At 43.1% G+C, this 72,089-nt stretch overlaps 3 protein-coding genes and 1 long non-coding RNA gene across 4 annotated transcripts; 2 read left to right on the top strand and 2 right to left on the bottom strand.

Moving 5' to 3' along the window:
- The first annotated feature begins 20,504 nt into the window (after positions 1-20,504).
- LOC142257874 (uncharacterized) lies at positions 20,505-68,837 on the top strand. Its single transcript, XR_012727670.1, has 3 exons — positions 20,505-20,580; positions 67,457-67,534; positions 68,796-68,837. It is a non-coding gene; the product is annotated as an uncharacterized LOC142257874 (long non-coding RNA).
- Positions 21,206-30,311, top strand: LOC142258110 (olfactory receptor 12D2-like). Its single transcript, XM_075330576.1, has 3 exons — positions 21,206-22,149; positions 22,775-22,786; positions 30,167-30,311. The coding sequence occupies exons 1-3, from the start codon at positions 21,206-21,208 to the stop codon at positions 30,309-30,311; spliced, it is 1,101 nt and encodes a 366-aa protein (XP_075186691.1).
- Positions 30,381-31,314, bottom strand: LOC142257907 (olfactory receptor 12D1-like). The gene is given in 2 exon segments (XM_075330188.1): positions 30,381-30,660; positions 30,662-31,314. Coding segments are annotated over 2 exon segments (933 nt in total).
- On the bottom strand, positions 65,340-66,275 carry LOC142258109 (olfactory receptor 12D1-like). Its single transcript, XM_075330575.1, has one exon. The coding sequence runs from the start codon at positions 66,273-66,275 to the stop codon at positions 65,340-65,342; it is 936 nt and encodes a 311-aa protein (XP_075186690.1).
- Positions 68,838-72,089: the final 3,252 nt, after the last annotated feature.

Here is a 72,089-nt window from a genome sequence, read left to right as displayed (position 1 = left end):
GTCACATGAAAGACACTAAAAGGGTGCAAGTGGACAAATCCTGCTCTAATCAAAGCTCTCCCTCCTGCATCAACTCTGCCAGCACTGCTTTCAGAGGACATTGTGCCGAGCACCGTGGCATGGGGTCTTGTATAATACCCAATGACACGATGTGGACGGAGAGTCAAAATAATGCCTGTAGCCATGTAGGGCAGGGACTCATTCATGACACTCAAGCACCTGTGATATTCTGCTGAGGAACAAGCATGCCCAAGCACCCCTATGATTGTGTATCAAGTAGTGCTGAGATTGCTCGCTTATGACTATTCAGGATAGTTTACAATTTCTAGTTGTGTGATCATTTTAATAAGTTGCGTGTCTTAAGCATATTTTTTGCAGAAAGGAAGGCTTTGCCAGTTTCAGTAGCCTTTCTGTCTATGAGGAACGTTTTAGTGTATTATACTTTAAAAAGGTAAGGGCACATCAAACATTGTATCAAGTGTCACACGGGATTGCTCCCCATTAACTACAAATTAGCACTTATCCGAAAAATCACATCCTGACAGATAATAGGCACAAAAAGGGGGTGTTTTCATGAATGCTTTTTATTTTTCTACCTAAAAAAAGATTACACCGCAGAATGAAATATATCAACGTTTTGGCTATTATACCCTTCATCAGGCTGGATATGGTATGTGTGGAATATCTTTCTTAAGGGCTAGCACACACGGCGACTAAAATGTGGAATGTGCGATAAAAAATTGCATTCCACCCGGACCCATGTTTCTCTATGGGGCAGCTCCCATGAGTGATTTTTTTTTCTCAGCCCTAATCAGACCGAGAAAATAGTCGCAGCATGGTGCAGGTAGAATCTGATTCATTTTCAGTCGCACCCATACAAGTCTATGGGTGCGAGAGAAACATTGCTTTGCACTCGCATTACACCGGTGTAATGCGAGAGCAGTGTGAGAATCGCATCAGTTGATAATAGAGGAAAAAGGGAGATTAATCCCTCCCTCTCCTCCGCAGCGCCTGCCCTGTCCTCCACGGCTATGCTGCGATCGCAGGATCACATCACAGTGGCTTGATAGTCGCATGACACTTGGCTTACACTCGCAGTAGAACCGGAGCCGAGTGTCATGCGACTCACTCACATTAATGCCCGTGTTGCCCCAGCCTAACTGAATAAATGCAATAAATCCACTTGTACCAATGTATGAAGGAATGGAATCACTGGGCTGTCTAGAGATCCAAAGAGAGTGTCGAAATTACTATTGCCCATAGGAGAACAAACCCAGTTGTACAACATGCAGTGGACATCATTCCTCTTATTGGAGAATAGGCACACAGGTGGTTGACTCATACGTACAGTATCAGAGCTATGGCTTATGTGCCCAATACATGATTATGCCAAAGGTTCATCCTCTTGAACAAGGAATTTCATACAAACACACACATTAAAATAAAAATACATTAAAAATCCTTTATTTTCTGCAATATTATTTTTTCGTTTTTTCTAGTAATGAAATCTTAAAACATAAAATTAATTTTAATTATTTGTAGCAGAAAAATAACCTAATTTGTCTCATATAATTAATCTCTAGGGAGCAATTGTTGAACATAATAATGCGTCCCTCAAATCATCTTCTCCATTCACTCTAGCTGTGCTGTTTTGAGATGTTGCTGGTATCCTAGATCATTTATTAGTCCCATGGCTACAATTTACTACAATTCCACAGAGGCCAATTATTCAGCACAGAGCTACGAGGTTTTGTTCTAATCCTTTCTGTCCTTAAATGACTCTGAAATAGACATTGTGTGAAACAGTTGTCATCACTCAGATTTGGAGCAAAGAAAAAGTACTTGTGTTCTATATAACTCCTTCAGTGACTAAAATGAGAAGTTGAAGGAGTTGTTAGAAAGTTATCACCTAACGATCCCAAGAATGGGGCTCTAAAGTGATCAGTTCCCCGACGCCATCGGTGGCCCCGTGATGCAATCACGGGGCACCAGTGGGTTTGCATTATAGCGAGAGGTCTGCTGATGACCCCTGTCACTGTCATGACTCACTTCCTGTGAATGCCAGCATAACACCAGCAATCACAGGAGAACAGCATGTCTCCTGTTCAGAGAGATGCTGAAGCACCGCTCTGATCAGCAGAAGTGATCGGACAATAATGCAGGCCTCAAGACTCCTAGGTGAACTAGTAAAATCAATAATGGAAAATGTTTTAAAAATATTAAAACAAAAAACAAAGTTCAAATCACCCCCCTTTTTGCCTTATTAAAAATAAAATAAAATACACATATTTGGTATCGCCTCATTCAGAAATGCCCGATCTATCAAAATCTAACAATCAGTTAATCTTATTTGGTACACGGCCTACTGAGAAAAGAAAAATCAAAACGCCAAAATTATATTTTTTGCTTGCCACAACATTGCATTAAACTGTATAACAGGCTATCAAAACATTGCATCTACCAAAAAATGGTATAATTTACAACGTCAACTCAACTAAAAAAATAGCCATCACTAGCCCCAGATCCTGAAAAATGAGAACTCTACAGGTCTCAGAAAATGGTGACAAAAGCACAATCTTTTTTATTTTTTTACAAATTTCTGAATTTGTTTCACCACTTAGATAAAAGTAAAACTGTACATGTTTGGTATCTATGAACTCATACTGACCGGGGAATTATACGAAGAGGTCAGTTTTACCATATAGTGAAAATGGTAAATAAAACACTACAAAATAATTGTGAAACTGCACTTTTTTTGCAATTTCACCACACATGGTTTTTTTTTCCCCGTTTTCCAGTACAATATGGGGTAGAAAGAATGGTGTCATTCAAAAGTACAACTTGACCCACAAAAAACAAGCCCTCATATGGCCATTGTCACGGGTGAATGACAGTCCTGTGGTGTCTGGCTATAGCAGATCGCAGTGTTTGGCTTGCCAAACTGCTCCCTGACTTTCTATTATTTCTGCTTAGTGTATATGGTGTCTTATGTAGTTCCTCACCCTTTAAGCCGTTTTCATCAGCACTACCCTTTGTATCCTTAAATACTTTTTCCCTTCTGGTCTGTGCTAGTGATAGTTCTAACTCCCTACAGATTCTGAGTGCAAACAGTCGGCTTGCATTCATCTGGAGTAACTTTGTTGCATTTTGCAGTCCCTCTCCCTGAATCCTCTTGGAGATAAGTTGTTTTTTTTATTACCCCTCACTTGTTATCACTATGTGTCCTTTAGCTCTGAATGGGGTTGACAAAAGCTTATCCCATCCGTTCCATACCTAGGGGCCAGCCTTGGGTCAGGTATCCTCCTCAGTGCATAGGTGCAGAACTTATCTAGGGTGATGATGGAAGCCAGGGACCAGCGGTAGACTTGGTCAGGGGTGACTATCTCCCATTCCCTTGACACAAGGTCTCTGTTACGGTTGCTGCGAGCACTGGAGACTAAGTCCAGATTTCTTGCTACTGCACATGTGCGAGCGCTGGAGACTAAGTCCAGATTTCTTGCTACTGCACATGTGCGAGCGCTGGAGACTAAGTCCAGATTTCTTGCTACTGCACATGTGCGAGCGCTGGAGACTAAGTCCAATCTTGGAGCCATTGCACATGTGCGGGTGACATCATCGCTGACACGAGGTCACATGTCTCTGACACCTTCTATGCCGATTGGTCGCTGGTCATGTGCTTGTGACGTCTTGCTCGGTGATAGGCCAGCATGACGTCACTCCTGTCGTTCTGGCAGCGGATTGGCTCTGGTGTCCTCCATCTTGGATGAGGCACAGAGTCTATATAAGACCCTGACACACGCCGCATGGTGCTCAGTCCTCTTGGTTCATGCATATGAGTAGACGCTCTGTGCGCGTTCCTCTAGGCATTCCTCTGTCTATGCTAGGTGAGCGCTACCGGCAGGGTAGCGTTCTTATACCTTACAGCTTCGGCTGCTGTCCGTATCCTTACCTCTTAGGGGAGCGGACATAGGCAGGTGCCTGAGGCACATGGTCTGGCTGGGCCTTGTGATTCTACTCGTAGGTGGACGTTGCCGCTAGGGTAACGTTCCTTATACTGCGTCTGGCAGTTGTTCGTATCCTCGCACACTAGGGGAGCGAACAGAGGTAGGAGCTTTGTGCGGCTTACGCTGCTGTTCGTCTCTTTTGCACCACTAGAAGAGCGGACCTAGGCAGGTGCCATATCTAGTGGTTCGTGTCCTCGCACACTAGTGGAGCGAACGCAGGTAGGAGCTTTGTGCGGCTTACGCTGCTGTTCGTCTCTTTTGCACCACTAGAAGAGCGGACCTAGGTAGGTGCCATTTCGCACACATTGCCTTTGTCTCTGTGATTATTAACAGAGATCATTCCACACACCCTCCAAGTAAGGGAGGAATTGCTTTACTTACTTATTATATCCTTCTGTGAGTTAACAGAGGTATTGCACTCTGCCATAGTCTGCAGCAAAGTCTTTGCACGGTGGACCCTGACTGTCTGATACTCCTGTCAGTTATTATCAGACAGCGCCCCGTAACATTAGGACTGAGCCAAGGGTCTGGCAGTTATGGCAGAATATCAGCAGTTACACCGTTACATACAAGTACTTGAGTCACGGCTCAAGAGTATAGAGGATAAACCTCAGACCATGGTGACATCTGCACATGATCCTCGACTTGCTCTGCCAAACAGATATTCTGGCGATGCCAGATCATGTCGTGGTTTCATTAGTCAGTGTCAGATACACCTAGAGGTCAACTCTTCTCGCTTCTCTACGGAGAGGTCCAGAGTAGGCTTTATCATCTCCTTACTTCAGGACAAAGCCTTAGAATGGGCGACTCCCCTATGGGAGCGCTCTGATGTGGTTACTCTGAGACATCAAGACTTTCTTGATGCTCTTAAGGCGGTATTCATGGGTCCGCAGGTTACCCATGATGCGGCCCTGAGACTGTTAGATCTATCTCAGGGTTCGTTATCCACTAGTTCTTATGCCATTGCTTTTAGAACTCTGGTGGCAGAACTAGATTGGCCAGAGAAGGTGTTGATTCCTATCTTCTGGAGAGGGTTGGCAGGCTATGTCAAGGATGCCCTTGCTACTCGTGAGGTCCCTGCTTCTCTGGAGGACTTGATCACAGTAGCAACGAGGATCGATGTACGCCATAAGGAACGTAGACTCGAGGTCTCTTCCTCACGCCCTAAGCATCGGGCTATTCCAGTTGTTGAGGGTCCACTACCATCTTCCTCAGCATCTGAAACATCTCCCACTCCTATGGAGTTAGGTCATACGTCCTCCAGACTACGCAAGTCTGGTCCTCCTATATGTTACGTATGTCGTCAAGCTGGGCACTATACCAACAAGTGTCCTAGTCGTCAGGGAAACTCCCTGGCCTAGTAACCATTAGAGGGGGGTTACTAGAGACGTCTTCTGCACCCTCTAAGTGTTGTATCCCAGGTCAGCTCTCGTTATCTGAGAATACATGGCCTATTATGGCTTTTGTGGATTCCGGAGCTGACGGGATTTTTGTGTCCTCAGGATTTGTAAAGGGACACAATATTCCCTCTATCATGTTAGAGGCGCCTATTCCTGTCCGTGTTGTTAATGGAACTATGTTGTCTGACTCCATTACATTGAGGACAGTTCCCTTGCGCCTTTCCCTGTCTCAGGGTCACATAGAGGAGATTTCTTTTCTTGTTTTGCCTGAGGGTATAGACGACGTCCTTCTGGGTCTTCCATGGCTTCGGACTCATGCTCCTCACATTGACTGGGAGTCTGACAGCATTATTAGTTGGGGTTCGAAATGTCAGTCCCGATGTCTTCCCTTACCACCTAAGGTCGTTGCGGTTGCATCAACTGATCTCTCTCCCATACCTACACCCTATTTGGATTTCGCTGACGTGTTCTCCAAACAGGGTGCTGAGGTTCTTCCACCCCATAGGCCGTATGACTGTGCCATAGACCTTATCCCAGGTTCGGTTCCACCTAAAGGCAGGGTTTACCCCCTGTCGATACCTGAGTCGGAGGCCATGTCGACCTATATAAGAGAGAGCTTAGAGAAGGGGTTCATTCGTAAGTCGGTCTCTCCCGCGGGAGCTGGGTTTTTCTTTGTTCGGAAGAAAGAGGGTGATTTGCGTCCCTGCATAGATTACAGGGGTCTCAACGCAATCACAATAAAGAACAAATACCCATTACCTTTAATTTCAGAGCTCTTTGACAGACTGAGAGGAGCTCAAGTTTTTACGAAGTTGGATCTGCGGGGTGCGTATAACTTGGTACGAATTCGAAAGGGTGACGAATGGAAGACCGCTTTTAACACCCGAGACGGTCACTATGAATACCTCGTCATGCCTTTTGGGTTATGTAATGCACCCGCAGTATTTCAGGACTTCGTAAACGATGTGTTCAGGGATTTACTGTTATCCTCAGTAGTGGTGTATCTGGACGACATCCTGATTTTTTCTCCTGATCTGGAGACTCATCGTCAGGATGTCGTTCGTGTCCTTTCCCGTTTAAGGGAGCACTCATTGTTTGCTAAACTCGAGAAATGTGTATTCGAGCAGTCCTCATTGCCTTTTTTGGGTTACATTATCTCACAAGAGGGTCTGGCTATGGATCCTGCGAAGCTCTCTGCTGTCCTGCAATGGTCCGAACCTCATTCCTTGAAGGCGGTGCAACGCTTCTTAGGATTCATAAATTATTACAGGCAGTTCATACCCCATTTTTCTACTTTGGTGGCCCCTTTGGTGGCCTTGACTAAGAAAGGTGCTAATCCCAAAGCCTGGTCTACTGAGACATCTCAGGCTTTTGAGGCAGTAAAAAGACACTTTTCAACTGCTCCCGTTCTTCAAAGACCCGATGAGAGTAAGCCCTTCCTCTTAGAGGTTGATGCCTCTTCAGTGGGTGCTGGTGCGGTCTTGTATCAAAAGAACGGTGCAGGTAGAAAAAGGCCGTGTTTCTTCTTTGCTAAAACCTTTTCACCGGCAGAGAGAAACTATACCATTGGGGATAGGGAACTGCTCGCCTTGAGATTAGCCTTGGAGGAGTGGCGTCACTTGCTGGAAGGAGCGAAACATCCTTTCCAGGTCTATACAGACCATAAGAATCTGACGTACTTACAAACCGCTCAGCGTCTGAATCCTCGCCAAGCCCGCTGGTCCTTGTTTTTCTCCCGCTTTCACTTCTCCATCAACTATCTGTCTGGGAGTAAGAATAACAAGGCAGACGCCCTGTCTCGCTCTATGCTTTCTACCCAGGAAGAGATTGACGAACCTCGTCTTATCCTTCCCTCCAGGGTTTTTCATACGCTCTCCCCTGTGACGTTAGACCAAATCCCACCGGGCAAGACCTTTGTTCCGCCTGATCGACAGAATGATATACTGTCATGGGCCCACACCTCAAAGGTGGGTGGGCATTTTGGTATTAGGCGGACACGAGAGTTACTGGAGAGGTGGTATTGGTGGCCACACTTAGCCAGCCATGTCAAGAGATATGTCAGTTCCTGCTACTCGTGTGCTCGCAACCGTCCATTACGGCAGAGACCGGCTGGGCTCTTGCATCCTTTACCAGTGCCAGATAGACCATGGGAGGTGGTAGGCATGGACTTTGTGGGTGATCTTCCATGTTCACAGGGACATAGATTTGTGTGGGTCATTACGGACCATTTCTCCCGGATGGTTCATCTCGTACCGTTATCGAGAATCCCATCTTCCAGGGTACTAGCCAAACTATTCCTCAAGCATGTCTTTAGGCTTCACGGGATGCCAGATCGTATCATTTGTGATAGAGGCCCGCAATTTACTTCCCGTTTCTGGCGAGATCTTTGTAGCCTTCTGCAAATTGAGTTGAATCTCTCTTCGGCATACCATCCGGAGACTAATGGTTTGGTTGAACGTACCAATCAATCTATGATTATATACCTTCGACACTTTGTTGCTGAGAACCACGATAACTGGTCCTCCCTCCTACCCTGGGCAGAATTTGCCCTTAACAATTCGCTGGCTGAGGCCACTGGGCAGACACCGTTCGTACTCAATAATGGGCAACACCCTAGGGTACCAGTACCGTTTCCCGCTGCTGCACCTCCTCCTCTTGTGGCCGACTGGGCAACTAATGCCAGAGAGGTTTGGGATCGGACTCAAGAGTCGATCCAAGCAGCTAAGGACCGTATGAAGACGGTGTCCGATCGGTTTCGTCGCCCGGCTCCTGTCTTTTCTCCAGGGGACTTTGTGTGGCTCTCTGCAAAACATGTGAGACTTAGAGTGAGCTCTGTCAAATTTGCTCCTCGCTTCCTGGGTCCTTATGAGGTTCTTCGACAGGTAAATCCTGTAGTCTATCAATTGAAGTTACCTGTCCATCTTAGGATTCATGACAAATTCCATGTCTCACTGCTAAAGCCGGCTATTTTACCTCACGCTCGTGAAGTGTACTCTCCTGCCTCTGATTCCTCTCGCTCTAGCTATGAGGTACGAGCCATAGTTGGTTCTAAGATGGTTAGAGGGCGCAGGTTCTTCTTGATAGATTGGGAGGGCTATGGTCCGGAACATCGCTCTTGGGAGCCTGAGGAGGCTGTCCATGCTCCCGACTTAGTTGCCGATTACCTGCGTCGCCGGGAGGGGGGCCCTTGAGGGGGAGGTACTGTTACGGTTGCTGCGAGCACTGGAGACTAAGTCCAGATTTCTTGCTACTGCACATGTGCGAGCGCTGGAGACTAAGTCCAGATTTCTTGCTACTGCACATGTGCGAGCGCTGGAGACTAAGTCCAGATTTCTTGCTACTGCACATGTGCGAGCGCTGGAGACTAAGTCCAATCTTGGAGCCATTGCAAATGTGCGGGTGACATCATCGCTGACACGAGGTCACATGTCTCTGACACCTTCTATGCCGATTGGTCGCTGGTCATGTGCTTGTGACGTCTTGCTCGGTGATAGGCCAGCATGACGTCACTCCTGTCGTTCTGGCAGCGGATTGGCTCTGGTGTCCTCCATCTTGGATGAGGCACAGAGTCTATATAAGACCCTGACACACGCCGCATGGTGCTCAGTCCTCTTGGTTCATGCATATGAGTAGACGCTCTGTGCGCGTTCCTCTAGGCATTCCTCTGTCTATGCTAGGTGAGCGCTACCGGCAGGGTAGCGTTCTTATACCTTACAGCTTCGGCTGCTGTCCGTATCCTTACCTCTTAGGGGAGCGGACATAGGCAGGTGCCTGAGGCACATGGTCTGGCTGGGCCTTGTGATTCTACTCGTAGGTGGACGTTGCCGCTAGGGTAACGTTCCTTATACTGCGTCTGGCAGTTGTTCGTATCCTCGCACACTAGGGGAGCGAACAGAGGTAGGAGCTTTGTGCGGCTTACGCTGCTGTTCGTCTCTTTTGCACCACTAGAAGAGCGGACCTAGGCAGGTGCCATATCTAGTGGTTCGTGTCCTCGCACACTAGTGGAGCGAACGCAGGTAGGAGCTTTGTGCGGCTTACGCTGCTGTTCGTCTCTTTTGCACCACTAGAAGAGCGGACCTAGGTAGGTGCCATTTCGCACACATTGCCTTTGTCTCTGTGATTATTAACAGAGATCATTCCACACACCCTCCAAGTAAGGGAGGAATTGCTTTACTTACTTATTATATCCTTCTGTGAGTTAACAGAGGTATTGCACTCTGCCATAGTCTGCAGCAAAGTCTTTGCACGGTGGACCCTGACTGTCTGATACTCCTGTCAGTTATTATCAGACAGCGCCCCGTAACAGTCTCCCTTCCCTTCCCTTTAGCCGTTCACTGGGTACTTCCCCGTATTTAGCGTGACAGCTATATTGACTGAAAAATAAAGAAGTCAACTGATCAGTGGAAGTGTTACGTGTTGAAATACCACTGATCTGATCCAACTAACCTATTATATGGATTAATACTCAATATGCAATGCTTCCTATATACTGTACTTTAGATTTTTCAGCCAGCAGCTATCTTAACTTACTCTCCAATACACAGAAGCACTCCTATCAAAGAGAGTCACTGCCAAACATCTCTAATGGCCAAAAATCACCTTTACAACAAAAGTATCACTATTCTGAAATCGGACATACTGGATTCTTCTCTCCCCTGGCATCATCTACAGGGGAGAAACAGTTGCCTACATACACATTATTCTGGAGTTGACACTGGTGGATGCTGTTAACATTTGTCTGTGTACAAAGGCCTATAGTGAAAGGCAACCCCTTTAAAGTGGTTGTCCACTACTTGGACAACGCCTTCTAATTCCTTAAGTTTTCTCTCTTTTTTTTCTCACCTCCTGTCCAGTGCGGTTCCAATGTTGTCAGCACTCACTCTCCCAGGACTTACATGAGGTTGTTACGTCACGTGAGTCCCTCTCCCAATCCTTGCAGTCTTTGTCCCCACCTTTGGATGTATAGGTGATCTACAGGAAGTGAGGGGCTATCCACAGCTCTACGTTTTTCTTTATTACTTATACTCCCAAATGTGGGGACAGTGAAGACTGCACTGACTGGGTGTGGTGTAACAACCTCATGGGAGCCCCGGTAGAGGGAGTGCGGTCACCGCTGGAATGGTGCCGGCATGGGAGGTGACTACAGGCTTCTTTATTTTAACGGAGGCAAACATTAGGATTGAACATGGGTTGTCCAAATAGTGAATAACCCCATTAATGTGAGGGGGATCACTCAAGAAGACAGAAGAGAATAGCCATTACAACTATAGCCCAACTTACAAAATATATTTTCTAGGGTCCTTATCAATCATTAATACACAAATTCATATACCCCAGATTAAAAAGATACACTTTATTATTTATCATTTATTATTCACCCATAGAGGAAACAAACTATACCATACAAAATGTTACATAAGGACTAATATCACCATAATTTTGTATAATGCTAGTTATCATCTAGGACAATCCCTAAATTTGTCCCTATTATATTCCCGCCTACATGGCAGAGGAACACCCTAAATTTAATGGGTGCCCTCGTTCCACGGAGGCTATCCCTATTATTATTCCTACCTCACCCTAAATGCAGGCCGAGAGACCAATAACATTCAAATATAATAGATGAAAAATATATAATCTTATTTTGTAGGAGAGGTGGAGAAATACAGAAAAAGGAAGAGTAGGGAGCCACTAGTACCACTAGAGCAATATATACAAAGCAAAAATGCGCTTTACAATGCACACCATAAAAAGACGGCCACATAGTCCATTAATCCTTCCTCTGAAACAGTTCTTTTAACTAATGTTGTGACGTCATTTTCTGATGTAGTCTATACATAAACCCCATTATCCAGTTCATAGGTGTCATGATCCAGGTCGGCTTTTCCCTGCTGCTGGTTACACCCAGCTCTGGCCTGGTCATGTCAGGGGTTAACGTCCTTTGCATCGTTCTGGATTTCTGGATGCTATATCTTGCCTCTCTACCTATGGGTCAGTGCCAGTGATATTTCTGCCTTGCAGCTTGTTTACTGGCTCTGGTGAGTGTTCCTGATCTGTTCTGCCTCCCTGCTACTGTGTCCTGATATTGACTCTCCCCCGTTTGTCTGCCTGTCCCAGTCCCTGACTTCCTGTTCCTGTCTGTTGTTTGTGTTTCCCTCTGCATACCTGATCCCCCGGCTTCTGACTCGGTTCTGCTCTCTGACTTTAATATTGATCCTCCCTTTACAGTGACTTGACTTTTCTGGCTGGACCCTGACTGTTTGACTACTCTATTGCCCCCTGGTGGTTCGCCTGTTAACTGCCTGCTGAAGTTACTCTGCTTTACTTCAGCTGCCTTTCTGTTACAGTGTTACTTTGTCTCTCCTTCACTACTCTGCTGCCACCTAGTGGGGAATATGCTGTTCTACGTCTTAATATCCCTTTGTACAACGTGACAATAGGAACCCACATTTTCGGACATTTAGCCCAAATAGGTTACTGGTTCTTATGCAATCAGCATAAAGTATACAGCTGCCCTCATGTAGGAAATCACCTCACTGTCAAAGTCATCCAAATTGGATACCCTTAATTTCTTCTGCCTCTGTCTCGACACATTTTCCCCTTTCCTATCAAAAATAGGGGTTCAGGACGCTATTAGGATGTTGCAATCCATTAGTATGCTAATTAATGATCCACCATATATGGATCCTGCTAGCATTTTGCAGTATCCCCCAGGCCCGAGGGTCAATATCAAAATGACCCAAAGAGGTGTTCAGCCCATTGGCACAAGTTACACCGTCTCTACACCGGAGCAAGTCTGCAGATCTTGTTTTCTTACCCAAGCTGTTTGGATACTACCAGCGGGACCACGGCCTGAAAAACTCTTTGGATCATTTTGTTATATATAGAGATAAAAAGTTTGATTCATTTGACCAAAGAACCATAGCATTCCATTTTGTCTCTGTCAATTTTAAACAAGCTTTTGCCCAGAGAAGACAACAATTCTTCTTTGCATGATAGAGCATGAACTTGCATTTGTGAATTGCATGGTAGTGATTTCTGCTAGTACTGCTGAGCCATGCAGTGATTTGTACAACTCAATCATACCTGTTTTTATTACAGAGCCGCTTGAGGGCCCGTTGATCACAATCATTCAATATTAACGGTTGGCCTTGTCATTTGTGCACATGGAATCCTCCAGAATCTTTGCCTCTTTGACGACTCTAGGTCGGAGGTGGGCGATTCATTTTCTCCAAGGGCCACATGACCGACCATGACTGGTGTGGAGACTCAAACCAATAGGCTGAAATTACCCTGTTTCCCCAAAAATAAGACACTGTCTTATATTTTTTTGGTCCCGAAAAAAGCACTAGGTCTTATTTTTGGGGGAGGGCTTATTTTCGGGGAAGCATGGTTGGGGGATAGTTTACCCCCCAAAAATGCAGATCTCTTTTTTCAGTATTGTCATACTTTACCAGACCCTGGGCGTTTGCATGGCTCCCAAGTCCCCTCTGCGATCCTCAGCGGGTGCTCCCAGCAGGTATGCTGCACGCCGTCCTCCCCTGCTTCTAGCTAACACACTCGCACATCAGATCGCACAGTCACTCATACATACACACAGCTCTACTACATGCACAGTTACACTTACATGCACAGCTCTTCTAAATGTGTGCACACACTCGCACACAGCTCTGCTATGTGCGTACTCACACAGCTCTACTGCACAGTTACATTTACATGCACAGTTTTGCTATGTACGTGCACAGTCACACACAGCTCTACTGCACAGTTACACTTACAGTCATATGAAAAAGTTTGGGCGCCCCTATTAATGTTAACCTTTTTTCTTTATAACAATATGGGTTTTTGCAGCAGCTATTTCAGTTTCATATATCTAATAACTGATGGACTGAGTAATATTTCTGGATTGAAATGAGGTTTATTGTACTAACAGAAAATGTGCAATCTGCATTTAAACTAAATTTGACAGGTGCACAAGTATGGGTACCTCAACATAAAAGTGACATTAATATTTTGTAGATCCTCCTTTTGCAAAAATAACAGCCTCTAGTCGCTTCCTGTAGCTTTTAATGAGTTCCTGGATCCTGGATGAAGGTATTTTTTGACTATTCCTGTTTACAAAACAATTCCAGTTCAGTTAAGTTTGATGGTCGCCGAGCATGGACCGCCGCTTCAAATCATCCCACAGATTTTCAATGATATTCAGGTCTGGGGACTGGGATGGCCATTCCAGAACATTGTAATTGTTCCTCTGCATGAATGCCTGAGTAGATTTGGAGCGGTGTTTTGGATCATTGTCTTGCTGAAATATCCATCCCCTGCGTAACTTCAACTTCGTCACTGAATCTTGCACATTATTGTCAAGAATCTGCTGATACTGAGTTGAATCCATGCGACCCTCAACTTTAACAAGATTCTTGGTGCCGGCATTGGCCACACAGCCCCAAAGCATGATGGAACCTCCACCAAATTTTACTGTGGGTAGCAAGTGCTTTTCTTGGAATGCCGTGTTTTTTTGCCTCCATGCATAACGCCTTTTTGTATGACCAAACAATTCAATCTTTGTTTAATCAGTCCACAGGACCTTCTTCCAAAATGTAACTGGCTTGTCCAAATGTGCTTTTGCATACCTCAGGCGACTCTGTTTGTGGCGTGCTTGCAGAAATGGCTTCTTTCGTATCACTCTCCCATACAGCTTCTCCTTGTGCAACGTGCGCTGTATTGTTGACCGATGCACAGTGACACCATCTGCAGCAAGATGAAGCTGCAGATCTTTGGAGGTGGTCTGTGGATTGTCCTTGACTGTTCTCACCATTCTTCTTCTCTGCCTTTCTGATATTTTTCTTGGCCTGCCACTTCTGGGCTTAACAAGAACTGTACCTGTGTTCTTCCATTTCCTTACTATGTTCCTCACAGTGGAAACTGACAGTTTAAATCTCTGAGACAACTTTTTGTACCTTCCCCTGAACAACTATGTTGAATAATCTTGGTTTTCAGATCATTTGAGAGTTATTTTGAGGAGCCCATGATGCAACTCTTCATAGGAGATTCAAATAGGAGAACAACTTGCAAGTGGCCACCTTAAATACCTTTTCTCATGATTGGATACACCTGCCTATGAAGTTCAAAGCTCAATGAGGTTACAAAACCAATTTAGTGCTTTAGTAAGTCAGTAAAAAGTAGTTAGGAGTGTTCAAATCAAGAAATTGATACTTTTGCACCAGTCAAATTTTGTTTAAATGCGGATTGCACATTTTCTGTTAGTACAATAAACCTCATTTCAATCCAGAAATATTACTCAGTCCATCAGTTATTAGATATATGAAACTGAAATAGCTGTTGCAAAAACCCAAATTGTTATAAAGAAAAAAGGTTAACATTAATAGGGGTGCCCAAACTTTTTCATATGACTGTACATGCACAGCTCTGCCTCATGCGTGCACACACACACACACACACAGCTCTACTGCACAATTACACTTACATGCACAGCTCTGCTACATGCGTTCACACAGTCACACACACAGCTCCACTGCACAGTTACACCTGCACACACACATATGAGATCGCACATACAATCATGCCTGCACACACTCACCACATCTGGTGCCACCACTTGCTTCTTGTCAGCAGGGGACTCTGATTTCTTGTCTCCATGATGCATTCCACCTGAATCTTCTGGCGCTGCACAGCTTCCCAGTTCCTTGCCGTCCAGAAGCAATTGATATTGCTGGATGTGGTAAGTGTGTGTGTGCACAATCTCGTGTGTGTGTAATCTGATGTGTTTGAGTGTGCATTCCACTGCAGTCTTGCTCCCGGTCAGCATCTGGTGAGTATGATCGGGGGGTCTTCTGTCTTCTTTCTCTTTCTTCTGGGGGTGTACGCTTTCTATAATGATGTCCTGCATTATTCTTTAACATTTTTAGCTGCATGGACACTTCATTATTGAACTACGAAGGGGGTTTATTTTTGGGTGATGTCTTATATTTAGGCCTAGCAGAAAATTCCTGCTAGGCCTTATTTTTAGGAAAGGTCTTATTTTCTGGGAAACACAATAATTCTGCTTATTATTAAAGGGAACCAATCACCAGGATTTTCGTAGATAACGAAAAGCCAGTGCTATACTGGCACTATCAGGCTCATGCTATACATACCTGTAGTGGTCAGCTCGGATGTATAGGTTTTGAAATCCAAGAAAGTAAAGTTCATAAAATCATCAGCTTCTTGAGGGACAGCAGCTGAGGATCAGATAATAGCTGCGGGGTATTCAGAATTATCCTCTCCCCCTCTTAGAATTAGCATAAGTATTATACAATCGATTTACTTTTTCACTACCAGGACCTGTGCTGAAGTCATGCCCATGTAACCAGAAGGGGCGGGGCTTCAGCCAACAAAGCTGATACTAGGAAGCAACATTTTTCTGTTGGCTGAGGCCCCACCTTTTCTGGTCACATGGGTATGACCTCAGCACAATTCCTGCTAGTGAAAAAGTAAATCGATTGTATAATACTTATGCTTGGTTTTCAAAACCTATACATCTAAGCTGACCACTAAAGGTATGTATAGAATCAGCCCGATAGTGCCAGTATAGCACTGGCATCAGGTTATATAGGAAAATCCTGGTGATTGGTTCCCTTTAATATTGATATATTCATTATAATTGTTATTTTATATTAATATTAATTGTATCACTTAATATTGAGCACAATTAAGTATGGTGACATCCCATTATATACAGTATGAGCCCACTCACAGCCCCCACAGCATGAGCCCTTACATAGCTCCCTAAAGACAGTATGAGACCCCAAACAGCCTTCTACATACAATATGAGCCCCATATAGCCCATGTATACAGTATATAGTCCCCTATATACAAGCCCCCACATAGCCTCCTAAATAGTACATTAGCCCCCACATAGCCTCCTATATACAGTATGAGCCCCACATCGCCTCATAAATAGTTAACCCCATATAGCCTCCTAAATACAGCATGAGCCCTCACATAGCTTCCAAAATACATTAAGCCCCACATACCCTCCTATATATAGTGTGAATCCTTCATTGATTCCTAAATACAATGAACCCCCATATAGTCTCTTAAATACAGTATGAGCCCCCACATAGCCTCCTATCTACATTATGAGGTCCACATAGCCTCATGTATACAGTGTGAGCCCCCAAATAACCTGCTATATACATTATGATCTCAACATAGCCTCAAGTATACAGTATGGGCCCCCACATAGCCTCCTATGTACATTATGAGCCTTACATAGCCTCCTATATAGTTTATGAGCACCCAAATATCTTCAGATACCCAATATGAGTCCCTTTATGGTGTCTTATATACAGTATGAACCCCCATATAGCATCCTATATACAGTATGAGCCCCCACATGGCATCCTATATAATGTTTGAGCTCCATATTGCCTCTTAAAAAATATATGAGCCCTCATATAGCTTCCTAAATACATTGAGCTTTACTTAGCCTCATAAATACAGTATAAGCCCCACATAGCCTTCTATATACATTTCTGACCTTCCAATTGCCTCCTATATACATTGAGCCCTACATAGCCTCCTGTGTACATTATAAACCCCACATAGACTCCTCCTATATACATTATGAGCCACACATTGCCTCCTATATACATTTCTGAGCTCACATATACCACCCTATGTACATTATGAGCTTCCAACTAGCCTCCTGCATACACGCAAACATCCCATACACATAAAAAATAACACTACCTATTCACCTTGTTCCCATTCCCTTGGCATTCTGCTCTCACCTCTAATGCACTAATACCCTGCACAGCGCATGCATTGATGTGCCGTCATTGCATCGCCTATGCCTCATAAGCCAATGTCATCACTCTCCACGAATGTCTTCACCCCTATCTGCATCCTGAAAATGCAAATAGCTGTGATATTGGGCGGGCTGCGGATGAAGAGCGGGTCGCACATTGTCCAGTCCTGCTGTAGATTGTGTGATATTCAAAGCCTTTGCAATCTTACATTAAGGAGCATTTTTCTGAAATAATTTTTACTGTAGATGTCATTTTTCACAGATTGGAGAATCTCTGACCGTCTTTGCGTAGGAGAGACTCTGCCTCTCTAATATGCACAGACGTGACTTTCAGTACTTTTTATTAGCACCACTTGCTTCCTCATCCTTTTGTCAACACTGGTCCAAATTTGTAAGATTTGCTGCTGTCTGTAATTTCTAAACTGTATTTTTTCATAAAAATGGAAAAATGTATAATGTTCAACTTCTGATCTGTGTTCTATGTCCTGCTGTGACTTTAAAGGGAACCTGTCACCAGATTTGGGGCCTATAAGCTCCGGCTACCACCACCAGTGGGCTCTTATATACTGCATTCTAACATGCTGTATATAAGAGCCCAGGCCGCTGTGTAGAACATAAAAATCACTTAGAATACTCACCTAAGGGGCGGTGCGGTGCAGACTGGTCGGATGGGTGTCTCCGTTCTCTGGTATCGGCGCCTCCTCTTTCAGCCATCTTTGTCCTCCTTCTTCTGAAGCAGGGGTGCATGATGCGTCCTACGTCTTGCACACAGGCCGGCATTGAGGTCCTGCGGAGGACCTCAATGCTAGCTTGATGTGATTTTTATGTTCTACACAGCGGCCTGGGCTCTTATATATAGTATGTTAGAATGCTGAATATAGGAGCCCACTGGTGGTTGCTGCACCCTATTGTCGCCAAATCTGGTGACAGGTTCCCTTTAATATAGCTGTAAGAGATTTCCAAATCATTGCATTCTTGTTTTCTTTACGTTTTATGCATCATCCCAACTTTTTTGGAATTGTGGTTTTTGTATTGGTGACTTGTAGTTACTGCTATTAATAAGCAAATTGAGGTTCCCTTGATGACACTGCTTATTCTCTACCAATTAATTTTGCATTACCTTGCACCCTTGGGAGCTTGAGACACTACATAATCTCCTTGATTAGGAGACATGAAGAGATACTGATATTATGTTTCCTGGGGTTCCTTTGGGTGGTTATTCTTATAAGAGGATTGTCTGTCTTTCATTACTGATCTCAGTAGCAGGGGTTTCAGTAAGTGATTATTATTAGATGACTATGCCAGTTATTACTTTCAGTTGTGCTGCTTTTAGTCTGGCACAAAAGTGAAAGACTGAGTAGATATTATTTGCTGAGCACTATTAAGCAAAATTTAATGTATTACATTTCAGAAAGTCTGAATTATTCTTTCCCTAATCAATATTTAGGCTTTTTCTTTTACAACTTTGGTCTCAAATCATTGTGGTTGTCAATTAGTACAGAGAACATGTGTATGAAAAACTTTGATACTGTAGTTTACAAGTTGCCAAAAGAGAGGTACCGCTGCAACTGTGAGTTGACTGTGAGAAAGGAGTAAGCAGCAGAATTATGTTGGGCTGCACTATGAACAAGCCAAAGAGACTGTGTCTGTGTGAAGGACGTGCTGCTGAAGTGTTTGCCAGCAGTCAATCTTAAAAAATTAAAATTATCTCGCTTGTTGGCTCCTAATTCGGACACATGTTTAGATTTGTTTGTCTGAACACAGTCTTAGATTTGGAAACCCATTAATTGAACCAAAAAAATCTATGGGAAAATGTAAAAACTTGTGAATTAACAAAGTATAATCTTTTAAAACTCTTAAGAATTAGAAGGTTAAGAAGCCCTTTTAATGGTCTATTTCTGAATCCAGCTGGCCTAGACAATAATGAATCACTGATATGTTGAGATAAAAAAAGCGAGCAACTCTACTTGGAGCCTATGTTCATTAATATTTATTGCTCAAGTATTAATTGACTTTTAATTGTTTATTAGAACTATGATATTTGTCATGCCCATGCAATGTTCAGTTTATGATGTATGAATGAAGTATGTGCTCTACAAATCATTTTCTTCAGGGACCTATCCGATAATTCTGCCTTCGACTTGAATTCTTGACTTTTAGGATAGCTGTTTCCAATAGGTGGCGCTAGTTTGTCTCTTTTGCTGGAGAGACAATTTGACTATTTCCCAGAGGGGCATTGCAGCTATAAGTGCCCTCACTGGCAGCCAGAGTGGTTTATCAGGTGTCCGTAAGGAGAATAGTTCCCCCCCCGCCCCCCATGGTCCCCACATAGCTTCTCATAAGCCAGATCAGACACTCATACTTTGCACTGACGAGGGACAATCACCCCGAAACACTGTGTCTGCAAATTGGGATTCTGATCTGGCATAAATCCTAGGTCAATGAAAAGGCTTGTTAAAAGACCACTTTTGACTTTTAGGATTGCTACTTCCAATAGGTGGCGGTACAGTTTGTCTCCTTTCCTGGAGAGACAATTTGAATGCCTTCAAAACAGTAATTCTTTTTGTTTTACTCTTTCATAGTATATCATTTTCTGAAGAATACAGCTTGAATTCCTGGTATAATTCTTATGTCATTATTAATATTTTAAATATTTGCTTTGTTTTTAGGTAATTCCTCAGCTCATATTAGCCATTTCAGCCCTTCAAACCTACCATACATTTTACATCAGCAAAAGGATTGCGTATTTTTTAAAATGATATTTTAAACTAAAATTGTTTCAAACATGGCCGACTTCATTCCAGATAATGTCATTGGTCAGTTGACATATCTATTGTTAAATTTCACTAAACAAAGCTTGGTTGTGGTTGACATCGCAAGTTTTTATAAACTTTGAATGTGTTTGAGCACCTAAACTATGAACTCACTTTGGAAGTCATCACCTGAACATTTTCTGAAGACTATCAAAAAGTGGCTATTATTTTTAGTGAAGCTACAGGCTTTCGACAAGATGCTTAAATCAACTCAATTTAATGTAGAAACAGTAAAACATTTTTGGGAGAGAAATCCAATTTGCAATGTCTTTTTTTCTCCAGTTTTTCCATTTTTTCTTAAAAAGCAGCACTACATGATGAATACAAAAGTATATGATATTGAGGAGGAAAAGAATACTTCAACATATCCATGTAGGCTTTATTTTTACAATAATTAAAAACTACAATTTTGGGGTGCAATTTGGTGGCTTACTTTTTTTTAAATGTGTCCCTATTTTTATTTCCAGAATTTTCCGTAAAACTATTCCAGTTGGCTGGCTCCAAAAAAAGTCTGAGAAGATGGCTGTTTCTACTATCTGCTCCATATGCTCTGGTACAACATTTACCCATTACTTTTCTTGCATAGTATCATAGAAATTTAATTTATTTTACTGTCTGGCTTCATACTGTGCACACATGCATCTCTTGGGTCGGTGACTGACTGCAGTGGTCGGTATGTTATCACTGTAGGAGAAGTTAACAAGATCAGAGGGACCACTGGAGTAGGTCTACCTCTAGTTGCCATGATTTTAGTGGGATTTTTTACAGACTCCGGTCTGTTGGCCAGGTCAGCACTGGACGGGATGCCTATGGACCTCTATACCTCCCAGAATTCCCAACTATGTGATTGATTAATGGGAAATCATATGTCACACTGCACAGTTATCAGATTCCTCACCTGGCCAGTGGACCAGAGTTCTTAGAATCAATCCTCACATCTTTAATGTTTTTTATTTTTTATTTCTGAAAACAATCCAAAAGGTTCTCTGGAAGCATAAATTAAGGAATTCATAGTCATCTGTTAGTTCTCCAAACTTTAGTATGCCTACAACTAGAAAAGCAATACTTGAAATTCCAACAACATATCTTCTTTGTCATGCCTCATCCACTTAGTTCCTACACTAGACATTGCCTAGAATATTCCACAGATAAAGCATCCTTAATAACCATTAGTTACTATGCTTCTAGTTTCCAGTTTTACAGAGGATCTCGTAAACCAAACTTCAGTGGGAGAGTTCGTCTTGGTTGGCTTCACAATTGTCAAAGAGCTTCAAGGTATTTTTTTTTGTCTATTCTCGTTATTCTTCCTCCTCAACCTTACGGGAAATATCTCAATTTTGTGGTTTGTGTCTTTTGATTCAAGTCTCCATACACCTATGTATTTTTTCTTAGGAAACCTTTCCTTTTTCGATATCTCCTTTTCATCTGTTGCCGTGCCAAAAATGCTTTGTGACTTTTTTTCACACCAGAAGACCATCTCATTTGCTGGATGCATTGCTCAGATGCATTTTTTTCATTTCTTGGGAAGCTCTGAAGTTACTTTACTTACCGTTATGTCTTATGACCGTCTGGTGGCTATAAGCAACCCCTTACGTTATTCGGTCATAATGAATAGAAAACTTTGTGTTTGCCTTGTTATCGGCTCTTATACTACTGGTTTTCTCCATTCTCTTTTACATACGTTGCTGACAGCAAAGCTTCCATTTTGTGGTCCTAACAAGGTCAACCATTTCTTTTGTGATGTTAAACCAGTACTGATTTTAGCTTGTACAGATATATCCCTCAATCTAAAACTTCTTACCTTGGTAACTGGATATCTGGCAACCACATCTTTTCTACTAACCCTTTTTCCATACATTTTAATAAGTAAATTTCTTCTGAAAATCCAAACAATTGAAGGTCGAAAACGAGCATTTTCAACTTGTAGCTCCCACCTCATGGTTGTCTCCCTCCTCTTTGGAACGGCCATGTTTACCTATTTGGGGCCTTCTTCACAAGATATTTTAGATCATGATAGAGCTGCTGCCGTGCTCTTTACAATGATAACACCAGCTCTAAATCCAGTTATATATACGTTGCGCAACAAGGACATGAAACAATCTATGAATAAGGTTATTAAAAAGTGGCTGATAATGTAAAATAAAAAAGTTACAATTTTTATCTTTCAGCCATAATCTTGAAAGGAGCAGAAATGTAAGCAATGAAGCAGGTGCAAATTGGGCCCAGATTTCCTGGAAAACTATTGAGGTGGACACAAACACCAGGGCCCACATCAAGCAAAGTTTTTACAGCAGCGATCTGAAATATTTTACACAATTCACAGTTCACAAACATTTTGCAACTTTTAGTGTTTTCATGCCAGGATTGACCAGCTCCACCAACATAGACAAAGCTGAGATGGGAGCATGGCAATGCTTGCTTGCCTAATTCATGACGAGTTGTGTCATATGTTCTTCTAAAAATTGTACTCTAGTTCCTAACGCTTCTGAGTCATTAAGGATCATACGACGGTCTTAATTTTTAATTCATAGTATGTTACACCACAGATCTTACTACTGTTTTTAACTGGAGAAAGATTTGTGGCCTAGTGCACTGCACGTTTAAGACACACTTGATTCATTAGGATGTGAAGCCAGTCTTGTTTTCCTTGGTGGAAAAACCCAGCACTTGTTTTTATTTTGATCTTTCTCCTTGGCCCCCTTTTTCCTTCCAATTATGCGCAAACAATTTTTCATTTCTTTGCTAAGGAAAAAAATCTGGTCTGTCGCCATAAAGCCCCATATTTATGTCTGACACTTATCATAGTTAGTATTAATTTTTTCAGAAGTTCGTGTGAAAGCCCCGTCACACACAATGAGATCGCTAACGAGATCGTTGCGGAGTCACAGTTTCTGTGACGCAGAAGCGATCTCGCCAGCGATCTCATTATGTGTGACACCTACCAGCGATCAGGCCCCTACTGTGAGATCATTAGTCATTACCGAATGGTCCGGACCATTTTCTTTAAAGGCAATGTCCTGCTGAGCAGGACGCATCGCTGTGTTTGACACCTGCCAACGACCTCCTAACACGGTCCCAATGACCGCCAAGATCGTTATATAGGTGGCTGATCGTTACTGCGTCATTGGTAAGGTCTGATTGTGTGGCATCTCACCAGTGACCTCCCAGCAACTTACCAGCAATCCTTATCAGGTCGTATTGTTGTCGGGATCGCTGGTAAGTTGTGTGTGACTGGGCCTTAAGAAAAGTTATTCTGTGGCCTCAGACCTAGGTTAACCTAGCCTTGACGTTCTACGCACATTAATACATTTTAATAAAACAAAAGAACAAAAGAAGCCTGTTCTTTGTCAAAGATAAGATCAACATTGATCAATGTGCTAAGCGATGATGTGTGCAAGATCTTTGGTAAAATTGTGGAGTCGCACATTTATCACATGCCTATAGGATATGCCCTAAATGTCCAACTAACATGGGTCCGAACACTGGGGCTTACATCTATCTTTATAACGTAGGCTTGGCAATTTTTAGAGCACCCATAAAAGAAAATGGATAGTGTTGCACTAGCTCTTCATTCATAACAGCGATAGCAATTCTATTGATAAGTGTCCCAGATGGGATAACCCTTATAATGAAGCAAACTCTTTTATTTTTTTCCGTATTTCTTCACTAGTTTTATCAATATTTCTAATATATTGCTATAGTAGACAATGTTCATGAGACTATGGAAACTAAGACAACAATGATGGAATTATAGTAGGAATTTTATTTTTTTCCACATTTCTGTACTTTGTACTATGTTTTTTTTCCCACCTGAGTTTTTTGAGTGTTATCTGTACTGTAGACAATAATTAATATATTTTCACATTTCAACCTCGAGTTGTAGAATCATCAGTAACTCTCTTGCTTGATCTCACAGACCTGGTGGAAATCTAGTTAAAGGGGAGGTTACCATCAGAAAATGACCTAGTGTTTTAATCATATTTTTGTCCTAAGTTTATTTTTTTAATGTAGAAAATATTTGGTTGTCATATCTCATATCATCTTTAGAAAAAGAACAAAAAAACAATAAAATTAGTCATTTTTAATTTTTTGCATTGGCAACGGAGGCTTTTTTTAGATTCATACTTCCTGTCCTTTCAAGAAGAATTTATAGCACATATTATCAGAAGCTAGATTACAATGACAGGAAACACTTCTGTACATAGCTTATAATACATAATCCACCAATCAGAATAGGCGATGGTATGACTGACTTTGTTCCCTCTCCCTTAATGATGATCTTTCCCCACACTCATTATACACTTCTATGCAAAAGGTAGGGTCAAGAGCCAACTATTGTGGTTCATCTCTCGCTTTACACACAGGCAGAGAAAGACCTGTCAGTCCAGGGGAATGGGTGGTTAGAGGTAGCTGTCTGACTAGTCTGCCATGTGGCTCAGTCCTCGTCTGACTGGTAAAGAAGCTCTCTTATCAAAATGTTTATTCTACTAATATATTGCAATCATCATATTTTATAGTAGCACTGTGTACTAATAATTGCTTAACTTGCCTTTCTACCCAGTTAATTCTTCCTTTTCTCTGCTCTAAGTAGCAACAGTCTGTTTTCACTACATTTGTCATTCACTTCTTCAACCCCTGACCCAGTTTTCTGCTCCAACCCCCTGCCATTGACTTTTGCATCAATGACTCATGTAGTGAAAAGAGAGTTCCTGTTTCTACATAGAACCTAGAAAGATTCAGCTAATCTGTTTCTAATTACATAATGCCACAGACCTAATTGAAAAGAGAAGAATTACCTGGGTAGAAGGGCAAAATGAGCAGCTTTGACGTCACTCAGGTTATTTATTTATTTTAACTGTACAAAACTGACTTGCAGACAGCACCTGTGGTTGAAAGCGTCAGACACACTGTCACACAGACTGACAGCCCTTCTGACTGCAACCAATGACAAACGCCAGTGGGCGGGGAAAGCAGTGCGTACGTATAGTTTAATGCGTAGCCCCAGAAGTGAATGAGCGGCCGCAGGAGCATTGTACAGCCACGCCGGAGCCTCTGTAAGTATGAAACACTTGCTTCATTCTTATTTTCTTTATTTTTCCTTCATTTTTTTTATTTTTTGAGTTGTCAAATCCGGATCATCACCTGGAATCCCGGGCCCGGGTCCATCACTCGGGTAAGTTTGAAAACATGCGGGTCTGAACTTTTACAGTCCAAGTCCGCCCATTACTACTCATTATGAATAATCTGAACATGAATAGTTAGTATTCACCCATCTCTAGTAATTAGGATTATCAGGCAGCATTCATGGAGCTATCCTTTTACACAGTACTTTTCATATGACTGCAGCTCTGATTACATTTACACCTTTATTGGAGCTCGCTTGATTCATTTCTTCCATTGTGTATGAGTTTAGAATTCAGGGAACTCATGACAGCCATATTTCATGTTTTAATATAGTACTGATTGAAGTCATTGGGATGCCTATGTGATGAATGGATGCTCCAGATTCTCCAGAGCTAGAAATATTCTTTTTTACTGTGTTACATTATGGCTTTACAGTTCTGAATTTGTCCTATTTTGTTAATTTAGAATTGCTTAATGTGTACCATGTTTTTCGTTTTATAAAATGCACCAAATTAATTTAGAGATGAAAAATCTAAAAAAAAAATTGTGGTCCGACTCATACTCTGGTGGTGTTTTACCGGAGGGGGGGGCAGCAGGGGGTAAAAGAGCGGGGTCACAGGAGGCAGGGGCTGTGCTTCAGTAGTCTGATGCTGCAGTTGCTGCGGCGGGATCTGTGCTGGCAGCGGTGAGGGCTGTGATGGTAGCGGTGAGGGCGGTTGGGGTTCTGGCTGTGTGGAGCAGGGCGGTGCAACAAGTGTCACAGATGTTCTGTCGGCAGTGCGGGCTTCAAAGAAATGGCGCTCAGAGTTGGTGTCTGAACAGATGGAGCTCTTGGCTCAATGACAAACTGAGAGCTCCATCTGCACTCGCGATGACTCTGGGCGCCATTATTTGAAGTCAGAGCATCTGGGACACCCGCCGCACCGCCCTGCTCTGCTCCACACAACCAGCCGTACGCACTGCCATCCGGCTAACCACCCGCACAGACAGCCACCCGCACAGGCAGACAGCTGCCCACACAGTCAGACAGCACAGCGCCCATTCTCCACCTTCCGGTAATCTACATTTTAAGATGCACCCCCTCATTTTACTCCTAAATTTTTTGGGAGGAAAAGTCTGTCTTTTGATCTGAAAAAAACGGAATTTAAAATATCAGACAATTAATATGTTTTTAATAATGACTACACTTATTTTTTTTACTTTTTTTATTACCTATTTAGAATTTTTTTTCACTAACTTCAATCCATCTAAAAGACAGTTAAAAAGAAAACTCAATGGAATTTTTTTACTTTTACTTATTATTTCCTTTCATTTTACCATCCAGTGTGATTACAGTCGAAATAAACTTGTCTAGAAAATTTTGTTACTACCTTTTCTGTTGTTTTTCAAATTCTCTGTGTTTTTTTATAAAATGAAATGTGTTAAAAATAAGGTCAATAGTAAAGGAAAAAAGTACAATCACACAATTGCATATAAATTGACACTGTATATATATAACAAGTACAGTCATAAACAATAAACGTTTGAGAAGTAATTAGAAATTCAAAAAATTACATAAATATTGTCATTCTTGTATGTTAGCTTAGATTGTGAGCTAGGCCTCCTTACATTTGGAGCAAAGGTTCAGTTGGTATTCATAGCCTCAAACTTGAATAGATTGGCCAAGTGGGAGTGGCATGTTGCCATTCCTCCGGTCTTTATGCATTTGCCTTTACTTTATTTCTAGAGTGTCCCATAAAGAGTGAAATTCTAAATAGCAGCATTATTATTTTTAATTATAAGTATTTAAAATTTACTCCACAAAAAGCTAATTTTACCTCCCCTTGACAAAGCATTTGCGAAACGTGCTTTAGCATAGCATGGAGGACATCACTGCTAAGCTGCATAATATATGGATATTGATTTTTTTTTGCTTTATATCTTTATATGTATTATAGAAATAGTTGGTATCTATATTTAGGTTGTGCACCTTCCTACATACGGTTAATTATTTTTTTACAGGCACTTTATTTGCACTGGTATTCATACTCCTATATGATGGCCGTAGAGAGGAAAGGTGATATGAATGCCGGGCTGCCATAAGAGAGGAAACTTCTGTGGTACATCAACATGATTTATGTCTTCGCGCTTTGCAGACAGATATCCCTCCTTTTGTTCAGGAACAATCATACAATCATCCTTGTATGATTGTTCCTGAAGAAGGAGAGGGATATCTGTCCAAAATGCATAGAAATTAATCATATTGATGTACCACAGAAGTTTCCTCTCTTACGGCCATCTTCATCCCACATGGGGCCACCGCAGCCATCACATTCCAGTGCTCTTCAGCTGGTTGTGACTTACACATCAAAACAAGGTGAGCTTTCCAAGTGGGTTGCCCTCCTGGTGCCATCTCATAAGACCCTATTGTATGCGCTTTCTGTCTTCTATTTTTTCACGGCCACTACCCTCATATGATGTGATTGGTCATTTGGGATTTTTCCTTCTCATTTTTGGCATTGATTGCAATGTGATGTATACTCACTTCTTCTTTGTTGATTTTAGTACTATTACATATTTTGGTGGCTTTTCTGGTTACTTAATTTTTTCCTTTGTATTTCTTGGCTTCTTCAGGAGTACTCCACCATAATATAGATATACAATGTTTGGGTAACATTTTCTTTTTTTGGGCACCTGCCTCCCAATCCTATTACATATTGGGTGCTTAATGTACCGTCTCTTACTAATAGTTTCTGCTTTTACAGCTTTTTAGCCAATGACAAAATGAATAGTGATAGGTGAATAGTAACTATTTGTGTTTGGATTTTTTTTGTAATGAATCACATTTGGGTATTTGTCACGAATAACAAACCTAATGCAAGTCAATGGGGAACCCAAGCATTTTTTTGGGAAATTTCATGAAAAATGCTTGGGCTCCCCATTGACTTGTGTTAGGTTCATTATTCATGACGAATATTGGAAAAGTACTTTGGGATTAATTACTAGGGATGGGTGAACCCCCCGATGTTCGATGTTCGGGAGACTCGCCCGAACATTTTGTAAAGTTCGCGTTCGGATTCTAATATAACGCAAACTTGCGTCCGAACCCTGAACTTGGACTTTACAGTTATGTGATGGGGTGGGGGACTGTAAAATAAAGCATATAGTTAATAATAAACATTGTCATTATACTTACAGGTCCTTCAGATTTTGTCTCCCGCCGCTGCTTCTTCCTAGTACGATCATCGCTGTGCCGCCCGATAACCAAAGGACCTTTTGTGACATCATAGCATGTGACCGGTGTAGCTTGTGAATTTTGTATTATCTCATTGGTAGACTGATCACATGGCTATGATGTCATGCTGGGTCTTGTCAGTGCATCTCGCCAGTACTCTGTGCTTGTCCAAGCATCTCAGTACTCGGTATACTCGGCGAGCGCCGTGTACCGGCGAGATGCTCGGGCACATGCTCGGCTCCCCGTCCCTGCATGTCGGCGCTAATACAGAGTCAGCCCACATGCAGGGATTTGCTGCCACAGCCGGTGAATCGCGGATCCCGGTATCGGGTGATCGGAGATCAGTTTACTATGGCAACGGTGGCAGAGGTGACATCACCGCTTACCAGCCCACAGCTTCTGCTCACTCATTGAGTGATTACCCAGCTTAGGAGAGCAGAAGCGTTCTTCCTCCTCTGTGCTGTCTGATATAGCAGAGCTGCATGGGCTGAAGGAGAAAGAAGACAGAAGACCAGGATTGTGGAGGGGTGAGAGGGAGTAATAAACAGAGTCTCTAAGTGTGTCTGTGTATTTATTTCTATTAAAGTATTTTTTCTCTGTGTGGTGTCTTTTTTTAACCCTTTATTGGAGATCCTTAATAGCCGGGTCAAACTTGCCTGACATTAAGAATCTCTGGCTTAATACTATCTGATAAAACAAAACTGTTATTAACCCCTTATTACTCAGCGTCACTGAAGAGTTGGATACAGCGCCAGAAGATGGCACTTCTATGAACTTGCCATTTTCTGGGGTGGCTGCGGACTGCAATTCACAGCGGGGCGGCCCAGAAAGATTGGGCCAACCTGCACTGCAAATTCAAATCCTTAGCTGCCTAGTTGTACCAGTCTGGGCACAAAAATGGGGCGAAGCCCATGTTGTTTTTTTTTAATTATTTCATGAAATTCATGAAATTATTAAAAAAAGGGATTCCCTATATTTTTGGTTCCCAGCCAGGTACAAATAGGCAGCTGAGGGTTGGGGGCAGCCCGTACCTGCCTCCTGTACCTGGCTAGCATACAAAAATGGCGAAGCCCATGTAATTTTTTTTTTAGTTTTTTGGCAAAAAAAATGCTTCCCTGGATTTTCCATTGCCAGTGAACGCAACAGCAAGCAGTAGGGGTTAGCAGATTGGATTACTCTTAGCTACTAATACAAAAAATGCTGCGGGAGCCCACAATTTTTTTGTTATTATTTATTTAAATAACTAAAAAAAAAAAATGGGCTTCCCTGTTTTTTGATTACCTGACATCACAGTACTGTAAAAATAAATCATTAAAGAAAATGACATAGCGCTCCACGATATTTTTGATTCTCAGCTTAGATAAAGCAGATGGCTAGGGGCTGCCACCCCCATTTGCCTGGTGTTACCTTGGCTGGCAATCAAAATACAGGGAAGCCCTTTAACTTTTTTTTATTTAAAAAAAATAATGAAAAAAAAAATGCATGTTCTCCAGCCGTATTTTGATTGCCAGTCAGGTAAAGCCAGGCAGCTGGGATTCTCCTGGACCTTTGATGACGTCATACTCACGTGACCAGTCTGTAGCCAAAGAGGTAATACAACATTCACACGTGGCTGGTCACATGGGTATGACATCACGGTCAAGGCAGGTCCTTTTAGCCAGAGGTGCTTACCGGGGGGGAACAGCAATGATTGGACGGACACAGAAGCTGAAGCACTGGAAGGCAGAGTCTGCAGGACGCGTCACGGGACCTGTAAGTATGATCATAAGGTTTTTTTAATAACATGCTTTATTTTTATCAGCCCCTGGACTCGAACTGTAACACGAACTGTAACACAAATGTCCCAGATAGCTCGTGTTCGGGGTTGTGTGCACGAACCCCATGTGTTCGGTATGGACCCCGAACTTTACAGTTCGGATTCGCCCATCCCTAGTAATTACCGATAATACAAACCCAAATAGTTACTATTCACTTATCACTAAAAATTAACAAGGTAAAAAAATAAGAAAAGTCTCTCAAAGAGATGCATTATTTACAATTATTTTCTTCATGGCTTTTTTCATATCTTTGTTCCTTAGCGTATATATTATTGGATTTAAGGCCGGAGTTATAACAGTGAACAGAACAGCAGCTGCTCGGTCTTGATCTAAAGAGTCTTGTGATGACAGTCGTATATATGTAAAAATGGCTGTTCCATAGAGCAAAAAGACAACAATAAGATGGGCACTACAGGTGGAGAATGCACGCTTTCGACCTTCGGATGCCCGTATCTTCAAAAGAAATTTGATTATAAAAATATGAGAGGAGAGTTAGTAGTAAAGTCGTTGTGGCCAATGTTCCGGTTACTCTTTTTAGTAGCTTCAGATTGAGAGAAATATCGGTACATGCCAATTGAAGCACTGGTTTGATATCACAGAAAAAATGTTTTACCAAATTTGGCCCACAAAATGGTAGTTTTGCTGCCATCACTGTATGTATCAGAGAATGGAAATATCCGGCAATCCAAGAGCTGAATGACAAACACCGACAAACTCTAGTATTCATTATTGTAGAGTAGCGTAATGGATTACCGATGGCAACATATCGATCATATGACATTGCTGTTAGGAGCATCACTTCCGTACTTCCCAAAAAATGGAAGAAATGCATCTGGGAAATGCAGCCAGCAAAAGAAATGGTCTTTTCCAAGGCCAACAAATCCCTTAACATCTTGGGGACAGGTACTGAAGAATAGAAGATATCTAAAAATGACAAATGCCACAAAAAGTAATACATGGGAGTATGGAGGCTGGTATCTATAACAGTGATTACCATAATGGAAATGTTTCCTATTAAGTTGATTATGTAGAACATCAAGAAGAATAAGAAAAAAATTACTTGAAGCTTCCTTACATCAGTCAAACCAAGCAAGACAAATTCTGTGATGGAGGTGTAATTCGTCAACTCCATTCCAGTTTTTAAATAGGATATTACTGGAGGAAAAAAAATGGCAGGTTTTTCACACATCAGATTTTTCACACATATACAGTGAGTCTTGAAAATTTTGGAATTCTAGGAATTCTTCATAATTTTCCATTTTTCTGCATATTTGACCTATACCGTAAGTGCATCAGGTTTTCACATAAGTCCTAAAAGTAAATGAAGAGAACCAAATTAAACAAATGAGTCAAAATTGTTAAAAAATTGTTTAAAAGAACTGAAGTCCTCAGTGGTTGATACCTTTTAATGGCTAACTGAAAAGTTGATAATAATAGCAGCTTTCAAGACTACTCAGGTCTCTTCTTTAGGCTCAGTATAACACAAAATGTGAAGAGTCACATATTTATACACAACAGGATCTTGACAACCAGGAAAAGGTCAGATTCGACACCTCCAGCATGACGCAACCCTCATTTGGATTACCTGTATCAAAATCGTTAAACTTTGTCATTCTTTTATTGAGACCTTAAGGATTAGCAGATTGTATTGTGAAATTAGTCTGGTGTTTTTAATCAATGGACTGGTAAGCATTTGAGAGTGAAGTTGTGTTACGGTTGCTGCGAGCACTGGAGACTATGTCCAGATTTCTTGCTACTGCACATGTGCGAGCGCTGGAGACTAAGTCCAGATTTCTTGCTACTGCACATGTGCGAGCGCTGGAGACTAAGTCCAGATTTCTTGCTACTGCACATGTGCGAGCGCCGGAGACTAAGTCCAATCTTGGAGCCATTGCACATGTGCGGGTGACATCATCGCTGACACGAGGTCACATGTCTCTGACACCTTCTATGCCGATTGGTCGCTGGTCATGTGCTTGTGACGTCTTGCTCGGTGATAGGCCAGCATGACGTCACTCCTGTCGTTCTGGAAGCGGATTGGCTCTGGTGTCCTCCATCTTGGATGAGGCACAGAGTCTATATAAGACCCTGACACACGCCGCATGGTGCTCAGTCCTCTTGGTTCATGCATATGAGTAGACGCTCTGTGCGCGTTCCTCTAGGCATTCCTCTGTCTATGCTAGGTGAGCGCTACCGGCAGGGTAGCGTTCTTATACCTTACAGCTTCGGCTGCTGTCCGTATCCTTACCTCTTAGGGGAGCGGACATAGGCAGGTGCCTGAGGCACATGGTCTGGCTGGGCCTTGTGATTGTACTCGTAGGTGGACGTTGCCGCTAGGGTAACGTTCCTTATACTGCGTCTGGCAGTTGTTCGTATCCTCGCACACTAGGGGAGCGAACAGAGGTAGGAGCTTTGTGCGGCTTACGCTGCTGTTCGTCTCTTTTGCACCACTAGAAGAGCGGACCTAGGCAGGTGCCATATCTAGGTAGGTGCCATTTCGCACACATTGCCTTTGTCTCTGTGATTATTAACAGAGATCATTCCACACACCCTCCAAGTAAGGGAGGAATTGCTTTACTTTCTTATTATATCCTTCTGTGAGTTAACAGAGGTATTGCACTCTGCCATAGTCTGCAGCAAAGTCTTTGCACGGTGGACCCTGACTGTCTGATACTCCTTTCGGTTATTATCAGACAGCCCCCCGTAACATTAGGACTGAGCCAAGGGTCTGGCAGTTATGGCAGAATATCAGCAGTTACACCGTTACATACAAGTACTTGAGTCACGGCTCAAGAGTATAGAGGATAAACCTCAGACCATGGTGACATCTGCACATGATCCTCGACTTGCTCTACCAAACAGTTATTCTGGCGATGCCAGATCATGTCGTGGTTTCATTAGTCAGTGTCAGATACACCTAGAGGTTAACTCTTCTCGCTTCTCTACGGAGAGGTCCAGAGTAGGCTTTATCATCTCCTTACTTCAGGACAAAGCCTTAGAATGGGCGACTCCCCTATGGGAGCGCTCTGATGTGGTTACTCTGAGACATCAAGACTTTCTTGATGCTCTTAAGGCGGTATTCATGGGTCCGCAGGTTACCCATGATGCGGCCCTGAGACTGTTAGATCTATCTCAGGGTTCGTTATCCACTAGTTCTTATGCCATTGCTTTTAGAACTCTGGTGGCAGAACTAGATTGGCCAGAGAAGGTGTTGATTCCTATCTTCTGGAGAGGGTTGGCTGGCTATGTCAAGGATGCCCTTGCTACTCGTGAAGTCCCTGCTTCTCTGGAGGACTTGATCACAGTAGCAACGAGGATCGACGTACGCCATAGGGAACGTAGACTCGAGGTCTCTTCCTCACGCCCTAAGCATCGGGCTATTCCAGTTGTTGAGGGTCCACTACCATCTTCCTCAGCATCTGAAACATCTCCCACTCCTATGGAGTTAGGTCATACGTTCTCCAGACTACGCAAGTCTGGTCCTCCTATATGTTACGTATGTCGTCAGGTTGGGCACTATGCCAACAAGTGTCCTAGTCGTCAGGGAAACTCCCTGGCCTAGTAACCATTAGAGGGGGGTTACTAGAGACGTCTTCTGCACCCTCTAAGTGTTGTATCCCAGGTCAGCTCTCGTTATCTGAGAATACATGGCCTATTATGGCTTTTGTGGATTCCGGAGCTGACGGGATTTTTGTGTCCTCAGGATTTGTAAAGGGACACAATATTCCCTCTATCATGTTAGAGGCGCCTATTCCTGTCCGTGTTGTTAATGGAACTATGTTGTCTGACTCCATTACATTGAGGACAGTTCCCTTGCGCCTTTCCCTGTCTCAGGGTCACATAGAGGAGATTTCTTTTCTTGTTTTGCCTGAGGGTATAGACGACGTCCTTCTGGGTCTTCCATGGCTTCGGACTCATGCTCCTCACATTGACTGGGAGTCTGACAGCATTATTAGTTGGGGTTCGAAATGTCAGTCCCGATGTCTTCCCTTACCACCTAAGGTCGTTGCAGTTGCATCAACTGATCTCTCTCCCATACCTACACCCTATTTGGATTTCGCTGACGTGTTCTCCAAACAGGGTGCTGAAGTTCTTCCACCCCATAGGCCGTATGACTGTGCCATAGACCTTATCCCAGGTTCGGTTCCACCTAAAGGCAGGGTTTACCCCCTGTCGATACCTGAGTCGGAGGCCATGTCGACCTATATAAGAGAGAGCTTAGAGAAGGGGTTCATTCGTAAGTCTGTCTCTCCCGCGGGAGCTGGGTTTTTCTTTGTTCAGAAGAAAGAGGGTGATTTGCGTCCCTGCATAGATTACAGGGGTCTCAACGCAATCACAATAAAGAACAAATACCCATTACCTTTAATTTCGGAGCTCTTTGACAGACTGAGAGGAGCTCAAGTTTTTACGAAGTTGGATCTGCGGGGTGCGTATAACTTGGTACGAATTCGAAAGGGTGACGAATGGAAGACCGCTTTTAACACCCGAGACGGTCACTATGAATACCTCGTCATGCCTTTTGGGTTATGTAATGCACCCGCAGTATTTCAGGACTTCGTAAATGATGTGTTCAGGGATTTACTGTTATCCTCAGTAGTGGTGTATCTGGACGACATCCTGATTTTTTCTCCTGATCTGGAGACTCATCGTCAGGATGTCGTTCGTGTCCTTTCCCGTTTAAGGGAGCACTCATTGTTTGCTAAACTCGAGAAATGTGTATTCGAGCAGTCCTCATTGCCTTTTTTGGGTTACATTATCTCACAAGAGGGTCTGGCTATGGATCCTGCGAAGCTCTCTGCTGTCCTGCAATGGTCCGAACCTCATTCCTTGAAGGCGGTGCAACGCTTCTTAGGATTTATAAATTATTACAGGCAGTTCATACCCCATTTTTCTACTTTGGTGGCCCCTTTGGTGGCCTTGACTAAGAAAGGTGCTAATCCCAAAGCCTGGTCTACTGAGACATCTCAGGCTTTTGAGGCAGTAAAAAGACACTTTTCAACTGCTCCCGTTCTTCAAAGACCCGATGAGAGTAAGCCCTTCCTCTTAGAGGTTGATGCCTCTTCAGTGGGTGCTGGTGCGGTCTTGTATCAAAAGAACGGTGCAGGTAGAAAAAGGCCGTGTTTCTTCTTTGCTAAAACCTTTTCACCGGCAGAGAGAAACTATACCATTGGGGATAGGGAACTGCTCGCCTTGAGATTAGCCTTGGAGGAGTGGCGTCACTTGCTGGAAGGAGCGAAACATCCTTTCCAGGTCTATACAGACCATAAGAATCTGACGTACTTACAAACCGCTCAGCGTCTGAATCCTCGCCAAGCCCGCTGGTTCTTGTTTTTCTCCCGCTTTCACTTCTCCATCAACTATTTGTCTGGGAGTAAGAATAACAAGGCAGACGCCCTGTCTCGCTCTATGCTTTCTACCCAGGAAGAGATTGACGAACCTCGTCTTATCCTTCCCTCCAGGGTTTTTCATACGCTCTCCCCTGTGACGTTAGACCAAATCCCACCGGGCAAGACATTTGTTCCGCCTGATCGACAGAATGATATACTGTCATGGGCCCACACCTCAAAGGTGGGTGGGCATTTTGGTATTAGGCGGACACGAGAGTTACTGGAGAGGTGGTATTGGTGGCCACACTTAGCCAGCCACGTCAAGAGATATGTCGGTTCCTGCTACTCGTGTGCTCACAACCGTCCATTACGGCAGAGACCGGCTGGGCTCTTGCATCCTTTACCAGTGCCAGATAGACCATGGGAGGTGGTAGGCATGGACTTTGTGGGTGATCTTCCATGTTCACAGGGACATAGATTTGTGTGGGTCATTACGGACCATTTCTCCCGGATGGTTCATCTCGTACCGTTATCGAGAATCCCATCTTCCAGGGTACTAGCCAAACTATTCCTCAAGCATGTCTTTAGGCTTCACGGGATGCCAGATCGTATCATTTGTGATAGAGGCCCGCAATTTACTTCCCGTTTCTGGCGAGATCTTTGTAGCCTTCTGCAAATTGAGTTGAATCTCTCTTCGGCATACCATCCGGAGACTAATGGTTTGGTTGAACGTACCAATCAATCTATGATTATATACCTTCGACACTTTGTTGCTGAGAACCACGATAACTGGTCCTCCCTCCTACCCTGGGCAGAATTTGCCCTTAACAATTCGCTGGCTGAGGCCACTGGGCAGACACCGTTCGTACTCAATAATGGGCAACACCCTAGGGTACCGGTACCGTTTCCCGCTGCTGCACCTCCTCTTGTGGCCGACTGGGCAACTAATGCCAGAGAGGTTTGGGATCGGACTCAAGAGTCGATCCAAGCAGCTAAGGACCGTATGAAGACGGTGTCCGATCGGTTTCGTCGCCCGGCTCCTGTCTTTTCTCCAGGGGACTTTGTGTGGCTCTCTGCAAAACACGTGAGACTTAGAGTGAGCTCTGTCAAATTTGCTCCTCGCTTCCTGGGTCCTTATGAGGTTCTTCGACAGGTAAGTCCTGTAGTCTATCAATTGAAGTTACCTGTCCATCTTAGGATTCATGACAAATTCCATGTCTCACTGCTAAAGCCGGCTATTTTACCTCACGCTCGTGAAGTGCACTCTCCTGCCTCTGATTCCTCTCGCTCTAGCTATGAGGTACGAGCCATAGTTGGTTCTAAGATGGTTAGAGGGCGCAGGTTCTTCTTGATAGATTGGGAGGGCTATGGCCCGGAACATCGCTCTTGGGAGCCTGAGGAGGCTGTCCATGCTCCCGACTTAGTTGCCGATTATCTGCGTCGCCGGGAGGGGGGCCCTTGAGGGGGAGGTACTGTTACGGTTGCTGCGAGCACTGGAGACTATGTCCAGATTTCTTGATACTGCACATGTGCGAGCGCTGGAGACTAAGTCCAGATTTCTTGCTACTGCACATGTGCGAGCGCTGGAGACTAAGTCCAGATTTCTTGCTACTGCACATGTGCGAGCGCTGGAGACTAAGTCCAGATTTCTTGCTACTGCACATGTGCGAGCGCCGGAGACTAAGTCCAATCTTGGAGCCATTGCACATGTGCGGGTGACATCATCGCTGACACGAGGTCACATGTCTCTGACACCTTCTATGCCGATTGGTCGCTGGTCATGTGCTTGTGACGTCTTGCTCGGTGATAGGCCAGCATGACGTCACTCCTGTCGTTCTGGAAGCGGATTGGCTCTGGTGTCCTCCATCTTGGATGAGGCACAGAGTCTATATAAGACCCTGACACACGCCGCATGGTGCTCAGTCCTCTTGGTTCATGCATATGAGTAGACGCTCTGTGCGCGTTCCTCTAGGCATTCCTCTGTCTATGCTAGGTGAGCGCTACCGGCAGGGTAGCGTTCTTATACCTTACAGCTTCGGCTGCTGTCCGTATCCTTACCTCTTAGGGGAGCGGACATAGGCAGGTGCCTGAGGCACATGGTCTGGCTGGGCCTTGTGATTGTACTTGTAGGTGGACGTTGCCGCTAGGGTAACGTTCCTTATACTGCGTCTGGCAGTTGTTCGTATCCTCGCACACTAGGGGAGCGAACAGAGGTAGGAGCTTTGTGCGGCTTACGCTGCTGTTCGTCTCTTTTGCACCACTAGAAGAGCGGACCTAGGCAGGTGCCATATCTAGTGGTTCGTGTCCTCGCACACTAGTGGAGTGAACGCAGGTAGGAGCTTTGTGCGGCTTACGCTGCTGTTCGTCTCTTTTGCACCACTAGAAGAGCGGACCTAGGTAGGTGCCATTTCGCACACATTGCCTTTGTCTCTGTGATTATTAACAGAGATCATTCCACACACCCTCCAAGTAAGGGAGGAATTGCTTTACTTTCTTATTATATCCTTCTGTGAGTTAACAGACGTATTGCACTCTGCCATAGTCTGCAGCAAAGTCTTTGCACGGTGGACCCTGACTGTCTGATACTCCTTTCGGTTATTATCAGACAGCCCCCCGTAACATTAGGACTGAGCCAAGGGTCTGGCAGTTATGGCAGAATATCAGCAGTTACACCGTTACATACAAGTACTTGAGTCACGGCTCAAGAGTATAGAGGATAAACCTCAGACCATGGTGACATCTGCACATGATCCTCGACTTGCTCTACCAAACAGTTATTCTGGCGATGCCAGATCATGTCGTGGTTTCATTAGTCAGTGTCAGATACACCTAGAGGTTAACTCTTCTCGCTTCTCTACGGAGAGGTCCAGAGTAGGCTTTATCATCTCCTTACTTCAGGACAAAGCCTTAGAATGGGCGACTCCCCTATGGGAGCGCTCTGATGTGGTTACTCTGAGACATCAAGACTTTCTTGATGCTCTTAAGGCGGTATTCATGGGTCCGCAGGTTACCCATGATGCGGCCCTGAGACTGTTAGATCTATCTCAGGGTTCGTTATCCACTAGTTCTTATGCCATTGCTTTTAGAACTCTGGTGGCAGAACTAGATTGGCCAGAGAAGGTGTTGATTCCTATCTTCTGGAGAGGGTTGGCTGGCTATGTCAAGGATGCCCTTGCTACTCGTGAAGTCCCTGCTTCTCTGGAGGACTTGATCACAGTAGCAACGAGGATCGACGTACGCCATAGGGAACGTAGACTCGAGGTCTCTTCCTCACGCCCTAAGCATCGGGCTATTCCAGTTGTTGAGGGTCCACTACCATCTTCCTCAGCATCTGAAACATCTCCCACTCCTATGGAGTTAGGTCATACGTTCTCCAGACTACGCAAGTCTGGTCCTCCTATATGTTACGTATGTCGTCAGGCTGGGCACTATGCCAACAAGTGTCCTAGTCGTCAGGGAAACTCCCTGGCCTAGTAACCATTAGAGGGGGGTTACTAGAGACGTCTTCTGCACCCTCTAAGTGTTGTATTCCAGGTCAGCTCTCGTTATCTGAGAATACATGGCCTATTATGGCTTTTGTGGATTCCGGAGCTGACGGGATTTTTGTGTCCTCAGGATTTGTAAAGGGACACAATATTCCCTCTATCATGTTAGAGGCGCCTATTCCTGTCCGTGTTGTTAATGGAACTATGTTGTCTGACTCCATTACATTGAGGACAGTTCCCTTGCGCCTTTCCCTGTCTCAGGGTCACATAGAGGAGATTTCTTTTCTTGTTTTGCCTGAGGGTATAGACGACGTCCTTCTGGGTCTTCCATGGCTTCGGACTCATGCTCCTCACATTGACTGGGAGTCTGACAGCATTATTAGTTGGGGTTCGAAATGTCAGTCCCGATGTCTTCCCTTACCACCTAAGGTCGTTGCAGTTGCATCAACTGATCTCTCTCCCATACCTACACCCTATTTGGATTTCGCTGACGTGTTCTCCAAACAGGGTGCTGAAGTTCTTCCACCCCATAGGCCGTATGACTGTGCCATAGACCTTATCCCAGGTTCGGTTCCACCTAAAGGCAGGGTTTACCCCCTGTCGATACCTGAGTCGGAGGCCATGTCGACCTATATAAGAGAGAGCTTAGAGAAGGGGTTCATTCGTAAGTCTGTCTCTCCCGCGGGAGCTGGGTTTTTCTTTGTTCAGAAGAAAGAGGGTGATTTGCGTCCCTGCATAGATTACAGGGGTCTCAACGCAATCACAATAAAGAACAAATACCCATTACCTTTAATTTCGGAGCTCTTTGACAGACTGAGAGGAGCTCAAGTTTTTACGAAGTTGGATCTGCGGGGTGCGTATAACTTGGTACGAATTCGAAAGGGTGACGAATGGAAGACCGCTTTTAACACCCGAGACGGTCACTATGAATACCTCGTCATGCCTTTTGGGTTATGTAATGCACCCGCAGTATTTCAGGACTTCGTAAATGATGTGTTCAGGGATTTACTGTTATCCTCAGTAGTGGTGTATCTGGACGACATCCTGATTTTTTCTCCTGATCTGGAGACTCATCGTCAGGATGTCGTTCGTGTCCTTTCCCGTTTAAGGGAGCACTCATTGTTTGCTAAACTCGAGAAATGTGTATTCGAGCAGTCCTCATTGCCTTTTTTGGGTTACATTATCTCACAAGAGGGTCTGGCTATGGATCCTGCGAAGCTCTCTGCTGTCCTGCAATGGTCCGAACCTCATTCCTTGAAGGCGGTGCAACGCTTCTTAGGATTTATAAATTATTACAGGCAGTTCATACCCCATTTTTCTACTTTGGTGGCCCCTTTGGTGGCCTTGACTAAGAAAGGTGCTAATCCCAAAGCCTGGTCTACTGAGACATCTCAGGCTTTTGAGGCAGTAAAAAGACACTTTTCAACTGCTCCCGTTCTTCAAAGACCCGATGAGAGTAAGCCCTTCCTCTTAGAGGTTGATGCCTCTTCAGTGGGTGCTGGTGCGGTCTTGTATCAAAAGAACGGTGCAGGTAGAAAAAGGCCGTGTTTCTTCTTTGCTAAAACCTTTTCACCGGCAGAGAGAAACTATACCATTGGGGATAGGGAACTGCTCGCCTTGAGATTAGCCTTGGAGGAGTGGCGTCACTTGCTGGAAGGAGCGAAACATCCTTTCCAGGTCTATACAGACCATAAGAATCTGACGTACTTACAAACCGCTCAGCGTCTGAATCCTCGCCAAGCCCGCTGGTTCTTGTTTTTCTCCCGCTTTCACTTCTCCATCAACTATTTGTCTGGGAGTAAGAATAACAAGGCAGACGCCCTGTCTCGCTCTATGCTTTCTACCCAGGAAGAGATTGACGAACCTCGTCTTATCCTTCCCTCCAGGGTTTTTCATACGCTCTCCCCTGTGACGTTAGACCAAATCCCACCGGGCAAGACATTTGTTCCGCCTGATCGACAGAATGATATACTGTCATGGGCCCACACCTCAAAGGTGGGTGGGCATTTTGGTATTAGGCGGACACGAGAGTTACTGGAGAGGTGGTATTGGTGGCCACACTTAGCCAGCCACGTCAAGAGATATGTCGGTTCCTGCTACTCGTGTGCTCGCAACCGTCCATTACGGCAGAGACCGGCTGGGCTCTTGCATCCTTTACCAGTGCCAGATAGACCATGGGAGGTGGTAGGCATGGACTTTGTGGGTGATCTTCCATGTTCACAGGGACATAGATTTGTGTGGGTCATTACGGACCATTTCTCCCGGATGGTTCATCTCGTACCGTTATCGAGAATCCCATCTTCCAGGGTACTAGCCAAACTATTCCTCAAGCATGTCTTTAGGCTTCACGGGATGCCAGATCGTATCATTTGTGATAGAGGCCCGCAATTTACTTCCCGTTTCTGGCGAGATCTTTGTAGCCTTCTGCAAATTGAGTTGAATCTCTCTTCGGCATACCATCCGGAGACTAATGGTTTGGTTGAACGTACCAATCAATCTATGATTATATACCTTCGACACTTTGTTGCTGAGAACCACGATAACTGGTCCTCCCTCCTACCCTGGGCAGAATTTGCCCTTAACAATTCGCTGGCTGAGGCCACTGGGCAGACACCGTTCGTACTCAATAATGGGCAACACCCTAGGGTACCGGTACCGTTTCCCGCTGCTGCACCTCCTCCTCTTGTGGCCGACTGGGCAACTAATGCCAGAGAGGTTTGGGATCGGACTCAAGAGTCGATCCAAGCAGCTAAGGACCGTATGAAGACGGTGTCCGATCGGTTTCGTCGCCCGGCTCCTGTCTTTTCTCCAGGGGACTTTGTGTGGCTCTCTGCAAAACACGTGAGACTTAGAGTGAGCTCTGTCAAATTTGCTCCTCGCTTCCTGGATCCTTATGAGGTTCTTCGACAGGTAAGTCCTGTAGTCTATCAATTGAAGTTACCTGTCCATCTTAGGATTCATGACAAATTCCATGTCTCACTGCTAAAGCCGGCTATTTTACCTCACGCTCGTGAAGTGCACTCTCCTGCCTCTGATTCCTCTCGCTCTAGCTATGAGGTACGAGCCATAGTTGGTTCTAAGATGGTTAGAGGGCGCAGGTTCTTCTTGATAGATTGGGAGGGCTATGGCCCGGAACATCGCTCTTGGGAGCCTGAGGAGGCTGTCCATGCTCCCGACTTAGTTGCCGATTATCTGCGTCGCCGGGAGGGGGGCCCTTGAGGGGGAGGTACTGTTACGGTTGCTGCGAGCACTGGAGACTATGTCCAGATTTCTTGATACTGCACATGTGCGAGCGCTGGAGACTAAGTCCAGATTTCTTGCTACTGCACATGTGCGAGCGCTGGAGACTAAGTCCAGATTTCTTGCTACTGCACATGTGCGAGCGCTGGAGACTAAGTCCAGATTTCTTGCTACTGCACATGTGCGAGCGCCGGAGACTAAGTCCAATCTTGGAGCCATTGCACATGTGCGGGTGACATCATCGCTGACACGAGGTCACATGTCTCTGACACCTTCTATGCCGATTGGTCGCTGGTCATGTGCTTGTGACGTCTTGCTCGGTGATAGGCCAGCATGACGTCACTCCTGTCGTTCTGGAAGCGGATTGGCTCTGGTGTCCTCCATCTTGGATGAGGCACAGAGTCTATATAAGACCCTGACACACGCCGCATGGTGCTCAGTCCTCTTGGTTCATGCATATGAGTAGACGCTCTGTGCGCGTTCCTCTAGGCATTCCTCTGTCTATGCTAGGTGAGCGCTACCGGCAGGGTAGCGTTCTTATACCTTACAGCTTCGGCTGCTGTCCGTATCCTTACCTCTTAGGGGAGCGGACATAGGCAGGTGCCTGAGGCACATGGTCTGGCTGGGCCTTGTGATTGTACTCGTAGGTGGACGTTGCCGCTAGGGTAACGTTCCTTATACTGCGTCTGGCAGTTGTTCGTATCCTCGCACACTAGGGGAGCGAACAGAGGTAGGAGCTTTGTGCGGCTTACGCTGCTGTTCGTCTCTTTTGCACCACTAGAAGAGCGGACCTAGGCAGGTGCCATATCTAGTGGTTCGTGTCCTCGCACACTAGTGGAGTGAACGCAGGTAGGAGCTTTGTGCGGCTTACGCTGCTGTTCGTCTCTTTTGCACCACTAGAAGAGCGGACCTAGGTAGGTGCCATTTCGCACACATTGCCTTTGTCTCTGTGATTATTAACAGAGATCATTCCACACACCCTCCAAGTAAGGGAGGAATTGCTTTACTTTCTTATTATATCCTTCTGTGAGTTAACAGAGGTATTGCACTCTGCCATAGTCTGCAGCAAAGTCTTTGCTGGTGGACCCTGACTGTCTGATACTCCTTTCGGTTATTATCAGACAGCCCCCCGTAACATTAGGACTGAGCCAAGGGTCTGGCAGTTATGGCAGAATATCAGCAGTTACACCGTTACATACAAGTACTTGAGTCACGGCTCAAGAGTATAGAGGATAAACCTCAGACCATGGTGACATCTGCACATGATCCTCGACTTGCTCTACCAAACAGTTATTCTGGCGATGCCAGATCATGTCGTGGTTTCATTAGTCAGTGTCAGATACACCTAGAGGTTAACTCTTCTCGCTTCTCTACGGAGAGGTCCAGAGTAGGCTTTATCATCTCCTTACTTCAGGACAAAGCCTTAGAATGGGCGACTCCCCTATGGGAGCGCTCTGATGTGGTTACTCTGAGACATCAAGACTTTCTTGATGCTCTTAAGGCGGTATTCATGGGTCCGCAGGTTACCCATGATGCGGCCCTGAGACTGTTAGATCTATCTCAGGGTTCGTTATCCACTAGTTCTTATGCCATTGCTTTTAGAACTCTGGTGGCAGAACTAGATTGGCCAGAGAAGGTGTTGATTCCTATCTTCTGGAGAGGGTTGGCTGGCTATGTCAAGGATGCCCTTGCTACTCGTGAAGTCCCTGCTTCTCTGGAGGACTTGATCACAGTAGCAACGAGGATCGACGTACGCCATAGGGAACGTAGACTCGAGGTCTCTTCCTCACGCCCTAAGCATCGGGCTATTCCAGTTGTTGAGGGTCCACTACCATCTTCCTCAGCATCTGAAACATCTCCCACTCCTATGGAGTTAGGTCATACGTTCTCCAGACTACGCAAGTCTGGTCCTCCTATATGTTACGTATGTCGTCAGGCTGGGCACTATGCCAACAAGTGTCCTAGTCGTCAGGGAAACTCCCTGGCCTAGTAACCATTAGAGGGGGGTTACTAGAGACGTCTTCTGCACCCTCTAAGTGTTGTATCCCAGGTCAGCTCTCGTTATCTGAGAATACATGGCCTATTATGGCTTTTGTGGATTCCGGAGCTGACGGGATTTTTGTGTCCTCAGGATTTGTAAAGGGACACAATATTCCCTCTATCATGTTAGAGGCGCCTATTCCTGTCCGTGTTGTTAATGGAACTATGTTGTCTGACTCCATTACATTGAGGACAGTTCCCTTGCGCCTTTCCCTGTCTCAGGGTCACATAGAGGAGATTTCTTTTCTTGTTTTGCCTGAGGGTATAGACGACGTCCTTCTGGGTCTTCCATGGCTTCGGACTCATGCTCCTCACATTGACTGGGAGTCTGACAGCATTATTAGTTGGGGTTCGAAATGTCAGTCCCGATGTCTTCCCTTACCACCTAAGGTCGTTGCAGTTGCATCAACTGATCTCTCTCCCATACCTACACCCTATTTGGATTTCGCTGACGTGTTCTCCAAACAGGGTGCTGAAGTTCTTCCACCCCATAGGCCGTATGACTGTGCCATAGACCTTATCCCAGGTTCGGTTCCACCTAAAGGCAGGGTTTACCCCCTGTCGATACCTGAGTCGGAGGCCATGTCGACCTATATAAGAGAGAGCTTAGAGAAGGGGTTCATTCGTAAGTCTGTCTCTCCCGCGGGAGCTGGGTTTTTCTTTGTTCAGAAGAAAGAGGGTGATTTGCGTCCCTGCATAGATTACAGGGGTCTCAACGCAATCACAATAAAGAACAAATACCCATTACCTTTAATTTCGGAGCTCTTTGACAGACTGAGAGGAGCTCAAGTTTTTACGAAGTTGGATCTGCGGGGTGCGTATAACTTGGTACGAATTCGAAAGGGTGACGAATGGAAGACCGCTTTTAACACCCGAGACGGTCACTATGAATACCTCGTCATGCCTTTTGGGTTATGTAATGCACCCGCAGTATTTCAGGACTTCGTAAATGATGTGTTCAGGGATTTACTGTTATCCTCAGTAGTGGTGTATCTGGACGACATCCTGATTTTTTCTCCTGATCTGGAGACTCATCGTCAGGATGTCGTTCGTGTCCTTTCCCGTTTAAGGGAGCACTCATTGTTTGCTAAACTCGAGAAATGTGTATTCGAGCAGTCCTCATTGCCTTTTTTGGGTTACATTATCTCACAAGAGGGTCTGGCTATGGATCCTGCGAAGCTCTCTGCTGTCCTGCAATGGTCCGAACCTCATTCCTTGAAGGCGGTGCAACGCTTCTTAGGATTTATAAATTATTACAGGCAGTTCATACCCCATTTTTCTACTTTGGTGGCCCCTTTGGTGGCCTTGACTAAGAAAGGTGCTAATCCCAAAGCCTGGTCTACTGAGACATCTCAGGCTTTTGAGGCAGTAAAAAGACACTTTTCAACTGCTCCCGTTCCTCAAAGACCCGATGAGAGTAAGCCCTTCCTCTTAGAGGTTGATGCCTCTTCAGTGGGTGCTGGTGCGGTCTTGTATCAAAAGAACGGTGCAGGTAGAAAAAGGCCGTGTTTCTTCTTTGCTAAAACCTTTTCACCGGCAGAGAGAAACTATACCATTGGGGATAGGGAACTGCTCGCCTTGAGATTAGCCTTGGAGGAGTGGCGTCACTTGCTGGAAGGAGCGAAACATCCTTTCCAGGTCTATACAGACCATAAGAATCTGACGTACTTACAAACCGCTCAGCGTCTGAATCCTCGCCAAGCCCGCTGGTCCTTGTTTTTCTCCCGCTTTCACTTCTCCATCAACTATTTGTCTGGGAGTAAGAATAACAAGGCAGACGCCCTGTCTCGCTCTATGCTTTCTACCCAGGAAGAGATTGACGAACCTCGTCTTATCCTTCCCTCCAGGGTTTTTCATACGCTCTCCCCTGTGACGTTAGACCAAATCCCACCGGGCAAGACATTTGTTCCGCCTGATCGACAGAATGATATACTGTCATGGACCCACACCTCAAAGGTGGGTGGGCATTTTGGTATTAGGCGGACACGAGAGTTACTGGAGAGGTGGTATTGGTGGCCACACTTAGCCAGCCACGTCAAGAGATATGTCGGTTCCTGCTACTCGTGTGCTCGCAACCGTCCATTACGGCAGAGACCGGCTGGGCTCTTGCATCCTTTACCAGTGCCAGATAGACCATGGGAGGTGGTAGGCATGGACTTTGTGGGTGATCTTCCATGTTCACAGGGACATAGATTTGTGTGGGTCATTACGGACCATTTCTCCCGGATGGTTCATCTCGTACCGTTATCGAGAATCCCATCTTCCAGGGTACTAGCCAAACTATTCCTCAAGCATGTCTTTAGGCTTCACGGGATGCCAGATCGTATCATTTGTGATAGAGGCCCGCAATTTACTTCCCGTTTCTGGCGAGATCTTTGTAGCCTTCTGCAAATTGAGTTGAATCTCTCTTCGGCATACCATCCGGAGACTAATGGTTTGGTTGAACGTACCAATCAATCTATGATTATATACCTTCGACACTTTGTTGCTGAGAACCACGATAACTGGTCCTCCCTCCTACCCTGGGCAGAATTTGCCCTTAACAATTCGCTGGCTGAGGCCACTGGGCAGACACCGTTCGTACTCAATAATGGGCAACACCCTAGGGTACCGGTACCGTTTCCCGCTGCTGCACCTCCTCCTCTTGTGGCCGACTGGGCAACTAATGCCAGAGAGGTTTGGGATCGGACTCAAGAGTCGATCCAAGCAGCTAAGGACCGTATGAAGACGGTGTCCGATCGGTTTCGTCGCCCGGCTCCTGTCTTTTCTCCAGGGGACTTTGTGTGGCTCTCTGCAAAACACATGAGACTTAGAGTGAGCTCTGTCAAATTTGCTCCTCGCTTCCTGGGTCCTTATGAGGTTCTTCGACAGGTAAGTCCTGTAGTCTATCAATTGAAGTTACCTGTCCATCTTAGGATTCATGACAAATTCCATGTCTCACTGCTAAAGCCGGCTATTTTACCTCACGCTCGTGAAGTGCACTCTCCTGCCTCTGATTCCTCTCGCTCTAGCTATGAGGTACGAGCCATAGTTGGTTCTAAGATGGTTAGAGGGCGCAGGTTCTTCTTGATAGATTGGGAGGGCTATGGCCCGGAACATCGCTCTTGGGAGCCTGAGGAGGCTGTCCATGCTCCCGACTTAGTTGCCGATTATCTGCGTCGCCGGGAGGGGGGCCCTTGAGGGGGAGGTACTGTTACGGTTGCTGCGAGCACTGGAGACTATGTCCAGATTTCTTGCAACTGCACATGTGCGAGCGCTGGAGACTAAGTCCAGATTTCTTGCTACTGCACATGTGCGAGCGCTGGAGACTAAGTCCAGATTTCTTGCTACTGCACATGTGCGAGCGCCGGAGACTAAGTCCAATCTTGGAGCCATTGCACATGTGCAGGTGACATCATCGCTGACACGAGGTCACATGTCTCTGACACCTTCTATGCCGATTGGTCGCTGGTCATGTGCTTGTGACGTCTTGCTCGGTGATAGGCCAGCATGACGTCACTCCTGTCGTTCTGGAAGCGGATTGGCTCTGGTGTCCTCCATCTTGGATGAGGCACAGAGTCTATATAAGACCCTGACACACGCCGCATGGTGCTCAGTCCTCTTGGTTCATGCATATGAGTAGACGCTCTGTGCGCGTTCCTCTAGGCATTCCTCTGTCTATGCTAGGTGAGCGCTACCGGCAGGGTAGCGTTCTTATACCTTACAGCTTCGGCTGCTGTCCGTATCCTTACCTCTTAGGGGAGCGGACATAGGCAGGTGCCTGAGGCACATGGTCTGGCTGGGCCTTGTGATTGTACTCGTAGGTTGACGTTGTCGCTAGGGTAACGTTCCTTATACTGCGTCTGGCAGTTGTTCGTATCCTCGCACACTAGGGGAGCGAACAGAGGTAGGAGCTTTGTGCGGCTTACGCTGCTGTTCGTCTCTTTTGCACCACTAGAAGAGCGGACCTAGGCAGGTGCCATATCTAGTGGTTCGTGTCCTCGCACACTAGTGGAGCGAACGCAGGTAGGAGCTTTGTGCGGCTTACGCTGCTGTTCGTCTCTTTTGCACCACTAGAAGAGCGGACCTAGGTAGGTGCCATTTCGCACACATTGCCTTTGTCTCTGTGATTATTAACAGAGATCATTCCACACACCCTCCAAGTAAGGGAGGAATTGCTTTACTTTCTTATTATATCCTTCTGTGAGTTAACAGAGGTATTGCACTCTGCCATAGTCTGCAGCAAAGTCTTTGCACGGTGGACCCTGACTGTCTGATACTCCTTTCGGTTATTATCAGACAGCCCCCCGTAACAAGTTGCTTTTATACTTAAAGAACAAAGTCTGATTTTAAAGTACATTTGTAAAAGTGTATCATCATTCGAGTAAAGGAGATTTATGTGGACCTTAGAAGAAGAGTTGTTCCTCATCAGGCTAGAAAATATTGCAAATCATCTCTAAAAAGTTTCTACTTTGCCAATCTCTATTCTGACAGATCGTGTACAAATAGAGAAAATTCAAGACCATAATTAACCTCCCCAAGAGGGTCACAAAAGGTCTGCAAAGTCACAAAGGTACCCAAGGTAACATCTAAGCAACTAAAGGCCTTTTTCACATTAACTAATGTTAAGGTTTTTGGGTATACAATTCGAAGGACATGGAAAAACATAGTGTACTTAGCAGGTTTGCAAGGAGAAAACTACTGCTGTCTGAAAAGAACATTGCTGATCATTTTCAGTTTGCTAAAGATCACCTGTACAAGCCAGAAAGCTATTGAAACAATGATTTGTGGATGTATTAGACAAACAATAGAGCTTTTATGTTAAATGAGAAGCATCATTATGTTTCAAGAAATAAAATAATTACTCTACAGCAGAAAATTCTCCCACCTGTGAAACACGGTGGTGGTGGTATCATGGTTTAAGTCTGTTTTGTTGTACATGGTACAGAATAGCTTTCCATCATTGATGGAACAATGAATTCTGACTTTTAGAAGCAAATTGTAAAGGAAAATATCAGGACAGCTTTCAATGAGCTGAATCTCAAGAGAACAAATGTCATGCAGCAAGACAATAACCCAAAGCCCATACGTTTTTCTACCAAAGATAGGTTAATGAAGAGTAAGATTAAGTTTTGGAATTGCCCAGTCAGAGTCTTGACCTTAATACTATAGAAAGTTTGTGGAAGAACCTGAAGCTACCAAGATAACCACATTTAAGTGGTTTTATACTGAAGATGGGCTAAAATTCCTCCAAGACAATGTGCAGGACTAAACAATTACCAGAAATTTGTAGATGCAGTTATTGCTGCACAAGGGAATCACACTGATACTGAAAGCAAAGGTTCACATCCTTTTGCCATTCACACAATTTGCTATTGGAGCAATAAAAATAATCTAATGAAGTCTAATGATTTTGTCTTATTTGTTTGACAAGGTTCCCTTTATCTGTGTCATGCTAGGTACGGGTAACTACCAAGTTAACAGTGAAATGGAAGGGAACCCTTGCATCTAAGGAAGGAAGAGATGGTGACCCTTGCCCAACCGTACCACTGTCCCCTGGGGTCACTCACAACCCTAGATAGGTTTCGCACCTATGCGCTGAGCTGGATACCTGACCCTAGGATAACCCTAGAACTGGGCCCTGGATAGGGAATGGGAGGGATGTGATCTTCATCAACCCCACTAAACACTTAAGACACACGGAGCACACACATATGGGGAAAGCGCATGAACAACTTATCTCTATGCCTCAGGAAGAAGTTCAGCAAAGAGCAGCAACAATCCTACAGATGAATACAAGCCACCTGCTTGCATCAAAAGCTTGTGCAGGAACTGAATATCACCAGCACAAGTCAAGGGAAAATGAGAGTAGTTAAACCTAAGGCGAAATACAGATAATCAGCAGCTGAAGGGAAGAAGGGCTTCTCTGGGTCCTAAAGGGATAAAGATCAAAACACAGTAGAGGAGATACTTAGTACATTGAATACTGACAGCTGGAATAATAGAAAGTCAGAGTGTATTTTGTACAGCCAAAAGCTGTGACCTTCTATTGCCGGACACCACAAATCTGTATGTCACTTATGACACACCTGTGACAATATGCCTTTTTGTTTTAGGACAAATTTATGAGGAAATATGGAAATTTCTGAAGGGTTCACAAACTTTCAAGTATGATTGTATGACTGCAAGTCTTAAACCTAATTTACTTCATAAATCAAACTTTAATTATTGAAACTTTATTTTAGTATACTGCTTTACCATCTGCTGAAATGTAGTATATTTTATATCACTTACAAGTAGTTTAGTTTAGTTAAAACTTTAAAACTTCAATATAAGTATCACAACCTTGTCAAAATCTGTCATTGACTATGGGTAAAGTTGCTAAAATTATGTAGTTTAAAAATTATTCATTTTTAAAATTGTATTTAGATATCAAACCAGATATTGACATTAGATTATTAATATTATATTTGGGAACCATAATTCACAAAAGCAAGCCTAAATTGTGCTTGATAGGATGTTTTGTGGCCTCAACATAAAAATTAACATAAAAACATAGGACTTGAGTAATCAAAATGTTTTCATCAGATTTATAGGCCTTAAAAATCAGCAACGTTTGGTGTTTTCACACCAGTGCCGACTTGGTCCACCAAAGGCTCAACAAATTCTTCGAAAGATAAACCACTTAACTTATACCAGAAATGTCCAGTTTCTGATGGGAGTTAAATTTCTGGTGAGGTGCACAAGGGTTCACTTCATTGATAAAATGTGCTTATGAATCCAGTCTGATGGCCATATAACTAAACCGAGGATCCCATTGCAATTCTTGGACTGGCCATCTGATCATCTGACGTGAACATGAGAACTGCTTAGAAATACATGCTGGGGGATGATCAAAAGAAATCGGGTTAAATGCTGCGCTAAAAACCACAATCCAAAGATATATCATGAATTCCTTTTCTTTATTTTCACAGGTCAACGCGTTTCAAAGGCATCTCCACCTTCTTCATCAGGACAAAAGTCAGAAAGGAACAGCATTCCTTTCTGACTTTTGCATTGCTGTTCCTTTCTGACTTTTGTCCTGATGAAGAAGGTGGAGATGCCTTTGAAACGCGTTGACCTGTGAAAATAAAGAAAAGGAATTCACGATATATCTATGGATTGTGGTTTTTAGCGCAGCATTTAACCCGATTTCTTTTGATTTCTTTTGATCATCCCCCATCCTGTTGCAATATCGGGGCTGCAGCTGACCACTTTTGTATTCATTTATTCCATGCTGACAAGGAGTTGTGCCTGTCACAACTGAAGCAGGTGAGTACCTGTCCTATTCCCTGCACCTATATCTATCGGTTAAAACCCTATGTGCGCTTTCTTTCCACAGTTTTTGCTAGAAATACATGCTGTCAGGAGAGCCACTGGCCAGTCTGAGGATTGCGATGAGATCGTCAACTGAGTTTTAGAGCCATCTGAGTGCACCCAATTTCATTAAATGGTGTGTGTCTGCTAATGAATTAGCAACATCCTACTTCTTCAAGCCCATCATTAGGACTGGTATACAAAACCCCAGTCTTAGGGAATCGAGTCCATAAGTGGCATGCCAGAAATCTGGCAAAACAATTTGATGAATCAAGGCACATATATCTCTCAATTTAGTACGATGGTTCTATACTAAAATTGTGGGTAACTCATAATATTCAGCATTAAAGAAACAGAGTAGCCCTGAATCACAGTGTTATATGAAAATGAAGTAAGAAAGGCACAAGAACATGCAAAATTTCAGTTGTATCTTTCTCTTTCGAGAATATCTCAGTTTCTGCTTAAAATGCAAAACAAATGAAAATTATCAGAAATATTTGCCTTTATTCGGATATCATCCACTGGCTAATAAGTCCTACAGTAGTAAATAATTTTTAAATGACCAGAAAATAGAGCTTAAAGCTTTATGGACAATATTTTCAACCAGAAATGCTCATGTTCCTTGAATTTGTATTTTCATTAGAACCTACTTACCTTCGCCTGTTTGCCTCCTGTTAGTTTTTATTTGTAGTTTCTGTCATTTCCATATTACTTCAAGAAAATGTGCCAGGTAATATTGTGGCATTTTATTCTGTATAGTGTTGAAACTAAAACTCGTAAGCCATTAAATACCGTTGAATGTCTCAGGGGAGTAGATTAAAAGGACATTTTTGTTGAGCAACAGGACACAGCGGGAATAAAATAAATTATATAATAGAATGATTCTTTTTAGATCATTTAAAATATATATTCAATAGTTGTAGAGAAATAATCAAGTATGATTATATGTTTTTGAAATGCTAAAATGTCTTTGGTGGGCATGTCAATAATTTTGAAAGACAATTTTCATGAGCGAAATGGAGCTTAATTTTTGTGTTAAAGAGTTTACCACCCACCGTTCTATAGATATTACCGATTTGTTCACAATTACCTAAAACTAAAGTAAATTCTACATAAATTTATTTGAAAAGTTAGATAACTTAATAACATTGTACATGTATTATGATCCCCAGATATCACATCTGGTTGAAGTGCGTTAGTTCCACTTGTGGTCCTATGCTCAACAGAAGAGACAGTTTACTATGTTAGGCATCATTTCCACTTACGATACGATAAGATACACTTTATTGATCCAGTGGGAAATTCTGGTATCACAGCAGCACAACTTAAATAATAACATGAATTACTTAATTGATAAGACAGTAGAGTTGACAGAAGAACATTATACATTAGATCAGGTCAGCGGTTAAACTGAAAAGTAGAAGAAATAAAGAAGGAAACATTCACCTTGATGATTTAACACTAATGTTATTGTTGTACATTCCCATAGCAGTTGGCACAAATGATTTCCTATATTTTTCCTTCTTACACCTCAGAAGGATGAGCCGGTTACTGAAGGTGCTCTTCTGTCTCATGAATAGCTCATATAATGGATGTGCATTATTCTTCATAATCACCATACACTTTTTCAGAGTTCTTCTCTCCACGACTTCCTCAAAAGAGTCAAGATTGCAGCCAACAGCAGAGCTTGCCTTCTTGATAAGCTTATTCAGCTTATTAGCATCAGAGACCCGCACACTACCACCCCAGCATCAGAGACCCACACACTACTACCCCAGCATGAGTGCAAAAAAGATGGCACTTGCCACTACAGACTGGTAGACTTGCAATTTGTATGGCCAAGTGCAATCCGATAAAACATCGTATTGCTCTCTAGTGCAAAACTATGGGGCAGTGTCCATCTATGATTGATTTTTCATGCCATAGTGGCATGCAGAATGAATCGCAGCATGCTGCATTTGGCAGTGAGTATTGGCTCACACACATTTATACAAGTCTATGGGTGCGTGTGAAACATCACACTGCTCTCGCATGTTATCCGAACTTCAGTATTGGCGCAGGTGGCGCTTGCATATCCAGAGTCCATTTACTCAATACAGTTGGGTCCTTCACAACTTGTCCTTAATTTGAACTCTCAAAACATTTCACTTATACGTGAATATATAACTAAGACCATGGATTGGTTGAAACGTTATTTTTACTTGGACATAATTGTGTGACATTCTCAATAAATTCTTGACATTCCAAAGTCATTGTTTATAGTGCAGTGGATTCTCTCTTATTTTGATTGAGAATTATCCTTCTCCACTGGCACCTCTTCATTTTATTGATTGAGTGCGTACCAATACTAAAAAGCAGTGCGATGTATGCAAAGACAGGCTGGGGAGGAGATGGGGAGAAAGTGCTCCCTTCCTCTTCTCCACAGCTGTGATCTGATCTCAAGATCGAATCACAGTCGCATGACCCTCAGCTTACACTCAGCAGAGGGTCATTAGCATATCGCTTCTGATGTTCTTGCATTGGAAGCTATGCGCAGGTGGAACCATACCCTTAGTATATAACTAGTGCAAAGCCAGCCCCATCTTTCTCATAACCAATGCATTTACATACATTAGTCTGACTTGGCTATTGAAATGAGAAGTCAGCCAGCCATCTTTATACACAATATTAATTGCTGGCTTCATGTGCTGCAATGAAGCTGCTGAACTTGGGCCTGATGGAATGCCTGACAATTGAGTCACCCGGCATAAGTGCAGTATGTTATGGTTACGCACATGTCCCAGCTCCACTGTAAAGTTTTGATTCCTTCTACTGTGGCCAGTTCACTCTGTGCTAGTCCACACAGGGCTTATGTGGTAGCTTGTAAATCAACACTGATTTAATCAACTTAGGACTTTTAAGGCTGACATACCATCCAAGTGTATAAGAAATATTGTATCCCTCTATCACATGCTTTTTCTAGAATTAGTCTTATATTCCTCTTAACTTTGCTCTAAACAGCTGTCTAATTATCCTTCAAGAAATGCCTATCTGCAATATAACAGCTAGATAGTGTGTCCAAGCTCAGTCCAGAAAATTCTGGTGCTATTATTATTAATATTTATTATTATAGCACCATTTATTCCATGGTGCTTTACAAGTGAAAGAGGGTATACATAAAATCAAGTACAATAATCATGAACAATACAAGGCACAGACTGGTACAGGAGAGAGGACCCTGCCTGCGAAGGCTCACAGTCTACCGGAGGAGAGAGGACTCTGCCCACGATGGCTTGCAGTCTACAGGGAATGGGTGAGGGTACAGTAGGTGAGGACAGAGCTGGTTGCAGAGTGGTGTACTGGTCGGAGGGTTATTCTAAGTTGTAGGCTTGTCGGAAGAGGTGGGTCTTTACGTTCCTTTTGAAGCTTTCCATGGTATCTTAAAGTCTGATATGGTGGGAAAGAGCATTTTCGAGTATTGGGGAGGTGCAAGAGAAATGTTGTATGCAATTGGGGGTAGAGGAGATAAGAGAGGAGTAGAGAAGGAGATCTTGTGAGGATCGAAGCTTACGTGCGGGTAAGTATCTGGAGACTAGTTCACAGATGTATGGAAGAGACCGGTTGTAGAGGGCTTTGTATGTCATGGTTAGTGTTTTAAATTGAGTCATTAGGCAATGGGAAGCCAGTGAAGGGGTTGACAGAGTGGCGAGGCCATGGAATAGTGTGGCAAGAGGTGGATTAATCAGGCTGCAGAGTTTAGGATAGATTGGACGGGTGCAAGAGTGTTCAAAGTGAGGTCAGAGAGCTATTGCCCTCTCAGCTCAGCTGTGGCAAGTTATGTTATGTTAAAAAGTTTATCTACGCTATCCTGCTGTCATTCATGAGAGTAGCTATATCTCTGCAAGCAAGTTAGCATTTTGGCTATACAGCTTTTTTATTTTTGTGTGTGTAACTGCACTTTTGCAAGCAAGTTGTCAGTTTGCTTATAAGGGTGTGTGCACATGATCAGGGTTTGCAGTGTTTTGGAAGAAACGTTTTTTCACTGAGTCTAAAATGCTGCATTTTATAGTACAAGCACAGTAGATGGGATTTATAGAAATCTTATGTCCTCTGTGCTTCTTTTCTCCGCAGCATAAATTGACATGTGGCATGGCTTTCCAAGCCACAGCATGTCAATTTATGCTGCAGAAATGCAAATAATATATAGGGTTTTCCATTGAAGGCTATGGATAGAAAGCGCAATAGGTTCTTAGCCAATAAAGATATGAAAGGTGAAAAGGAATAGTGCTCACCTTGTGTAGTTGTGTGACACACAACCAGTATCAAAGCAAGTAATCAGCTGCTGCAGAGTCCATGAGCACAAAAGCCTGTATAGATCACAAACTGAATAAAGGTGGAACTATTTCTGCGCTGGTGTAAGAATGACACAAATCCAAAAATACTGGAGTATAGGTGGCTTTTATTCTATGCCTTTCTAAGTGTGTCCTCACTTCTTCACCAGGATAAATGAAGTGGATTTTCCTGATGAAGATGTGAGGACACATTTCGAAAGGCATAGAATAAAGCCACCTATACTCCAGTATTTTTCGATTTGTGTCATTCCTACAGCAGAGCAGAAATAGTTCCACCTTTATTGAGTTCCCCAAAAAATAAGAATCAGACAAATCCCTCAATGGAACCACTTACTCTAATTAGGCAGATGAAGACACTTTGGACTCTGTTTTGCTTCTGTTACATTGGTGTCCATCTTTTAGGCGTGCACAGAGCTGTGGTTCTTAACATTTGTGCAATAAAAAGACACCTAAAATGATAGGAAACTGCCAAAACAGAGACCAGACAGAGTTCAAACTTTTATACCCAGTCATGATAAAGCAGACAGCTGGGGACTGGTATTCTCAGTCTTGGCAGGCCCTTGGTTATTGAGCCCTCCCCAGCCTTAAAATAGCAGCCTGCAGCCACCCCAGAATTGGTACATTTATTAGATGCACCAATCCTAGCACTTCACCCAGCTCATGCCCTTGAGTGGTGGCAATCGAGGAATATAAAGGATTAATGACAGCTGTGATTTGTCAAAAAATCACAGTTGACATCGAGCCCGAGGTTAGTAATGATTATGGGTCTATGAGATCCCCCATTAGTAATTGTGTAAGTAAAAAGAAATTCACACAAAACAGAGAAAAATCCATTAAATAAATACACCCTCTTTCTCCAATTTTTTAAACCCCACAACACCTAATACACAGACATAATGTTAAACAACAATCCCTGGGCTCTGCAACATCTGAGGTTGCAGTGCGCAGTTGCCTTAGAAAATGTGACTGTACATTGCAATGTCAAGTGACAAACTGACTGGGCCACAGCTGTAAAAGCAGTGACATCAGTGAGTTCACCTAAGGTCACGGATGTCGGTTCTCACGATACTCCAGCTGTGACCCCAGGTGAACTCAATGAACTCAGTGAACTCACTTCAGATTAACTCAATTAACTCAATGCTGAATTACCGGCTTAGGCTATGTGTGCACAATGACTATTTGGTTGCAAAAAATCTGTATCTTGTGGCAGACAAACAGACCAAAAATGCGACATGGTTTTGATGTGTTTTTCTTCCAAAAGATGCAAATTTGGTGCAGGTATTTGTTGCAAAAATCTGCATTAAATCTGCATCTCCTGGGCCGAAAAATGCAGCAAAAAAACGTAATGTGGTTTTAAAGTGTTTTTCTGCCAGGAGAAGCAGATTTGGTGCAGACATTTTTCGACAGGCTGACTGGAACAAATTTCTGCACAAAACCTGTTTTCCCTGGCAGAAATATGGGTCAAAACTGCATTGCATTTTTTGATGCATTTTTCTGCTAATAGATGCGGATGTAGATGTAGCAAAGCCGGGATCGTCATGGGACCACGTGGTGTCAATTACATCAAACCTGCAGGGGTGTTTTGGCAGTTAATAAACTGTATAAAGTGGGTGTTTCTATTTTTTAAATAATTTTTTTGCTGGGTTTTGTGATACTTCCACAATTAGTAATGAGGGGTCTCATAGACCCCTACCCACTACTAGCCTTGAGCTTGATGATAGCAGTGATTTTCTGGCAAATTACAGCTCTTATTAACCCCTGGCTGTACTCCGATCTCCACCGTTCCAGGGCAATCGGGATAAGCCGGGTAAAGCACCAGGATTGGTGCATCTAATGGGCATCTTTAGCTTGAGAATAGCAAACCTCAGCTGTCTACTTTATCTTGGCATGGTATCAAAATTGTGGGGGACCACATGCCGTTTTTTAAATTATTTATTTAAATAAAACAAAAGCCACATGGGGTCCCTCATATTTTGATAGACAAGCAAGATAACACACATTAGGGGTTGCAGCTTGTAGCTGTCTGCTTTATCTATGCTGGGTATCAAAATATGCAATAGAAAATACAATACAGGCGCCATATGAGAGGCACCCGTGGAAATAATTCTGGGTATACAGTGCCTACAAGTAGTATTCAACCCCCTGCAGATATAGCAGGTTTACACATTCGGACTTAACTTGGCATTGTGACATTTGGACTGTAGATCAGCCTGGAAGTGTGAAATGCACTGCAGCAAAAAAGAATGTTATTTCTTATTTTTTTTTTTTTTAAATTGTAAAAAGTTTATTCAGAGGGTCATTTATTATTCAACCCCTCAATCCACCAGAATTCTGTTTGGTTCCCCTAAAGTATTAAGAAGTATTTCAGGCACAAAGAACAATGAGCTTCACATGTTTGGATTAATTATCTCTTTTTCCAGCCTTTTCTGACTAATTAAGACCCTCCCCAAACTTGTGAACAGCACTCATACTTGGTCAACATGGGAAAGACAAAGGAGCATTCCAAGGCCATCAGAGACAAGATCGTGGAGGGTCACAAGGCTGGCAAGGGGTACAAAACCCTTTCCAAGGAGTTGGGCCTACCTGTCTCCACTGTTGGGAGCATCATCCGGAAGTGGAAGGCTTATGGAACTACTGTTAGCCTTCCACGGCCTGGACAGCCTTTGAAAGTTTCCACCCGTGCCGAGGCCAGGCTTGTCCGAAGAGTCAAGGCTAACCCAAGGACAACAAGGAAGGAGCTCCGGGAAGATCTCATGGCAGTGGGGACATTGGTTTCTGTCAATACCATATGTAACGTACTCCACCGCAATGGTCTCCGTTCCAGACGAGGCCATAAGGTACCTTTACTTTCAAAGCGTCATATCAAGGCTCGTCTACAGTTTGCTCATGATCACTTGGAGGACTCTGAGACAGACTGGTTAAAGGTTCTCTGGTCTGATGAGACCAAGATCGTGATCTTTGGTGCCAACCACACACGTGACGTTTGGAGACTGGATGGCACTGCATACGACCCCAAGAATACCATCCCTACAGTAAAGCATGGTGGTGGCAGCATCATGCTGTGGGGCTGTTTTTCAGCCAAGGGGCCTGGCCATCTGGTCCGCATCCATGGGAAGATGGATAGCACGGCCTACCTGGAGATTTTGGCCAAGAACCTTCGCTCCTCCATCAAGGATCTTAAGACGGGTCGCCATTTTATCTTTCAACAAGACAACGACCCAAAGCACACAGCCAAAAAGCCAAGAAAACCAAGGCCTGGTTCAAGAGGGAAAAAATCAAGGTGTTGCAGTGGCCTAGTCAGTCTCCTGACCTTAACCCAATTGAAAACTTGTGGAAGGACCTCAAGATTAAAGTCCACATGAGACACCCAAAAAACCTAGATAACTTGGAGAAGATCTGCATGGAGGAGTGGGCCAAGATAACTCCAGAGACCTGTGCCGGCCTGATCAGGTCTTATAAAAGACGATTATTAGCTGTAATTGCAAACAAGGGTTATTCCACAAAATATTAAACCTAGGGGTTGAATAATAATTGACCCACACTTTTATGTTGAAAATTTATTAAAATTTAACAGAGCAACATAACTTGTTGGTTTGTAAGATTTATGCATCTGTTACTAAATCCTGCTCTTGTTTGAACTTTGCAGGCTCTAACTTATTTGCATCTTATCAAACCTGCTAAATCTGCAGGGGGTTGAAGACTACTTGTAGGAACTGTATTAGAATATTATCTGCTCACCTTTCCAGGTTGTGCCACAACCCCAGTGGTGTGTGAAATTGCAGGGATTCCTCCTCTGCTCCAATTGCTGTGATCGTGCTTGCTGTGTCCAGGTCTGGTATCGCTTAGGGCTCCTGGTATCCACCGGCATCTTGGATCTCAGGTTTCCTTTGCGATCCTCCGTCCTCCAGCTGGTTTCTCAGATTAGAATGGCAGGTCCTTAGCTGCTATTACCGAATTCCCATATACAGTTAGGTCCAGAAATATTTGGACAGTGACACAATTTTCGTGAGTTGGGCTCTGCATGCCACCACATTGGATTTGAAATGAAACCGCTACAACAGAATTCAAGTGCAGATTGTAACGTTTAATTTGAAGGTTTGAACAAAAATATCTGATAGAAATTGTAGGAATTGTACACATTTCTTTACAAACACTCCACATTTTAGGAGGTCAAAAGTAATTGGACAAATAAACCAAACCCAAACAAAATATTTTTATTTTCAATATTTTGTTGCGAATCCTTTGGAGGCAATCACTGCCTTAAGTCTGGAACCCATGGACATCACCAAACACTGGGTTTCCTCCTTCTTAATGCTTTGCCAGGCCTTTACAGCCGCAGCCTTCAGGTCTTGCTTGTTTGTGGGTCTTTCCGTCTTAAGTCTGGATTTGAGCAAGTGAAATGCATGCTCAATTGGGTTAAGATCTGGTGATTGACTTGGCCATTGCAGAAGGTTCCACTTTTTTGCACTCATGAACTCCTGGGTAGCTTTGGCTGTATGCTTGGGGTCATTCTCCATCTGTACTATGAAGCGCCGTCCGATCAACTTTGCGGCATTTGGCTGAATCTGGGCTGAAAGTATATCCCGGTACACTTCAGAATTCATCTGGCTACTCTTGTCTGCTGTTATGTCATCAATAAACACAAGTGACCCAGTGCCATTGAAAGCCATGCATGCCCATGCCATCACGTTGCCTCCACCATGTTTTACAGAGGATGTGGTGTGCCTTGGATCATGTGCCGTTCCCTTTCTTCTCCAAACTTTTTTCTTCCCATCATTCTGGTACAGGTTGATCTTTGTCTCATCTGTCCATAGAATACTTTTCCAGAACTGAGCTGGCTTCATGAGGTGTTTTTCAGCAAATTTAACTCTGGCCTGTCTATTTTTGGAATTGATGAATGGTTTGCATCTAGATGTGAACCCTTTGTATTTACTTTCATGGAGTCTTCTCTTTACTGTTGACTTAGAGACAGATACACCTACTTCACTGAGAGTGTTCTGGACTTCAGTTGATGTTGTGAACGGGTTCTTCTTCACCAAAGAAAGTATGCGGCGATCATCCACCACTGTTGTCATCCGTGGACGCCCAGGCCTTTTTGAGTTCCCAAGCTCACCAGTCAATTCCTTTTTTCTCAGAATGTACCCGACTGTTGATTTTGCTACTCCAAGCATGTCTGCTATCTCTCTGATGGATTTTTTCTTTTTTTTCAGCCTCAGGATGTTCTGCTTCACCTCAATTGAGAGTTCCTTAGACCGCATGTTGTCTGGTCACAGCAACAGCTTCCAAATGCAAAACCACACACCTGTAATCAACCCCAGACCTTTTAACTACTTCATTGATTACAGGTTAACGAGGGAGACGCCTTCAGAGTTAATTGCAGCCCTTAGAGTCCCTTGTCCAATTACTTTTGGTCCCTTGAAAAAGAGGAGGCTATGCATTACAGAGCTATGATTCCTAAACCCTTTCTCCGATTTGGATGTGAAAACTCTCATATTGCAGCTGGGAGTGTGCACTTTCAGCCCATATTATATATATAATTGTATTTCTGAACATGTTTTTGTAAACAGCTAAAATAACAAAACTTGTGTCACTGTCCAAATATTTCTGGCCCTGACTGTAGGGAGTGAACATATAGGAAAAGGTATTTTCGGTCTGATATAGCGCTTATGAACCATGTGCCAGCAATTTAAATAATGTACTTTTATTGTTTGGACTCCTATTATCACAACGCGTTTCAGCAATCAAAGTTGCTTTCATCAGGTATAACAGGAGCAGCATTAAAAACTTCTTATATAGATTAAAACCCCATAGGTAAAACCTACTGGGTGTGCCGCATATTAAATTATTAAAACATTAACTCTTAAACCACCTGATAGCTAGAGCTTATATCTGAATGGTATTTTAAGAATTCATGTTTTTATTTTTAAAATATATCGAATTCTAAATAAATTATGATTGGAGTTGAAAACCTTTACAGATTAATTTTTTCATTTTAATCTTACATATATACCTCTATCTTCATATGTGTATACATGTATTTTTGATGATAAACATATGTAGATATAAGTGAGTATAATTTCTATATAGTGGAAATGGATTATTAAAAATGGAATATCTATAAAATCTAATAAAATTCAATAAAAAAATAAATTATCAAAAATTATTATAATAAATGTATCATAGTTCATCTCCTTCATACTTTATTTAGGGTATCAAAATATGGGAGACTCTACTCAATTTTTTTCCAACTATTTATTTATTTTTACACTCCACTTTGGGACCCAGGCAGCTAGTTTGAGAGCAACCAATCATAGATTCCGGCAGTCTGACTACAACGAATCACAGATGCTGTCACAGTGCATATTCATAAGCTTTAATGAGCATACTCTGAAGGAGTCTGGCAACCACGCAGAAACTCTAAGTATAGTTGTCCTGTTTTACCCCCATTTTGCTTTCTATTCTCAGCCCCTTTGCCCTAACTACCACCATTTTACAGCAGACAAGTTCAGGTCCCTATAGAATTATATGAGGTTTGGGGATTGGGCTGAAGTTCAGGTTCAAGTCTGGCCCAGAACCGGACTTTTTTTTTTTCTTTTTTTAGAGTCTGGCTGGAAACTGCAAATCCGAACATCTATGAATTCTCCCATCTCTGTTATTCTCTCATCCAACTTGTTTATTCCAGGAGAAATTATCCATTTGCTTAGTGGAGGCATGGTTTAACAGATGAGGGACAAATAAGCAAAAAAAATCTTTTCAGGGTACTTTTAATTCAGACTGAATTTTGTTAAGTCTGCCAACCCAATTTAAGCAAATCTGACACAAAAAAACATTTTGGGAGACATTTCGCATTTTGGAGCAACCTTACTGCCTTTATATCAGGCAAGGTATGGGGAAGCACCAAGCGCACCGCAAAAGGGTAGGGAAACCCTGTGTCTAGGGAAAGGGAAGATGGTGACCTATGAATGAACCTACTGCTGATCCCTGGGGTCCCTCGCCAGCCTAGATACTAGAGGCATTGCACCTATGCACCGAGCCCGGATACTTAACCCTAGATATCCTTAGTTCTGGGCCCTAAATTGGGAACAGACATGAGCTCTTTGTCAACCCCACTAAACAACTATAGAAGACACAAGGGGGACACACAAGGGGAAACACATGATCTTCTTATCATTAGATGACTCAGGCAGAAGTGCAAAAGTTTTTTCAGCAATGATACCACAGAGGAGCACAAACCACCTGCTTGCAACCTCGGCTTGAAGGATCTAAAAAATATCACCAGCACAATCTAAAGGAAGAAAGCGATATTTAAACACCAAGGGAATACTTATAATCAACAGCGGATAGTATCTTTACATTTTCTTGTTACATACTTTTTGGCAAGAATCGTGTAATTGAGGTTAAAAGAATTATCAAACGTTAAAGTGTTGTACAAAATGTATCGTAGAAGAAAAGTTGCTAATGCCAATTGATGAGGTAGTGTTAAAAAAATATATATATTTAGAATGGCTAATAATGTGGGAATCGTTAGCTGCAGCAGAAGCAACACAACCACTTGCACCAGCTGTCTAGGCAATTGTTATACCAAACGTAGGCCTCAATTAACTTGTTTTGCCACCTTCAAGCATATAAGTGGGAAGGAAGTGAAGGCCATTATGGAATACATGATATTGAACGTATATATGACACATCACTCTTCTCAGTCACAGCAGGATGATGTTACCTCTGACAGCGACACCGTCAGTATGAGTCAATGTTGAGATGGGTTTGTCCCCGTTTTATTAATCTAGAATTTCCTATTATCTTTGAAGTCCCAGACAACTTATGTATTTTTTTATTGCAAGTGCACACAATTTTTTTAATTTTTATTTTATTAAGTTTTCAGAATGATTTTTTAGCAGCTTTCAGCCGTCTGACTAATTGATATCTCCTTGATATTTCCTTTTTATGTATCTTTTGATTACATTTACCTTTTCCTTCCTTTCTAAATGCCATCCAGTTTGTTGTTTGAAATAAAGCTATGCAGAAAATTACCGTATACATTTATACTTTCCATTTAGCTTTTACTTACAATATGAAACTTACTAACGATGATAAAAAGTCAATAAAGACAGAATAAATGTAAAATGACATATATGCAAATGTATTTACAAGGTATATGCATACAGTACACTGTTATTAACAGAATTTTTTTTGAAAAATTAATGTATTCATTCAAATATTACCAGTTTTATATAATGGTTCAATGTATGAGCTAGGTTTTTTAGATTTGGAGCAATGATTCAGTTTCTATCCATAGCCCTAAATTTAAATACATTGACAAGTGGGAGTGGCATATTTGCTCAGCTCTTGCCTTTAGCATCACCTTCCACACCTTACTCTGTTTTCGCAATATCCAGTAAAGAGTGAAATTATTTAAAGCATAGCAATGTTTTTTTTTCTATTTGTTTCATTGACTTTACACAAATTGCCTTTCCAGTGAGGATAAGGACTCAAACTCTAGTGCCACCTATTGGAAGTAACAATCCTAAAAGTCAATATCATCCCCTTTAATGAACCTTACCATGTGACTTAGGAGAAAAGACAAACTGGAGTCTCCATATTTAGACACATGTTTCGGTGAGTTGCCCCTCCTCAGTGCAAAGTATGAAATCTGATTTGACTGTATAAGAGACTTCTGACTGGGTCCCAAGAGGTATTATTAACTTTTAATAAATTAAATATTTAAAAACAAAAATGTAAGGGCGGCGTCACATGGGACGGTATATCGGGTGATCGCACCCGCCCCGTCGTTTGTGTGTCGTGTGTCGTGGGCAATTTGTTGCTCATAGCGCACACAGTCGTTTACCCCCGTCACACGTACTTACTTCCCGAACGACCTCGCTGTGGGCGGCGAACATCCTCTTCCTGAAGGGGGAGGGACGTTCGGCGTCACAGTGACGTCACACAGCGGCCGCCCAATAGAAGTGGAGGGGCGGAGATGAGCGGGCCGAACATCCCGCCCACCTCCTTCCTTCCACATTGCCGGCGGGATGCAGGTAAGCTGTGTTTGTCATTCCCGGGGTGTCACACAGAGCGATGTGTGCTGCTGCAGGAACGACGAACAACCGGCGCGCAGAAGGAAGAACGACTTTATGAAAATGAACAACGTGTCAACGAGCAATGATAAGGTGAGTATTTTTGCTCGTTCACAGTTGTTCGTAGCTGTCACACGCTACGATATCTCTAACTATGCCGGATGTGCGTCACGGAATCCGTGACCCCGACGACATATCGCCCGATATATATCGTAGCATGTGATGCCGCCCTAAGTTCCTACTTTTAGATTTTCTTAACTAATTCCAGTAAGTACTCAGTTTTTCCAGTTAAAAATAAAATATGACAAAAATATCCTTTTTACGGTCAAAAAGATAAATTGTTTACAATTATTTTCTTCATGGCTTTCTTCATATCTTTGTTCCTTAGCGTATATATTATTGGATTTAAAGCCGGAGTTACAACAGTGAACAAAACAGCCACTGCTCGGTCTTGATCTAAAGAGTCTTGCGTTGATGGTCGTAAATATGTAAAAATGGCTGTCCCATATAGCATAAATACAACAGTAAGATGGGCGCTACAGGTGGAGAATGCACGCTTTCGGCCTTCCGATGTTCGTATCCTTAGCAGAAATTTAATGATAAAAACATATGAGAGGAGAGTTAGTAATGAAGTCGTTGTGGCCAATGTCCCTGTAACTCTTGTGAGAAGCTTCAGATTGAGAGACGTATCGGTACACGCCAATTTAAGAACCGGTTTAATGTCACAAAAAAAATGGTTTACCAAATTTGATTGACAAAATGGTAGATTTGCTGTCATCACTGTATGCAACAGGGAATGAAAATGTCCACCAATCCATGCGCTGAATGTCAAACACCGACAAACTCTAGTATTCATGATTGTAGAGTAACGTAATGGATTACCAATGGCAACATATCGATCATATGACATTATTGTTAAAAGCATCACTTCGATGCTACCCAACAAATGGAAAAAATAAATCTGGCAAATACAGCCAAAAAAAGAGATGGTCTTTTCCAAGGCCAAAAAGTCTCTTAGCATCTTGGGAACAGCCACCGAAGAAAAGCAGATATCTATAAAGGACAAATTCCATAAAAAGTAATACATAGGAGTATGGAGACTGGTATCTATAACAGTGACTACCATAATGGAGAAGTTTCCAATGAAGGTGGTTATGTAAAACATTAAGAAAAATATGAAGAAAATCACTTGGAGCTCTGATAGATCAGTCAAGCCAAGTAAGACAAATTCGGAAATGGAGGTGTAATTAACCAAGTCCATTCCTGTGTTTAGATAGAATAATACTGGAAAAACTCATCAAATTAGCTTTTTTTCAGACATTAGATTTCAAATATTAAATCTAATTTTATATAATATCCTACATTAGTTTTTTTTATAGAACAAAACCAAATATCAATGACAATTTTGCTTCTTTGGTTTAGAATCTACTTTTTTATTTCCGCCTTCTTTTCTATTTACAATGTAATGAAAAGATTGAAATGTTATCATTTCATTGGTATATGTTTAAAAACATCCTCTATTTTTTGTTTTAGAGGAAAAACTAAAATTAAGATTTAGATAATTCATGTAAATGGTTAATATAGCATTGAAACATGTCAGTATTTGTTATTGGTAAGGATCTCGTTGGTGAAATCTCCTCCAGCTACTAGACCAGGGGTCTCAAATTTGGCTGGGTGTATGGGACACACATAGAAAAAAATAATTTGGGGGGCCGCATTATTTGCAGGACAAAGCGACATTTTTATTGATCCCACATTTATTTTCTGTGCACCTGTGGATCACTGTTTTTGAACATGTTTTTGCTAATTTATTATAACAAACGTACATATGTATATATATATATATATATATATATATATATATATATATATATAAAACAACACTTGATGGTAAAAAATGTTGTGCTTTATTTAGTTTTTAGTTTACATTTTATCTCTTTCTTGTAAGTAATATAATTTTACAATTAGCACCATATAGTAATTTTGGCCAATATCGTTTAGTAATGTCCCCCATCCTGTGCCCCTTCTTGAAGTAATGTTCCCATCCTGATCCCCATTCTGTAGTAATGTGCCCATCCTGTAGTAATGTGACCAGCCTGTAGTAATGTGCCCATCCTTTTGCCCATCCTTGTCCCCTTTTACAAATGTGTCTCATCCTTCTCCGCATCCTGTAGTACTGTGGCCATCCTGTAGTAATATGCCCCATCCTTGTGTCCATTCATCTCTCGTTTTACAAATGTGCCCATCCTTCTCCCCATCCTGTAGTAATCTGCCCATCCTGTAGCAAAAGCAGTTTTGAATTATTTATTAAGCATTTTTCAAGAGTTTTTCTTTCCTGAAGATTTTTTTTCCAGTCTTTTCATTGGAAAGTGTCTAGCTTCTAACTGATTCCATAAAGAACTGCAAAAAAAGAAGTGACATGCACTTTCCTTTTTCTGACAGGCATTTTACAAACTTGAAGCGGAGAAGGAAAATCAATGACTTCGAAATCCAACAGGATATTGTCAACTATTAAAAGAGGTATGAACAAGGAGAACAGGGATGTAAAAGTACCACTTTACAAACCAGACCTCATCTACAACATTCAGTTTTGTTCTCAATGGTTCATATAAATGATGCCATGAAGCTCGAAAAGGTGCAAAGATGAAACACAAAAATAAGAGGCATGACGGTGGTTATAAGGAAAAATTATAAAAATTTACTTAGTTTTGAGATGTGACTACTAAGGAGGAACATGGTTACCTTTTACAAGTACATAAATGGCCCATATAAAAAGTATGATCAAAAGTTCGTTCATGTAAAACCCCTCAAAAAACAATGGGGTAATCTAATTGTCTAGGAAAACACAAGTTAAGTCTCCAGAGGAGGCAAGACTTCTTTAGCATATGAAAATTAATCTGCGGAATAGTCCACCTCAAGAGTTGGTAACTGTTGATGGTTTCAGAAAGGGCTTAGTTTTTTTTTTTAAATAACAAATTTATATATAATGGTGTGTTATGTTCTTTTTGGAATTTGTTGGATCATCAATTTGGTTTAGGAGGGAAAACTTAAAACTCGATAATGCCTAGGGTTGTACATATATCTCATTCCCTTTATCATTTCCCTTTCCTCGGTTGAACTTGATGAACATCTATCAATTTTTAACCACACCAACTAGGTAACTATGACATAAGGCATCCTAAGTAATGATGAGATGATGAGCGAGTTTCGAAATACTCATATTCGCAATACTCGTAACGAGTACTGTCTAATACTCACATATTCATTCCGAACAGCGTGTGTAATGTAAGTCAATGGAGAAAAACTCGCAATGTAACAAGTAATCCGAATTCCGCACTATTTGCTACTCACACGGATAGTACGGCATTTGGGTTACTCGTTACATTGCGAGTATTCCCCATTGACTTGCATTACACATGCTATTCGGAATGAATTCTTGAGTATTAGACAGTACTCGTTACGAGTATCGCGAATCCGAGTATTTCGAAACTCGCTCATCATTAATCCTAAGCTTTTGATAAGATCTCTATTTTCTGGCCAAGATATAAAATGTGTAATAAAATGAATTTCTAAAACTAGAAAAAAAAAGTATTAGAAATATTTACCATTGTCATTGGCTAACAATACCTACAGCAATAAATAACATTTTAGAAGAGAACATAAAATGTAAAGATTTCTGGATTATTTTTCTACCAAAATAGACAATTTTCCGGAATGTGTGTTTTCTTTGGAGTCTGCTTAATTTCACCAACTTACCATCTATTTGTCTTTTTAAGTGCAGTTTTGATCATCTCTTCATTAACTGCAAAGACGTTTTCCAGGTAAGATTATGGCATTTCATACTATTTAATGTAAAAACTATGACTCACAAGCCATTATATACTGTTACATGTCTCTGGAGTGTAAATTAAAGGGATGTTTTCCCAGAGCAACACGACACAGTGGGAATAATATAAATGGTATAATGTAATTATATTATTCTTTTAGGCTATTTATAAAATGTATTCAAATAACTCCTATGATTATAGATTTTTGAGAGAGTAAAATCCCTGTAATAGACATATCAATCATTTTAGAAGACAAACTGTGATGATGAAGATAAATATGATAATAATGATAATAATATCCATGGCAGCCTAATTCTTCTGAGAAAGTTCAAAGTCTCTTAAGATATTAAAGATGTTGAAGTTTGTTGGAAATATTACTGTATCCTTTCCTCTGTCTTTTCAAATCCCTTGGATGAACTTGATCGACTTGATTAAATGCATTAACAATGTAATTATGTAACCAGCAGCCTATTTTATAACACACTGCCTTGACAAATTGTGCTGCTTTTGAAAACTAAGAAAGTGTCCAAAATGTATCCCCTTAAGGGTGCTTTACACGCTGCGACATCGATAGCGATTGCTAGCCATGTCACGAGCGATAGCATCTGCCCCAGTCGTTCGTGCGACATGTGGTGATCGCTGCCGTAGCGAACAATATCACTACGGCAGCGTCACACGCACATACCTGTTCAGCGACGCCGCTGTGGCCGCCGAACAATCCCTCCTTCAAGGGGGAGGTGCGTTTGGCGTCACTGTGACTTCACAGTGGCGTCCCTAAACCGCCGCCCAATAGAAGAGGAGGGGAGGAGATGAGCGGCCGGAACATGCCGCCCACCTCCTTCCTTCCTCCTTTCCGGTGGACGCAGGTAAGGAGATGTTCGTCGTTCCTGTGGGGTCACACACAGCGATGTGTGTTGCCGCAGGAACGACGAACAACCTACGGTATGAAACACCAACGACATTATGCTTAGGAGCGACGTGTCAACAATCAACGATTTTTGCCGTTTTTGCGATCGTTGATCGTCACTTTTAGCTGTCACACGCTGCGATGTCGCTAACGACGCCGGATGTACGTCACAAACACCGTGACCCCGACGATATATCGTTAGCGATGTCGCAGCATGTAAAGCATCCTTAAGTCTGTTATGATCAGGCAGATCATTCTGTCAATGCCTGAATATCCAGGAAAATGAACAAACATTCTTGTGGAGGGGCCTCAAAGAACGCACCTTCGAGGACTATGCAAAGTTGATTAACCATTAGAGATGAGCGAATACCGTAATATTCGTATTCGCTATATTAGTAACGAGTAGAGTTGAGCGCGGTTCATGGTTCTCTAGTTCGCGGTTCGAGTGATTTTGGGGGTTGTTCTAGATCGAACTAGAACTCAAGCTTTTTGCTAAAAGTTCGTTAGCTCGAGTTACGTTCAAGAACGGTTCTATCAGCAAAAAGCCAAGCTAATTACTAGCTGGCTTTTCGCTGTAATAGTGTAAGTCACTCTGTGACTCACACTATTATGAAATTTCAGCGTATAGTGTGCGGGGACTGCGCGTTCAGATCACTGCTGCTGGGATAATGGCGATCGCCATTTTTTTTTTTCTTTTCTTCCTTCCCTAAGCGCGCGTGTAGTGGGGCGGGCCAGCATGTCAGCCAATCCCAGACACACACACAGCTAAGTGGACTTTTTGCCTAAGAAGCAAGGGCATGGGTCATAGGCTGTCCATGTCACATGTCCTTGCATTATAAAAACGGACATTTTGTTCCAGCACGCCATTATCTGCCTTCTGCGTCTGGGTGTCAGTCACCTCTCACACAGCTCCTGTCGCCGATCCTGCTGTGTACGCTATACACACAGCGTTCTACAGATTAGGGACAGAATTTTATTTCAGCCCTTTTAAGGGCTAATTACAGCTGCTTCAGAGCCATAGGTGACAGTCAGGTCCGTGGAAACAGTTTTTAACAGCCACAGATAACAGCGTCTGTGTAGCTAAGCTCAGGGACTTCCTTGCTGCATTTCACCATTAGGAGGGATAGAAAGTGAGGCTTCCTTTCCTCTACACTGACCCACAACCCGGCCACTGTACCTTCCTGCCCTTTTTAGCAAAGCCATTTTAATTGCAGAGTGCTGCCAGTTAGTGCCATCCAAAGAGTGGCTGCTGTCCTCCATTATTGTGGCACTTGTGCCAAGCAAGTCCCACCCCCTCTGCATTCTCCCCTCTTGCAAAGCCATTTTAATTGAAAAGAGTGCTGCCAGTTAGTGGCGTCCAAAAAGTGGCTCTTGGACTCCATTAGTGTCCCACTGGTGCCAAGCAATTTCCAGCACCTCTGCATTGCACCCTCAAGCTCATTTTTACTAAGCCATTATAATAGCAAACACTGAGGAAACTTAGTGGCATCCTAAAAGTGGCTGTTGGACTTCATTAGTGTCTCACTGGTGTCAAGCAATTTCCAGCACCTCTGCATTGCACCCTCAAGCTCATTTTTACTAAGCCATTATAATAGCAAACACTGAGGAAACCTAGTGGCATCCAAAAAGTGGCTGTTGGACTTCATTAGTGTCCCACTGGTGCCAAGCTATTTCCCCAGCACCTCTGCATTGCACCCTCAAGCTCATTTTTACTAAGCCATTATAATAGCAAACACTGAGGAAACTTAGTGACATCCTAAAAGTGGCTGTTGGACTTCATTAGTGTCCCACTGGTGCCAAGCTATTTCCAGCACCTCTGCATTGCACCCTCAAGCTCATTTTTACTAAGCTATTATAATTGCAAACTGTGATGCCAGTTTAAGGGCCGTAGTTGCATTGTCAGGGATAGTTATTGTTGTTTATTCTGCTGTTAATAAAGATAGACCACCGCTGCAATCTACACCACCTCTCAATTTTTACTACCACATTTTAAGTGCACAATCTTGTCGCTAGCAAAATGAGTGGCAAAATGACAGATGCTGGTGGAAAGGGGAACAGGCGTGTTGGAAAAGGAAAAAAAGGTTGTGTCTGTGGGGAAGGTGGCAAAGCTCCATTAACATCTGCTGAAGATAGACCATCTTCCAGAAAAAGTAAGATGTCTACTACTTTCCGTGGACAATCCGATGTGCTCCCTTTTTTACGGACACGAACAACTGGAACAAAGGTAGATGATGGCCAAAAAAAGAACATGCTTGAATAGATCTCAAGTGGTCCAACAAGTGCCTTCTCCTCCACCTCAACTACCGCATCCAAAAAAACCAGTCCTCTGAGTTGTCATCCC

Source organism: Anomaloglossus baeobatrachus, chromosome 12, assembly GCF_048569485.1.
Source record: "Anomaloglossus baeobatrachus isolate aAnoBae1 chromosome 12, aAnoBae1.hap1, whole genome shotgun sequence".
Taxonomy (NCBI): domain Eukaryota; kingdom Metazoa; phylum Chordata; class Amphibia; order Anura; family Aromobatidae; genus Anomaloglossus; species Anomaloglossus baeobatrachus.
Note: the sequence above shows the minus strand (reverse complement) of the source record. Positions and strands in the feature narration are given on the sequence as shown.

What these genes read in the sequence shown, in the direction of transcription:
- LOC142258110 (XM_075330576.1), top strand. Translation starts at nt 21,206, where the DNA reads ATGCTTCTAGTTTCCAGTTTTACAGAGGATCTCGTAAACCAAACTTCA.
- LOC142258109 (XM_075330575.1), bottom strand. Translation starts at nt 66,275, where the DNA reads ATGGACTTGGTTAATTACACCTCCATTTCCGAATTTGTCTTACTTGGC.